Below are 71,850 nucleotides of genomic sequence, written 5' to 3'. Positions count from 1 at the left end.
TGAAGAAGTCAGGTGGCATTTTGAGCTCTCACATGTGATTCCTTCATTGAGCTAAAATCTAGCTGTGCTCCTTGTGCACCCAAAAGTTGTCAGTTCTGTTTCTTTTCCATTGCTGCACATGCTTTTTGCTAGTCTGATTTTCTCTGCATCTTCAGAATTTGTTTATAGACATCCACATTTAACGAGATTAAAAGGAAATACTGAATAATTCATTCAAAGGAAGAATTGAACTGCAGTGACCTTTATGTTAATAAAAGTGCCCCTTTCCTCTGTGCAAACACTTTAGCCTTTGCAAAGCAGGGAATTCACTGCATCTGTTGAATTCACAAGTGGCTTTTTTTTTTTTTTTTTTTTTTGTTTCTGTTTGTTTTGTTTTAAATAACTGCCTAATAGCTGGAACCAGCATTGTGCTCCTCCTGCTGACTCACTGGTTTGCAAAAGCTCTGCGATGAGTGTGACATCTTTAAACACCACAGAATATACTGTTTCCTTTCAGCCAGGCGTAATCTGCAAGGATTCAACTCCTGCAAATGATCCATGTGGGGGAAAGTATTCCAGCTGAATACGTCACCCTCCATACCTCCAGCCTCTGGACATGCTCCTGTGCCATTCACATGCTGCTCACTATGGCAATCCATGAAAGGATTCTGCCTTTGTTTCAAAAACTGTGCAATGGACGCGGGATTTGGCTGAGGCAAAACGAGCCCGTGCTCGCTAAAGTGGATAATTCCAATTCTTGCCTCTGCTAGGATGTGGAGTGTACTGATACTCACTACAAAGTGCTTACTCAGGGGATGGGATCCAGGACAGGCTGCAGAGGTGGCTCTCTGCAAACCTGGTGAAGTTCAAAAAGGCCAAGTGCAAGGTCCTGCCCTGGGTGGAGGCAATCCCAAGCACAAACACAGGCTGGGGGGAGAACGGATTGAGAGCAGCCCTGAGGAGGAGCACTCAGGGTGTTTGTGGATTTTTGGACTCCTGGATGCTGGGAATTTTAAACTTTCTGTGCTGAAAGGCACAGACCCACAAGAGAGCACTGCATTTGACCTGAGGCTGTGGAGAAAACTAAAAATTTATTAACAGCACTGGGATTATGGGTGTGTAGGTGGTTAGAAGTGTGTAACATCACAGGGTGGAAAACTTAGAGTTTGGGGTTTTAGAATATAGAAATAAATATGAAGCAAGATGGAGGTTTTAGGGCAGAGGCAGTCTGCTCTTCTTCACCTTCTTCTTCCTTCTTCTTCACCTTTTTCTTTCTTCTTCTTCATGGGTTTGGGTGATGTTTTGTAATTGGACAGAGAAGTCCACATTGCGGGCTTTGAGGGATCAGCTATTGGGTTAAAAGGGAAAATAATCTAGGTGTCATTTCTTAATTGGAGAGTTTAGTCTTAAAAGACCTCGTAACAAGAGATTGTTAGCCTTTTTATGCCTTGCTAATGAAAAGCTGCCAAACTCAGGGTTGTGAGGCTGTTTCACTGAGAAGAAACAACAAACACTGGAGTCCGAACATGGAATACTGTCTCAAGTGCCTTCAATCCCAACCTCGAGAAACTGATAGTGGATGAGAAGCTCAGAATGTCTGGGCAAGGTGCACCCACAGCCTGAAAGCTCTGCCACATCCTGGGCTGCATCTCAAGTGTGACCAGCAGGTCATGGGAGGGGATTCTGCCCCTCTGCCCTGCCCTGCTCCACCCTCAGTGTTGCTTCCAGAGCTGGAGCCCCCAGCCCTGGAAGGACCAGGAGATGTTGGAGTGAGACCAGAGGAGGTCATGAAAATGCTCCAAGGGCTGGAGCTAAGCTGGGAGAGCTGAGGTGCTCACCTGGAGAAAAGAAGGCTCCAGGGAGAGCTCAGAGCCCCTGGCAGTGCTTAAAGGGGCTCCAGGAGAGCTGGAGAGGGACTGGGGACAAAGCATGGAGGGACAGGACACAGGGAATGGTTTTACATTAAAATAGAATGGGTTTACATTGGATATTAGAAAGAAATTCTTTATTGTGAGGGTGGTGAGGCCTTGGCACAGGTTGCCCAGAGAAGCTGTGGCTGCCCCTGGATCCCTGGAAGTGCCCAGGGCCAGGCTGGATGGGACTTGGAACACCCTGGGCTGGTGGAAGGTGTCCCTGCCCATGGCAAGGGGTGGAACAAAATGGTCCTCAGGGTCCTTTCCAACATGACTCCAAGATTTTTCATAGGGAACCCTTTATGGGGTAGTACATTGTTTGGATTACCAAAGAGTGAAAGGCCAAAAATCTACACACTAAAATGGCCCTAAATCACTGCCTGGCAAAAAGCACCTAGATCTAAACCTTGTGCAAGGCTGGATATTCAGTGAGAGCAGAGGCTAATTTTTTCTATTTGCTGTGTAAATTAGGAGAAATCTCTGCTGTGGTCAGCAACAGCACCATGTCTGGGAAATGAGGACAGTATTGGATCATTTTTTTATGTGCACTTAAACCAAATTCTCCACTAAGGAGGTAATTTCTCATCTGTGCCTCTACAGAATTGAACACAAGAGGGCTTTTCTTCCGGGTGAGATTTCAAGGTACCTCTGCAAAATAAAGGATCTGTGAATTTTCTTGTGTTTATGTGCAAAACCTTTTTATTTGCTTTTTGGAGACTGAATGTTTACTTGCAAGAATGTCTGCAGAAAGTTAAGTTGTCAGGAGAATTGGTGAGAATAAATATTCATGAGAATACTCTCATTTCAAACACTTTTGCGGCCATCTGTAAAAGCTTTTTTTATTATTCAAACAATGTTGAGCTTTTTGCAGATAATTTGCCAACAAAAAAAAATTAAAAAAAGGAAACGATGTTTCTGTTTCTTCCCCTTTTTTTTCCCTTTTTTTTTTTTTTTTTTTTTTTTGAGAGGCAGCTGAGGCTGTAGTGGCAAAACCATAATTTCTGATGTGTGATTTAATATCCAACTGTGACACAAATAGTCAAGAAGGACTAATGAGAACACTGCTGATGTGCTATCAGAGAGACAAAAATATGTTTAAACCAACTATTTTGAACAGAGGACAAATTAGCAAAAATACCACCTGTTTGTGAATAATTAAGGCAAACAAAACATTCTCAATATATCAAATAACTTGTTTATAGCAGCAATTCTCTTTAATGTTGCTGTGATGCCCTAGTGTTGTTACACAGCAACCTTCTGCTCATCAGGAAAATTCTTCATGGTGGGAATTTTCTTTTCTTCATGTGAATCAGGAATAACATGAACAACTTTTCCTTTATTGGTCTTTTTATCTAGTATCTGTGGTTTTCCATAATCATATCAGGAGATAATCTCCAAAGTTCTCTGGTTCTATACCACACTGATTTTTAAGGAAGATTGGTAATCTCTTTTTCATAGGAAAGGAGGTGTGCAGAGGTAATATTTGCCCTTTGCTAAAGGCAAATCTGGAAAATGGGATTGCACCCAAATCTCTTCTGTATTGCCATTTCCACAAACTTATTTTTTCTGTTGATATTCTATTCCTTCTTTACATTAAATTTGGAGCTGAAAGAGAGGGAAATTTAAGAGGATCCTTTTTCTCTTAGATTTCCCTGCACAAGGACTTCTCACCATGGTTGGGGTGCTGATTGTGGACCATGAGTTCTGCTGATCTGACCCAGCTGTGACTTTCTTTTTTTATTCTCTTCCTATTCCGCAAGTGTATTTGTTCAAGATTACTAAAACATTTGATGTGCTGTTAAATTCCACATTATCCTTCAGCAGCAATTTCCACAAGTTAATTATTCATTGCATGTAGCTGTTTCAAAATCTTTAATTGATTTGTCTTTTTGGTTATGAGGCTGTGTAAAAAATTTTGCTTCCCTGCAGTGCTGTGTATTCCAATGTGCCCATATCTCAAATTCCTAGGCTGTCACTTCTGCTGAAAGTCCTGGGGCCAGATATTTAATTTTTCTCTACGCTGAGAGGGAGAATCTGCTTTAAAAGTTGTTGGGATCTCTCACTTTTTCTTTAAATGGGGATGTCTTGGTTTGAAAAGACAGGAGTCTGTGAAGGAAGGCAAAAGCCTCCTGTGAAATGGAAAAGGTAAACCCCCTCCCTCTGAATTACCACAATTTAAAAAAAGGCTCTCAGGCAAAGATATGGGATTGGGAATAACAGTTCTTTACTGGGAAAAAAAACCCTAAATAAAAATAACAATAATAAAAAAATGTAATTAGTACAAATGAAACTAGTGATGGAGTCAGAAACCTGACACCCTGAGGAGTCAGGGTGTTGGGAATAGTCCAGTTAAATGGTGGCTGCTCCTCCTGGAGTGGCAGATGAAATGCTGCTGAAGAGGTGATCTATAGAAGGGTGGAGTTTTCTCTGAAGGTCTGGTATTATTTGGGTCTGGTCTTCCTCTGGGAATCCAGCAGAGAAGAAGCTGCTCCTCTGGGAATCCAGTGAAGGGGCTGCCCAGTGTCTCAAAAAGTGCTGATTTTATGCAGGTAGGAATGCTTGGCTCCTCCCTCTGGGTGGAGCATCTCACCATGGGATGATGGAACTTCACCAGCCATGCAGTGAATCATTCAATGGTCCATGAAAAGAAGATATCTCCTTGGAGGGAGACATTGTTCTTGGGAGAGATAGGAAAACTGCCCGACCTCCAATAGATAGCAAATAGAATACATGCTTATCTTACAAGCCAGGACGAGGGAGTTTTCCTTGAATCTGTAAGAAATTTCACCTGAAAACATCCCAATGGAATCTGTTCAGGGCATTTCAATTTTTCTGAAATCAACTACTGGAAACCTTGAACAATTCTTAGGTGCAAAGGAGAAAGTTTCCTCCTGGCCCATTGTCCCAGGCTGGGAAGAAGGCAGGGATCCACTTCATGGTGCCCAACCCATTGTGGGTGAAATTCAGGGCTCAGGAGATGCAGGCAGTGAAATTCCAGCATTTCCATCTGCAGCAGCACTGATGAACACTTGAGGGAAGCAATGTCCTTCCAGAGGAGGCATCTCCAGCATGCCAGGGGCCAGCCCTGCCATCAGTGCGGGTGCACTACGTCCTTGTGCACCTTCTTGGGTGAAATAGGTCAATGTTCAGCAACAGGGAATGGGTCCAGAGGAAAATCCTCTTCTCTCCCTAATAAATGACTTGCAAGAGTTTTTTTTCCCCCTTTCTTGTCCCCTCTTTTTTTTTTTTTTTTTTTTATTTAACATCCTGTCCCTCATCCTGAGCTATTATCATAATTTTGAATGCTTCTCCTAAAGTGACTCAGTCTCTGCTGCAGACTCTGTGCAGATTCTGATTGATCAGCAGAGAGACATGGATCAGGGAAACATGGCATTTATATGAGGGAGAACAGCAGCTCAAGCTCAAAATTAATTTTCGTTCTCCAGATCTCCTCTTTGATACATAACCTTAGAATTTAAATCTGCTTTTTCATATCTACCATGATAACTGGGAGTCACAAGCAGCTGGGCACTGTGTGGTTTGTGGATGGAGGAACAGATGGATTTTAAGCACGGACTTCACAAAGCTCTCAATTCTGAAGGACTTTGTACATATCAAACCTGAACCAAAATCAATAAGGATACATCTCACCCATGGCTTTATACCATGCCCTGCCTTAGACCCCAATTTGGATGTCACACACAGCAGTGAGTTTGGGCCCAGATTCTGAATTTATGATGAAAAATAAATTTCCCTCCTCGCTCTGAACAAAACTGGCTCACACTCTGCAGCTCCTGTCCTCCTGCTCTCTCCCCCTCATCAATTCTCTTTTCCCTTTTACACATCAGCTGCAAACATCTCATTTGGCTGGGATGCTGAAGGCAGGCTCATCTCTGGCAGTTCCAGACTGTTGATTCAATCAGTTCTTACATCAGCACTAACATAAGTGAGGGAAAAAAGGCTCTTGAATTTCATCACCTTGCTAAAAAACTCAGATTTCTGAAAGGATTATTCGATTTGCTTCACTAGGTTTTATAAAGGTTTGTACACACCATTTAAAGTATTATTATTTACTTTTAACAAGTTATTTATGTCCTCTTCTCAACTGCCTAATCAATACTGCTCTCCCATCTGTTCCGAGATCCTGACATCAGCAAATTTCAGTTCTCTGCTGAGCCAGTAAAAAGGAAGGAATAATTTAAACACAGTGAGTGAATGAGAGAAAAAGAGCCTGAGAGAGACTGAGATGAACTAAATCTCCATGTCCAAAGATGGCCAGATATGCAGGAATTGTGGATCCAAGTCCTCAGCTTGCTAAGGACTCATCATGAGATTTGGTTAATTTTTTTAATGCATTTTTATCCTGGCTCACAGGTAAATGCTTGCAAAACCTAAATACCTGCAAAATAGCTGGGCCACCTGGATCCAAATAGCAAAACTCTTAGAGGTGATGACTGAGGGGTATGGAAGTACTGCTGAGAGCATTGAAAGAAGATGCTAGGATTCAGAGTAGATAAAAGTGGTTTCTTTCCCTCACAGGGAGGATATTTTGATATTCATTAAAGCTACTAGAGTAAATTTTATTTCAAGTTAATTTGTTGAGGCTTCTGGATTTTTCTTTACTTTGCCCTGGAACAGACCCAGAGGCTTCATCCAGGCATTTCAGAGTGCATGACTGGTACAAAGCAACTTCTGAAATAATTCTGGAGATATTAAATGCCCCCTCTGAAAATGAGAGAAGGATGAACATCTGCACATGCAGAGGGGTGCAGAGGAGCAGAGGGTTGATCCAAAGGGGAGAGGTCTCAGCCCTTTGCTGCCCTGCCATTGCCAAGGACTCAGGAGATACCTGGAGTGTTTTACAGTGGTGTAAATCTGGAGTAATAACACTGAATTTTTTGGATGAGGTCACTTCAGCATGGGCTGACTTCTCCTTATTTGGAGATGGCAGGTCTAGGAAGAAAGAGATCAGGGCAATATCTTCATCCTGTTGGCATTCTCATCAGGAACTTAGCCAGGATATCACAGAGATGACACCTAGGTTTACTTCACTATGGGGATTTTTGAATGGGTTAGAGATGGGATCTCTGAGTTTTTTAGATGATGTGATTTATTTTTCTTATCTTCTACAGACAGGAAGGGGAAGTTCGGTTCATATCTTTACTGTATAGTTCAGAAGGTCACAAGACTCTTAGGTATAAGACCTTTTAAGAATTTATTGACTAATTAAACATTGCTAATAAGGATATTTATGTTTTTGATCCAATCCTTAAATGTAGACTATAGTTATACTATAGTATAACTATAGTTAAACTATAGACTTGTATTATAGACTCATATTGCAGTGTAAGTTTTCTTAGTCAGTCATGTCATTATACACAAACTTACAGTACTGTATTCTAAGCTTCTTGTTTATCTTTGTAATTACTTTTGTTCTTTATATATCTTAAACTCTAAAACTCTAAACTTTCTTCTTAACATAACACGTTTCTGCTTTAAACTATAAATCCACATTCTTTCTCTAGTACTTTAGTTTGGAAGCCTTTTCCAAGGTCTCAAATCAAATCCTGTGTTTAGTTCTAAGCTTTGGCTTACAGGCCCAAAGTTCTAAAAATTCCCTTCATTTCTGATTCCAACACTTCACAGCATTTTTGATGCTTGCTATCAAGGTAATAAACCATTAGCACTCCATGGGCAAGCTGTAAGAGGGTTATAAGTTTCTTTGGCAGTAATAATTAGTCCTTAGTGACTGTAGAGGGAGCTGAGGTTGTGCTTAGTCAGGGACAAACACCTGCACTCCACACATTCTAGTACAGGTATAAATCACAGACTTGATTTCCACAGCACTTTAATGTCACCTGGGCTGCAAATGTGTCACAGACACAATATTGGCTCAGGCCTGGTGCTGGTCTTCCAGGCAGCTGGAGAGTGTTTCATTGGAATTTTTGTTGATCCCCTTTTTGGGATGGGATCACCCTTCCTCTCCATGTGTCTCTGCTGATCCTGTGGGAAAACTCCCTGTTCTGTTGAGCTGGAGCCTTGGAATACCAGGCAGTGTTGGATTAATGGCTGGAATCCATGGAATTAGAGGTTTTTTCAGTCTAAACATTCCTATGATTCCATGATCCCTATAGCTAAAGTCAGATGAAGAAAATAAGGCTTGTCCTATCATGGAAAACAGATTCCAAACTTAAAATCCAACTCCAGTCTACAGACTGCGAAGAAAAGGGATCCTTACCACATTAAGCAAGGTTTATGTCATTTGCAGACCCACACTCAAATAAAAACACTTTCCAGACCTCTCCTCTGTAGCAGCAACAGAAGCACAAGGTTAATCCAAAATCTTTAATCAAATGAACAGGCAGATGTTTGGGGCTGATTCCCTGGTGTAAATCAGGCATTGTGCCAGGGAAGTCATGGTGGAAAGCTGCCTCCACCTCAGTGCTGACTTATTTCCTCTGAAGATGAGGAGCTTGGTCATGGTTTCACCACTCCAGTGTCAGAGTTTGGCTGAGCACTGATGGTGAGTAAGAATTGTGCATTTCAGAGAGTGACTCCACAGCAACCAATCTTTATTATTTCTTTATACCAAGAGGAAAAAAAAACCCACCACATTTTCTCCTGCAGTGGCCATCTGCAGCCCCAACCTTGAATTTTCCTTGTCACCTTCTCAACTATGTCTAGACATAAAATTTTGTAAGACTTTGGAAGCATGAGATCTTAATCTCCCATATGCTCCTGTGCTGATAAGGAACCACATCACAGCTCCCTAGAGCTCCATTGGAGACTCTTCATTTGGAACATGGGAAGTGCTGCAAGGTGGTTGCTGCTGCTAAAAGCAGTAGTTTGGGCTGTCCCTCTTCAGTGATTATTCCACATAAGTCTGTGAGAGCGTTGCTGATTCTCAACAAGGTATTTAATTGAAATATTAATGCACTTTGTCCTAATTTCAGAAGGTTCAAGCCCTGGTGTTGGCTGTTTTTCAGCCAAAGCTGCTGTGACCTTTTTTGGAGGTTTTCTATTTATTCCTTTCTTTTCAGTATGCCCCAAGAAAAAGAAGCAAGTTTGTGATTTGGTGTGGAGACAGGCCAGCACAAAGGAAAAGCAGCATTCCTCTTCCCATCTGAATTCCAGTGTCACCGGATCTCCTGAAGAACCAAACCACTTTATTAAGCTTTAACATCTTTATGAGAAAGGTCGCTCGGTGGCACTGCTGACCTCTCCCTCACTATCTCAAAAACTGTGCCCAGGGATTTATTATCCCTATGATAATTGTGTGCTCCATTTCCCCCATTTTGTCAGGTTTTTTCACTCTTTTCATTCTGCCCAGAACGACCAGAACTGAGTTGATTTGCTGGGTGGATTATTGTTCCTTTTCAATGAGCGTTGCTATTTAGTCCCTTTTTCTCCAATGCTTTGCCCCTGTGACATTTTTTGGGCAGGAAGAGGGGAGGCAATGAATGGCTATATTTTGAACAATTTCACCCTGGTGGAAAATACCAATAACTTAAAATAAATATGCTCACTGAGATATCACATTATCCTGATGAGCTCATGTACAGCAGAGATAAAATGGCTTTTTTAGAACTGATTTTTCTTTCTCCACCAGCTGAATGGAATATCAAAATACACAATTTAAAGTAACTGTTAGAAAAAAGGTTACACATGATGCTATCAACAGAAGGGAGCCGAAAATTAAATGGAAATGATTACCAAAGAACTCATTTCCTTTGCTACTGGGAGGCTAACAACAATAATAAAATAGAATTTAGAAGTGAAAGCTGAGATTCTTCCTTTGATGTCTGAATATTTTCAGTTTATGTTCCTTTAAAATAAAAGGCCACATCATAAATTAAATGTGATACTTAATTTTTATTTTCTCTCCACTCAAGCAGCATGTTTTCCTCTAGGTGAATATTAAAATAATGATTTACCTCCCCAGCTGCTGTGTACTGACAGGTTTTTGTTTAGGCAGAGGAGCAGCAGGAGTTGGGAGATTGCTGGGTCCCAGACAAGCAGAATCCAGTTGACTTTTGGAACAGAGAATAAGGGTTGTTTTTTTTTTTGTTTGTTTGTTTTTTTTTTTTTGTTTTTGTTTTTTTTTTTTATTCAACATGTGAAAATGCAGAATGAGAAAGAGCTGATGCCCTTGAGCTTAATTGTGACTGAGCATCTCCTATGATCTATCTCCTGTGATTGAACCTTACAGCTCATTTTATTCCACCCTCTGCCATGGGCAAGGACGCCTTCCACTATCCCAGGGTGCTCAAAGTCCTGTCCAACCTGGCCTTGGACACTTCCAGGGATCCAGGGGCAGCCACAGCTGCTCTGGGCACCCTGTGCCAGGAGCTCACTATTGTCTGAGTAAAAAAAAAACCAAACAAAAAAACCCCAAAAAACCCCAACTTAACATCTGATCTAAACCTACCTTCTTTTAGCTTAAAAGTGCTCCCCTTCAAGAGCAAGGACACCATAATTGCTGATCTTGGTGTCTCTCTCATGGGAGAGGGGAATATGCTTGCCACTGAACATGGGAATGCAGTCCCCTCTGGTCTCCCTGAATGAGCATGTACCAGGAGGATGGAGGATTTCCTTCTTGCAGTTTCTTTAGCAAATGCAGAAAACATGTTGATAACTCATTTTTGATGTTTCTTCTTGGAAGACTTGACTGGTTGAATGCAGGTACCTGCTGGAGGGTGAACTCTAGGCCTGATTCCACTGCTTACAGAGAGGTGTCTGTGGCTGTTGGGGGTATCTGGGGGAAACAAGGCTGTGGGATAAGTCACAGGTTGTAGGACAGACCCATATTTAGCAAAAGTCCTCCAGGATAACCCAAGGTGTCTCAGGGGTGCTACCTGACTAAAGCAAGCAGTTAAACTGCATTCCTCTGCTATGGACAGCCTAATTAAAATACTTTAACTGGGACCTGAATCCATATTCAAAGCAAAACTATTTGGATTTTTAGGGGACATGTCAGAGCAGGAATGGCAACTCTGTGCTACCTGGGAAGCCAGATCAGAGCCATTCTGGTCCCAGGCTGTCCCATCCTCTAAAATATCCAAAAGTTCTGTGCTTTGGCTACAAAAGCAACTCTAGGATGGTACTGATGGCTTTGAAGGAAAACAGCAGAGTTCTAATTGAAACCAATGGATGAAGGGAAGTGTTACATAACATTACACCAACTTGTATCCCTCTTTTCCTCCTTACTTGTCTTTTCTGCACTCGCTTCACCTTCCACAACTCGATGCTGTTTTTTCCCTTTGTTTCACATCTCATCTATTTTTCAATTATTTGTGTACATAAACATTGAGATGATGTAGAAGATAAAGGACTCCAAAGTTCCTGTTACCAACGGCGGAATGGACCCCAGTACAGCAGGTACAGTCACTGGGCTGCACCCAAGCCACTTACAGAAGAGCTAAAAATACACTTCCTGTATTTCACCAGCTCTGCTTGTGCTGTGAGGTACCAGAGATAAAATTCCTGTGTAAATAAGGAAGGTAGAAAAGCTTCCTAAGTTCTGCACTGAAACCTCTGCTGGCTTCACACCACAAGACACTCTTTGAGCCGCACACTCAAGATGATCTGGTGGCTGCAGGTAATGTGGCATCCCTGGAGTGAGGGAGCTGGTAAGGTCCCAGCTGGGATCTCTAATGTGGGTTTACATGTCTAAGGTACAAATGCAATTACAAAGGGAGGAGCATTTCAACTGCCAGGACCCACTCTTTGGAGTTGTGTTGTCACACAGGGACTTTTGGTGACACCTCTAAACTGCAAGAGTGTCTTGTAACAACTGGGCAAAGTCATCTTTCTTTTCAGCACAGGCTGCAAAGAGCATGGTGGGGTGCAGGACAGAGCTTGGTTTTCTCTTCTGAATGCTGAGGAGCTGTGAGACCAGCTCACCTCCTCTTGGAAGTCTTTGCAGGAGTGCTGAAATCAAGGCTGTCATTTACAGGTGACTCCCACTCATCCTGATTTGGTGGATGCCAGCAAGTAGGAATTCATACATCCATCAGGTGAGGCAGCAAGACTCAGAAAGGAGCACTTGGGTGTTGGGGACTCCCAAAACTTGAGTTGAAGCAGGTGGTGCTGGAGGTCAGACCCTGATGTTTGCTGTTGCCATGGTCCTGCAGTAATGCTGTGATCCCACAGGGCTCCAGAACAGGACTGAGCCTTCAGCAAGCAAATAACCAAACCTCTCAAGTCCCATCTACTCTGCCATAAAATGAATATTTTATGGAGGAGGGGAGAGAAAGAAAGAGAAATAAAAAAGAAATGGAGATGCCAGGTTCAGCTAAGACAAAGGAGCATCTCTGTGGGTACCTGGGCTCCTGCTCATTTCTGCGTGGGTGTTTGGCTCTCAGCCCTCCCTGGCTGATATCTCTCAATCACTGTCACCACAGGAAAGCATTTGCTGCTTCCCACGTCACCCTTCACGCCCCACAGGCACAGCTGGGACACGCAGCCAGCACGTTTGTGGTGGCTCCTACCCACCTGCCCCCATCCTCAATGGGTTTATTGGGTTTTCAAGCTGAAGGTGCCTGGCAGAGAGAAGCGAGTGCTTCTTCTTGTGGTTGGCATCAAAAGCTTCACACTAATCCTAATGCTGAGCCTGCTCTAGCAGTTACTCAACGAGTTCCTTCACAAGTCGTGCTTGTGGTTCTGTGGGACCACAGCTGGAGTGTTACAGTGAGCTCATGGGCACTCTATTTCCCCTTCCCCAAGACCTTGTAACTCTAATCAAAATATCCCTGGACCCCTCCATCCTGCCCCAACGAGGTTGGCAGAGAGCCAGAGAAGCCCACCCCGTCCAAAGTCAGTACAGACCCCTGACATTCCCTGTTCGTCCTCTTTTGCCCCGTTCTCCACATGGACATCACAGAATAGAGAGATGCACCAACATATATTGGGGTAAGAGCCTCTTTTAGAAATCTTTGCCATCTCCTAATATTCTTCCCCCCACAGCCTGCTTACCTCTGAACTAGCCTAAGATATTTTAGAGGCTGTGCAAGGGGGGGAACGTCACTGGAGTGCAGAGAGCCCTCCTCCTGATCGGAGAGGTGTTAAAACCTGTTTATCTTCAGTGACTTAACCACAAGAGGTGAACCAGCACCCTCCTTCCTTAGTCTATGCTCTTGGGTTGTCCCTGCATTGGTGTCAAGACCAAACTGCTGTGCTGCAGCAGAGAGAACGTCCCTAGCAGTCCTCCAGGGACACTGCCAGACTTCAAATGCTTAGAAATGCAGTCTCTAGTCTGGACCAGGCTGGCCAGGCTCCATCAGAGTCATGGACACACTCAGGCCCTCACAGGACTTTGACTGACCCTCATTTGGGTGTCAAAGGAAGATGTCCTAATTCACTCTCTTTTAATAAAAACTTTTGCACATCTCCTCTGCAACCCCTCTGTGATACCAGACCCCATTCAGAGCTGTGTCAGCTTCTGGTAGTAAAAAGGAACATTTCACTCTCTTCCTGGGTACCTTTGCACAGCAGCAAATCCTTGGTTTAGATATTGCCCTGTGGAGTAGTAGTTGTTCAAGTGCTTGCTGCTGCTGTGTATTTACGGGTCAAAATTCCCTGGAGAATGTTCCCCAGACATCACAGAGCCATTTTAATAGCTTTCTAAGCATCCCTGTTCTTTGTACCTATTAAATCACTTCAATGCCCATTTCCCAATTATACACAACATTTTATTAAACTGTACAAACAGCACTGGCCTTTAAAAAAATTAATGTTAACCATTCTAATTAAACACGATGACCAGCTCCACAAACTGCGAGCACAGCTGCCCCCTCCTGCATTTCATACAGCACAAACAAAGATTTCATCAGAGTCACTGCACTGAAACCTTCCTCAGCTCTTCTTCTTGACTTCAGGCACTTCAGCCCTTGCTCCTGCTGGATTCTGTGCCTGCAGTCACTGCCAGTGATATCCCAGCACTGCCTGCAAGGCTGCATCCATCCTGTTGGGAGGTCCAAATTGACAGCCTGGCCCAGCAGAACCAGGAAGGCACATTTGAAGGGAACCTGATTTTGGGATAACTCACCTGCTAGAGCTTTTCTTCTCCATGGACAGGAGGCTGATGCAACAAAACTCCAAATTTACATTCTTCAGACAGATCCCAACACCAGCTTGAGTGACTGCCTAAGCCTAAATTTTTACAAAATCTTCTTTTTAGGCTCTGACTCGATTTTGACCCAGCTTTGCACGAGTATCTCAGTGACAAGCAGTAACTGGGTGGTTTCACAAATCTCCAACCTCAGAAACAGTGCACCTTTATTTAAAAGAATCCCATGATGAAAGGATCAGAGAAAGTATTTTTTTTTTAAACCCACCCACATTCCCACAGACTGCAAAGGGACAGAGCACACAGCAAAACACACCCTCACCTGATGTGCCTCCTGCCCTGTGACCATCGTGTGCAGCTCGCTGACCTGTGCCCAAGAGCTGGGACATCATTTAGAGAAACAGAAAGTAAATCAGCCTTTGCAAGACCAGTTAGTACCTTTCAAGTGAATCACCCCAATTCTGTGACTGGAAGGCCACTTTTACAATGTTTAAACAATGGTTTGGGGAAACACGTTGCATTTTCCTGATGTAGTTTTAGGTTAAAATGTCAGAAAGCCTGATTGAGAACTTGTCCTGAGTTTGGTGTGTCAGAACACACTTAAAGCTTTAGAACAGGGTTCTTGAAGCATTTTGCAACTTGCCATCCTTCCCGTTCAGGCACTAAGTGTAAACCTCTGGTTTTCTGTACCAATCTTGGCACTCCCTTTGGTAACGATCCATTGAGATGTGCCGAGGGTGGAATGGGCACCTGAAAAAAGTCTCTGTCCCATCAAGAAAAACTGAGTCCTAACACCTGTGAACAGCATTTTTAAAGGGAGTAGGGAGTAAATTTCTTCTTCAAAGCTGTGCACACTTTGGCAGTTCTGCACATCTACAAGTGGAGGTTACCAAAGCATCCAACCTGAGTCTTCCCTGACACCCTCAGGCCTTGAGCAAACCACTTTTCCTTCAGAAGAAGGTAGGTCTGGGTCAGAGTTGCTGAAATGGGCACTGACATCACCAGAAGCTCAAATATACCTATTTTTCCTTACAGAGAAACCTGTTGGCTCTGTGCACAAATACTGGGGAACAGGTTTTGGCATCTCTTCATTTTCAGATGTTTTCAACTTCAAGAACATTGGGAAGAGAGAGAAGAGAGACCAAAAGATACCACAAAGAAACTTTATCATCAATGAAGAGTGGGCTGGCATCTGCTATGGACTGGAAAAAGCCAGAAGCCTCCAGGGATGGTACAAACTTTCACTGAGGTGCTTTCTTTCTGGAGGGTTCTTGATAAAAACAACCATGCACAGTCTTCAGTTGACAAAGTGCTACTCAAATCATTACAGAGAATTCCTTCAGTAAGGCAGATCTCAGGAAAATATTTTCTCCATTTTAGGGTTCACAAAAGAGAAGTTGCTGAACATATTTTGGTCCATGCTGTTAATCAGTGCTCTGTCAGCACAGGACAGTCTGGGTTTTTCATTTAGGAATTCCTTGTCGAAGTTGCTACAGTCACTTGGAGATTTCTTCAAGAAAAGGAAAAAAAAATTATGTCAAACCACTAATCAGATCTTTATTACCATGGTACTGATCCTATCAGGCTGCTTCCTATGGGTTCAGTTCAACCTTCAGTTGGGAGCCAGTAAATATAAATATTATAAAGGAGGCGCTGAGCCTGTGATCCAGGAAATCTGCCAGACAGGGAGGTTACAGCATTGTAACGTGGCAGACTGAAGTCACCAATTGTGTAACAGTTAAGTTCTACTACTACTATTATTATTATTATTATTATTATTATTATTATTATTATTATTAATAATAATAATAATAATAATAATATTAACAGGGCTTTAATAATTATTCTGATGTAGCCAAACAATTGGTTTCTGAACTGTTTTATCTTCTGCAGTGCAATGAAAGATAATGCCTTCAGAATGGGCTGCAGTTCTGTGCTGAAGGGAAGGTGTTACCCTGCTGCAGTAACTGAGGAAACAATGAGTAATTTATGATTTCTCAGGTGTGGGTGTGCCAGACCTGGGCTTGCAGCCACCACGAAGCAATATTGTGAGGATCAGGTCAGGCACCCAGTAGAAATGCACAGTTTAGAAGACCTGAGATGGGTGGAACTGAAAGAAGATCCATCCTTACCACTCTTGGTTTGAAAGGAGGCTCCATTCTTCTCTCTTCTAAAGCTTCCCAGTTGATTTCCTGGAAAAAGGCGTGCTGGCGGATGTTCCCTCTCGCTCCCAGTCTCCTCTCAGGTTCTCTTACAAAAAGCTGGAATGTTGATCCCATAGGTTAAATTCTCTGATGATAATACAGTCATAAGGCAGGTTGGAACATGTAATTATCCATAGTCAGTGCAATTAGAAGAGGCCATAATGGAGAAAATGTTGGAATATTTTTTTTCCTAAACAAGGAAGTTTACTGATTGGTATTAAAATGATTACTACCTCTAATCCTGACAGAAGTAATGGCTGTTTGGACAGAAAGATGGCAGCATGTGCCCCAAAAAGAGATGTTCAGCATCTCAATCTGATGTAACACTTAGTTTGAAGTATTTTTTCCAGGAGTTAACAAGCCTTGCACCTTAAGGACTGCTCTGCAAAGAAACTGATCTCTGCTGGTGTCTGTGAGGAGCCACCATCATGAATCAGGAGAAAGAAGATATACAAGTTCCTTATGGGAGATGTGTGGTTTGATGCTCACAGGAAAGACAGTGACTAAACTACATCTGTTCCTCTCTACAACAGCTGAAGAGAAACAAATTGAAGACAGTAATTCTGGCAGAAAGACATTGATTTGATAGGTGCTGATTCTTACCTTCACCAAAATGTCCTTTGCATCCTTGTCCAACCAGCGAGGGTAGAAGGGGTTATCCATACGGATGGACTGGAAAAGCTCCTCCTCATCTTGGCCATGGAAAGGGGATTGCCCAATGAGCATCTCATACAGGAGGACACCAAAGGACCACCAGTCAACAGAGGTGTTGTACTTCTGCCCCAGCAATATCTGCCCAGAAAGAAGCCACAAAGGCAGGAGTAAAATGTCTGATATGAGTTTTTCAACTTCAGGAGGGTGGCCAGACTGTGGCCTTGCAACAGCTGGTTCTATCAGAGGTGCTTCCCCCTGCCTGCAGCAGGAGCCAGAAATCTGCCAGTGGGGCAGGGCATGTGGCTCCTGGAGCAACGAGGCACAGCCACACCTGGGTGCCAAAACAGTCCCTGGCACTACAGAAAACAGGCTGCATGTAATTCTTACGTGACTTGAACAAATCCTTGGCTACCAGAGATCTCAACTATAAGAGATGAGACAAGTCATGTTTAGCCTGCTCTCCAAGGGTTCAGATCAGGCTTGTGAAGTCCAAGAAGACAAATGGTCAGATATCAGCATCTTGGGATTGACTCCAGTGATACAAGCTGAGTTTTAAAATTCCAAATGTGGCAGCATCAAGGTAGTTTAGGACTATCAGTCACTTAAAATGTCTTTACCTCAGGAAAATCTTCCCCAGGAAAAACATGAAATGGGTTGCTGATGTGTCCTCTTGAGACCAACTGGGTTTTAGATGGAGGAATGGAAATTTGTCCTCAGTCAGTCCCTTGGTTTGTACCTTTCAGTGTCACCTATAAAGTGACATCCAGCTGGAATGACGACCTCACCAGGGCCTAAAGGACCATCACCAAGTTCTCAAACTTCCTTTCTGGAGAGGCAAAATTAATCTCACCTGCCTTTAGATGTCTGTTGTGGAGATATCTAGAGCTGAACCACTTATCACTATCTCCTTTTATAGCCAAGGAAGGGAATTTGCCCAGTTTTAAACATCCCAATAAATATCAACCTGCTTGTAAAACACAACACCTGTTTGTCTCCTTTGGTTCTCAAGGAGCCTCAAAAACTTGCTCATACATAGATTTTTACATTGGAGATACCTAAAGGTTCACATGATGACTGTGGTGTATAGGATTCTTATCAGAATTTTAGAGGGAAAAATTTAATTTTGAGGCACAATCTTTACTCTTGAGCCCACATTTTCATTGCAATGAGATGCTCTATACTACATCCCTCTCCAGAAGAAGAGATGCCAAAAGTACAAAAAAGATATTTGAATATATGTTGTAATATATAGAATGAGTTCCACTCAGAGCCAAAAGAAAAAAAAATCAGCAAGACCCCTTAATATATTTTTTCTGGATCACTTACAAACAAAATCATCCCAACCTTTCCTTCTGAAAAAAGAAATTATTTTTATAAGGCTTTATCTTTAAAAGTCTAAAGTATCTCAAAATTGAAATTGAAGTGCTTTTATGGCAGTCAGAAAATAAAGGTTTATTTTGTTTTAAATTCTCTGGGACAAAAATAAACTCAGTAATTTCATTTCAGGCTGTTTTTTACTTGTCAGGTATTTTTTGAAATGAAAAAATAATTGCTTGTTTACTGACCCAAACCTCCCTTATTTGCATGGCTGTGGCTAAGGTGGTGGGTCTGTAACAAATTACAGTGGCAGCAGCTGCAGTGAAATACTGACAGAGTCCAGTGCTCCTGCCTGTGGCAGGAGAGATGATCCATAAACTCCAGAAGTGCTTTCAATTTAGAGATAAAATGTTTTATATGCACTCGTTGAATCCCTAAAATAAACATGGTGTAGAAATAAAACTCTGAGCTATTTCAGTTTTTCTCTTTTCTATAAAATAAAATCACAGAAAATGGGTCAAAACTTGGCTATATTTTTTTTAGGAGCAAAATATAGCTTTTTATTTACCCTTATATTAAGGCATACAGAAGTGGAATAAAAGACAATTGCAGCTTGATTGCAGAGCACTTACACCCATTCTTAGGCAATAGAAATCCAATTGATTTGAAGAGATCCTTGAGCCTGCAGCGGTGTAACCTCAGCCAGACTTGAGCCCTTAGTGCACAGTGAAGGACCAAGGAATTACAGTAGAGGGGGAAAAAAACCCTAAAGGCTTTGACAACTCTTTGGAAAATACCAATATCCATCATGAAAACACTAAAATTACAAAATGGAATCTTGAAAGGTAAATAAATGGATTTCAGACTGATGTCAGACATGAGGCATGGATGACTTGTATGTTTTTCTCTGAGCTAAAAAATGCTTTCTTTGGCCACCTAATTAGTCAAAGCCTCTCCATAGTAAGATCTATCATTGTGTGAAGTCATCAGGTTAAGGAAACTTTCTCTTTTCTGTAGGGATCTAGTTCAAAACATGTAAATTTTCTAAGAAAAGAAAAGAACAAGTTTATGTCTGGTTAAAAATTGAAAGAAATAAGGGAAAGGGCACAGTCACTATTCCTCAGGCTGTCTGTCACTCAATTGTAGGACCTCTTGGAGTTTCTTCTGCCATGGCTCAAAAATAATTTCCATTAAGAATTCTTTTCTTGGTTTAAACTAAGTTCCATTTGCACCAAAAAAAATTAATTAACCACAAAATAAGCAATGTCAAACAGCAACACAGACTCCGAGCCATGCTGAAATCCAGTTTCTGGCCTGGAACTGCTCCAAACCAGGTTATTCCTCTTTGCAACCTCCAGCAATGCACAGCAGTTTTGTCTGGAGATGTGTTTCCTGTCCCACAGCACTTGCTAACCTCCCTGTGCCCCACACAGGGGCATTATTTGTTCTTGAAAAATTCCAAATTCATGTTACTACATGAAGATGAGTTTTACTACTTTGTGTCTTTCCCGTTTTGAACTCAAAAACTAAAACCTAGACTGAGTTAAACTGGTATTATATATTTAATATTTTCCTACCTCAGGGGCAATATAGTCAGGAGTCCCACAGAAAGTGCTTGTCTTTGCATCTCCAAACATGTTCTCCTTGCACATCCCAAAGTCAGCAATTTTGATGTGCCCCTCATTGTCCAGGAGGACATTGTCCAGCTTCAAGTCTCTGTGGAGGAAGAGAAGAAAATCCCGTTCTTCAAAGTGTAAAGCACACCAAGTTATTTTAGCAGGTTATATTTATTACACTTGTTCTCTGTAGGGCCTACATGCTGGAAATACAAAGGAAGGCTGAGGGATAAATGAGGAACTGCTCTCTTGGGCCTCAGCATCCCTCTTCCACATTTCTCTTGTTGCAGCACTGATTTATCTGCTGGAGAAGACACAGAATCATGGAATTACAGAATGGTTTGACTTGGGAGGGACCTTAAAGATCACCCAGTTCCAATCCCCTGCCCTGGGCAGGGACACCTCCCACTAGGCCAGGTTGCTCCAAGCCACATCCAGCTTGGCCTTGAACACTTCCAGGGATCATATCACCCAAAACAGCTTTTAGAAGCTGTTTCCTTCAAGGATGCATAGTAGTGAAGCTAAGAAGGGCTTTTTGCCAGCTGGTGCTCCTGCCCTAACACAACCTGGAGAATGAGAGCAGAATCCTCACTGGGAATCTCAATATTCTCTCTGAAGCTGCTGCCAGATCTCCTTCTACAAATGTCACAAGAGGTAAGGACCCACAAGCCCTGCAGAGGGTCAGAATAATCCCTGACATCAGCAGAACCCCCACCACTGCTGGGCTGCACCATCTGAACCCCAGGATTTACAAAGCCTTTCACTCTCAGCTGCCAGGCTGCTGACTGAGTTTTCAGGCTCTGAGCTACTCTGGGAAACAAAGAGCACAGAGAGAGGAAGAAACCAGAAATGCACAGAGAAGGAAATAAAAGCAAATGAGCTGATGAATCATGACTATTGGTGGTGAGCAAAGAGGTCCTCAAGTGGGAAGTAACTTTGAAAGGAGACAAAAGCTTGTAAAATAGAAAAGGCAGACAGGAAGGCTGGCATGCTTTCTATGTTAATTTTCTTAAATCTTACCTAAAGATTTTGTTTTTATTTGAGATAATAAGGTAAAATGTTTGGATCAGTGATGCTGCACTTAAGTGAGGATGTGGGTAGAATTTGGGTCACCTGGTCTGTGAGCACACACATTTCTGCACTGCTATCAATCACTGCTCCTTCTCAGGACTCCCAAAACACCCAAAAACATTTGCTTGTACCCACACCTGAGGGTGTAATTTTTTTACACTAATTCACAGCCTACACATATTTTGGCCAAGAGGCCAAGTTGGATGGAGCCTGATCCTGTGGATGCATCCCTGCCTATGGCGAGGGGGCTGGTGATCTTTAGGGTTCCGTCCAACCCAAACCACTCAGTGAATCTGTGATTTTCCACATCTCAGACCAGAGCCTAACAACAAGGCTACTGCAGGGACACCCTCCTGCTGACAACTGCTTTACAATGTGGGTTTTTTTCAGAAATTTTCCTCAAAAAAAGGTAATTTCTAATGCTTGATGCTCCTAGATAATGACCCCCAATTGCAGGGAAGATGATTCTTCAGTCTCTCTCTCCTTGTCTTGCTTGGGCCAGGTCCCCATCAGGGTGGGGGACATTGCAATATTTACACACTAAATTGTTGTCACGGGGCAATTGTTCGCTGCTGCAAGAATATGGCCCAAGACAAAATGGGAGTCATCAATCAAAGAGAAATACAGAGAAAACTGAGACATTTGCCTTCCAAGCAGCAGACACTCATGTTGTCACAATTTCCAGCTGGAATTGCTTATTTTAGTTACAACTTTGAGATCAATCTCAGGCTGCCAGCACTGCTTTTATTCATCTGGTAGATCGAAGCGAAACAAAAAAAAACAAAACCCATCACCTACAGTTTGCTTTCATTATTTTGATGAGTCTCAAACTCATTGGCTCCAGGGACTGGAGTTTCTGCCAAAAAATACCTCGGCTCATTCGTTCAAATTTAAGCCAATGTTTCCAAACGTGGGTGCATGAGACAGAACAGCTGGATTCATTATTCTTACGGCATCGCAAGAGATGTCGTTTCAAAAAAGATTTCTATTCACTTTCCTAAGTGCTTAGTTTGCTCTGACAGAGATACTGATGACTCTGTGTTCTCAGCTGACCCCATTGTCATTGTCTTCAGTGAAAAAGGGAAAAGACAGTAGGACTGGTTAAACCTTTTCTCTCAACGCTTGATACCCAAAGCAATATCACCAACTCCTGGGAATGAAGTATTTCTTCCTATGCCACCCAATGCCCAGATGTCCCAATTTTCCCTCAATTCCCAAGGCTCCAGATTCTAAATACCCCTCTCCTCTCAGGAGGAAATGAGTCCCAAGTCCCAACACAGCACTGGCACAGTGATTCCAACTAAAAATGTGAATTATAAATAAAATGCCAGCATTAGCAGCCCTGCCATAAAGTCACCATGTCCTGCAGATATTTTAATCAGATTTTCTGAGAAGACTGACTAAAAAATAGCAGACATGGTCAAGTGATTTGGGCACCAGAAAATTTTTCCCTTCACTCATGGAGAACAATAATTAAAGTCAGAAAAGTTGCAGAGGCCCCAGAGATCATCTTAGCTTAATGCCACTGATATTGATCTCATGTTTATGCAATCACCATCACTGGTCAATAAAGACTATAAATGGCTCCCACATGAGTACTAATAAAAATCAAAGCTCGTGTTTTAAAGGCAGAATGGATTGTGAGCAAGCCATCCACTTTCAGCATTTGCTCTAATGTTCATGCTACATGACAAACACTGAAATAAGCTCATTTTGGTTTCAGCAAACATCGTTGCTGTAGGGAGCTTTCTCATTTATTTGTGACAAGTTATTTGTTTTCTGCTTTTAAAGAAGGCTGCAATGTAGTAACTGAATTTTGCCATGAAGCTGAGCTTAATCAGAGCTCCCCAGAAATTCAGTTCCTCCTTTTGGCAATGGGAAATCAGACTGTGGCCTAATGGGCACTTCCCACACACATTTTAACACAGGTTTGATGAACCTCAAAATGTCCTGTGCTCTCTGCTTACTACAAGAAGAACTTAACAACTCAGATTCATGATGGTGACATGAATCCCATCTGACCATTGTGCACAAAATTAATCCAAAATTAAGATACATCACTGTCTCCCTGCTTTTGTTACTTGAATTGAGCTTGTCACCACTGTCCCAAGGTAACCAGCACAGCAGATGTAACAAATTTCTTGTGTCTGACTTGACCTTAATATACCTTGATATGTTGAAAGCTTAAGCAAGGTGTCTACACTGTGTGCTGTGTGAATGGCTCTGTGCAAATGCATCCAGGGGTTTGTTTTAATGCTAACTGAAACAGAACTGGGTTCTGACAGAAGGATCAAAACTGCCTTTTCTACACTCTTTCTTCAAAATAAAACACCCAAACTATGTAAAAAGGGAAATCTGCAGAGATTTGCAGTACCAGTAAGTACAGCCAAGAAACAGCCTCTCTGCTGTCATTGATGCTTGCAGGGAAAAGCAGAAAAGGTTTAGCATTTAGCAGATTAATTACATTCAAGAGTTAAGTTACCTGTATATTATGCCCTTGGAATGAAGGAACTGGAGCCCACAAATTATTTCAGCAGCATAAAACCTGAATAACGGAAGGCACAAGTCAGAACAGGAGCTTCCCGAAGATTTTTTCAACTAGAACCAAAAAGATGGAAACCTTGTCCCCACAAAAGCCAAAATTTCATTAGGTTCCCAGGTTTGGAGTGTCTCCAGAAGGCTTGTGGTGACTGTGTTTTACTGATGGGTGATGTGAGATTCCCAAAAGTAGGGAAGAATCTGAGATGGGGAGCACAGACAGACTCCCTGCCCTCTTCCCTGCCCTGTTTTATGACTTTCTATTAAAAGAATTCTGGAATTCTGGAATTATTTTTACTAGAAAACCCCTCTAGCATTAACCAAGCACTGCCAAAGTGCTTGGTTAAGTCCAAACATTAACCCAGCACTGCCAAAACCACCACTAAACCATGTCCTCACGTGCCACATCCACACTTCTTGAACACTTCCAGGGACAGTGATTCCACCACTTCCCTGGGCAGCCTGTTCCAATGAATGACCACACTTGCAGTGAAGAAATTTCTTTCTGATTTTGAAAGCTTATCCATAATATGGGCTATCCAGCAGGCTGGTGGCCTTTCTCTGGAGTTTTTTTGAGCCTGAAGTTGTTGTTCTCAGCATATTTTTACCCAAAGGACACCACCACATCCTGCTGCAGAAGCAGCATCAGTGTGAAGAATGAAAAGTGCTGTCCCAGAAGGGAATGAAACCAGAGGATCATATTCCCCTCCAGTGTGGCACAGATCTGCTCCTTCAGTCTTCAACGCATTGGCCCTTAATTCTGGACATTCAAATGCATTTAAAAAATATCATCAGATGCTTATTTAAAAGACAGTGTGGGGTTGTAGTTATTAAATTATTTAATAAAAGTGATTCCTATAGTGGTTTCAATATTGACTTTCAAAATACCTTTTGCTTGCAGAAGGATCAAAAGCACCTTTCATTTATTCTAATTCTTCCATTTACTTTAATCAAAGCTAAATACATTTTTAATTCTCTGCTGGTATATTAATTCTTTGTTTAAATTTACCTTTTGTGCTTTTGATAGGTTTTCACCCCACCCCCTTGAACTTTAAGGGGAAAAAAGAGAAAATCCCATTACTTCTAACAAACAACAGCTTCACTTCTGACCACTGGGCTGGGAACCTCAGCTCAAGCAGGTCCTGCAGCTTGGCTACAGAGTGTTGTAAAGAAGCAAGGTCACGTCTGAGTGAAACCAACTGTGTGGATGGAGTCTAAAATTCTTCTGTGGGAGGGAAAAGAGGATGGGGAGTGACTCACTCCAGTCCTTCACTGAGCTGGGAGGATGGCCTGTATGGTTTTGTTGAGTTTGGAGACAGCTGGGATAGAGAGGGGACTTGGCTTCCAGCACAAGCATCCTCCCCACTTTTCAGCTGGGCAAGGTGAAGAGAGGTAAAATAATCTGCCCAAGATTCCCTCTACAAGGCAGTAGCAGAGCTGGGAATAAAATCAAGTCAGGCCCAAAGGCAATGAAAAATACAATGATAAATGTCTTACGTTGCTCTGGGAAGGTCGAACTTATGGCAGCTCTGGATGTGGAACATGAGGTCTCCTCCATTGAGGTATTCCATCACAAAAAAGAGGTTTTCCTAGAGAAGGAGACAAGGTGACAATAAATAAGGGGTGGTGAAAAGCAAGGTAAAAGTTTAACTATTAAAAAAAAAAAAAACCAAACCGCTCAGAAAGCGGAAGGAGAGTATTACTGAGGGTTTTGGAAAGAAAGCAGCTCTTTTTTACATTCCTCATTTCTCCTTTTGGTTCCCTAAGCCCATATTCACACTCCCTGCTCTGTGTTCTATAAACACCACTAACAAACACTGCAAAGCCACACGTCATAACCAGCTGGGGCTGTGGATTTTTACCAGCAGAGCTCCAGGCTCACAGAAAGGGGACAGATGGACAGCAGAAGGACAGATGGACAGGCTTCTCAGGGGAGTACTGGAAAAGGCAAAAGTGACTCCCAGATCTCCTCTGGTCCCCATCCCAGTACAGGACCCATCCAGAGGTGTGACTTCAAGCTGGTGTCACCTGCATTCCTGCAGAGCTTCTGTGGAGGCACCTGGGTCTGACTTTTTCAAGTTATCAGAGACACCAACCAGACACAGCAATTTGTTTTAAGCACACACTTGATTTTAAGCCTGAAAGCTTCTCTATGTAATTTGCTAGTGGGGAAAGCAATGAATTAATAATTTTTCTAGATACAGAGAGAAGCCTGGAAAAAGTCAAGTTCTGGTCTCCAGTTTCATGAACCATCAATTGTTTAACCAAGGCAGTGAAAAACTCTCCTCCTGGTACATAGAAATGATGGAATCTCTTTATGTATAATGAGCAGAACTGATCACTGAGGTTTCTCTTCCAATCCTTGATGCAGAATCATGGAATCACTGAATGGTTTGGGTTGGAAGAGACCTTAAAGACCCCTAAATTTCCAACTCCCTGCCATGGGCAGGGATGCCTCCCACTAGACCAGGTTGCTCATGTACACAACACTGATCCTGTCACAGCCTCATCAGCCAAAACTCATCACCAGAACCCTGCAGAAGCTGGTTTGGGTTGATCCCTTCCACACTGAATTGTCTCTAGAAAGCAGAAAGGACACATTTTTATGAAGGAAAAGGATCTGCACACTGAGCTATGGTCCCAGTTTAAACTTCTGTTTTGGGAATCTCACCTTTTGTGCATAAAAGCAGGAATAAAACAAAGTGGATGTGGAATTTTTTCCCCTCAAAAGCCCCTCTCTGTTCTGTACACACCTGAAGTCAGTCATCTCTAGGCTATGCTATAAAGTTTGAGTATCTTCCTTTTGTTGCCTATTGCCCATTACATTTTTTTCTGGGGGGGAAATAGAGTTATTTTCACTTATATTTTTAACAGTTGAAGATTTTTATCCGTAAGATCTCATGTAAGTTTCTCTGGCAGGAAGCCAAGAGCTGGCTATGTTAAAAAACCACAAAAGTGCTTGTTCCTTTCAAACAACAGCTGTCTGCTCTAATTTGTGCAATTTCTTTAGCCAGATCCTCTTAATTACAGCACTCTTATTTAAATGGACTCACTGGAAACCCCACCTGTCATCCAACAAGCTCAAAGCCAGATCTGGCCTCCTGGGGAAAGAATACAAATTCCATCACTAAACTAAATGGGTGCAGGTTTTCAGTGTTTCTTGCATCTGCAGGGGGCTGTGCATGTAAATGAGTTCCAGCAAGTAAAAAGGCCAAAGGAAGGTGGGAAATTTAGAGAAGAAATGTATAAATCTTGGAAGCAACGTGAGCTCAGGAGCCCATTCAGGAAAGTACTTGAACAGATGCTCTTTGGGAAGGTACACAGGGAGGTGATGGGGTTTAGCCAACAACACACCAGCAACCACGTGTGTCCTGCTGGGACTGAAGAAACCTCAGGGGTCTTGAAATGGGCCAGACTCAGCTTTAGTGGGCTGGGAAGGAGAAAACCCCTCAGTTCCCCTGTAAAGCCCACTGATTTTGGCTACACCTCATCACACATCTCTAACTGTAAATAATCCAGTAGAATGAGCAGTCACACTCTGCTTGTTCATGGACTTGAGCAACCATCTAATGTACCTGCTTAACTGAACCCAGGGACTCTGACTTGAAACTGGGGATGCTTGCAGCATCCTTGAGGGAAGAAAAGGTGGACAACCCCTCAGATTAATTTACATCCACATATACAAACGCTGTTGCTTAACTGCCTTAAGCTATGGAGCTGGAGAATACAAATTTACTTTGGAATGTTTAGTATTGAGGTTTATATCAGGTGCTATAGAGTGGTACATAAACCCTATTGAAAAGACAGACAGGATCACTCTGACTTTGCTGCTCTGGGGCTTGGAAGTTCCCCTTGCTTCTTAAGAAGTGCCAATGCCTGGCATAGCTTGTGGAGGAGAACTGGTTGACATCAGCTCTACGTCACTATGAGTGCTGAGGTGTAACCAAGAAAGGCAAAGTGCAACAACTCACTGGAGTCAGCTTCCTACCCCGAGATCTACAGAGCCACAGAAGACATGAAATATGGGAAGTAGCAAACCCCATTCTTGAAAGCACCGAAAATTCAAGGGAGTGCTGGAGGTCAAAGGGTCAGAGTGGCACAGAGGATGTTCTTGCACACAGGCTCCAGCTTCGCTTCCTCTTGTCCTGGGAAAGGCAGCTGATGGCTCCTGCCTGCTGCTGGAGCCTGTCAGCACTTGGAGGTTTTATCTGGTTGAAAATGTCCCTGCTCACTGCAGAACAGCTGGACTAGATGACCTTTAAAGGTCTTTTCTAACCCAAACCATTCTCTGATGCTCAAGGCTCTGCCATGCCCTTATCCCCTGCAGGGGTCCTGCCTGTGGATGTTGAGCAAACAAGCAGGAATGTTGTTCCTCAGTGGTGAGACCCACACAGCTCTGCAGCAGGCTTGGAAAGAATGCCCTGCCCCTCTGCCCTGCAGGCAGGTGACAGAAAACTTGCTGACCAACTGTGGGAGCATCCCTGGGTAGCAAATGCTCAAGCCAGACTTTTGGTCATGGTTCTGGACTCACACAAGTGAAGAAGTTTGGTCTCATGGCAGACCTCAGGGCCATCGTTTGTGACCACAAAGTTCAAGGAAAATTGTAAAGGCCCTTCCTGCACTCAAGGATGGACACTGCACCAGGATAGTTATAAAATCATAGAAATTCTGAGTTGGAAGGGACCAACAAGGATCATCAAAGTCCAGCTCCTGGCCCTGCACAGGACAACCCTGAGAATCACACCGTGTGCTTGGGAGCATTGTCCAAACATTTCCTGATGTATTTAACACCAGTTGTCTTAAGAACATCCATGTATCAGCCATTCCCTACTTCTAGGCCATCTCCCAGGGGTTTTCTCCATTGCAGCACCAGGAACAGGACAAACCCTTCTGTGGGAGGGTGAAGTGCTGCTCCTGCAGCAGACAGAGCCCTACAACATGAGGCTGTACAGCACACAGACATGGCAGCAGTGTCCTGCACAAAATAACACAGCTCCTGCACACAAAATTACAGTTCCCAGCCGGGTGCTGAAAGCCTGGATAACTGCAGGAACTCAGTCTCCTGCCCTTTCGATCCCTCAGTGCCTGTGCTGAGCTGAGCTGCTCCCCACAGAGCCACCTGCTCCCTCTGCCTCTCCAGGACATGGCAGGGATGGAGTTAAACCAACCTGCTCCTGCTCTGCTGCGACTGCTGTGAGAATGAATAGTCACTATCAGAGATGCTTTCAACTTTATAAACAACGAGTATAAAGCAGGCAGCATTTAAATTGATCTTTTGAAGGTACATCCTTTAACAGGCTCTTAAAATCCTTTAACCAGCTGGAAGCCCTCCAGAGCACTTTATTGCAGAGATTTTCAGATTTTGTTTTCTTTGCATTTTGAAAGCGCTTGCATACATACAGATACACAATTTATCACCATTTACTGAGGAGCAAAAATTCTTCTTCCCAGGGCTTCCAGAAGGGTGAATGTCAGAATAATTAATACTGCAGGACAGTGTGGCTTTACCTGGGTTTAGATCAGTTACCCTAACAAATGTCTCCACGTGGAGAAGGCTCCAGATCAAGTGACCTAATCCTGCTGCATTCCCACTGAGCTAGGCTGTCCCTGGCCAAGAGAAAAACTGGACATGATGCAATCCCTGCAGCTGCTTCTGGTCTCACCTTTTCATGCAGCTCAGCACAGTCTGGGTGCCGATCCACACCTTGGATCTGTTTTATTTCATGGCATAGTTGGCAGCCAAAAGCCTCTCAAGCCTTTTCCACCACAGCGCTCAGTGCTGCAATCCCATCGGAGCATCCCATCCAGTGGGAAAGAGGGAAGTGCAGTCCTCACTGTGTCCACTGTCACAAGGAACAGTTAGCACAGGGTTACTCCTTCCTAGGAGGTGGCTACAGGGAGTTGGGGTTGTTCAGCCTGGAGAAGAGGAGGCTCAGAGGTGACCTTATTGTCCTCTACAGCTTCCTGAAGGGAGGCTGTGCACAGCTGGGGTCGGTCTCTTCCACCAGGCAGCACTGACAGAACAAGAGGACACAGCCTCAAGGTATGTCAGGGAAGGTTTAGGTTGGATATTAGGAAAAAAATTTCACTGAAAGAATAATAAAATACTGGAATTGCCTTCCTAGGGAGGTGGTGGAATCACCATTTCTGGATATGTTTAAGAAAGACCAGATGTGGCATTGGTGCTATAGACTAGTTGTGGTGTTGGGGCATAGGTTGGACTTGATGATCTTAGAGGTCTCTTCCAACCTCATTATTCTGTGATTCCATGATTTACCTGCACTGGAATTTGCAGCTTTGCAAGCTTTAATTTAAAGACTTTAAAGATTTAAAGACTTTAAAGATTTAAAGACTTTTCCCCTTGCTCTGTGCAATATCAGCCTATCTTCTGGAGATGGCAGCATTTCTTACAGCTGCCCAATCATCCAGTCCAGCCCCTGCTCTCACTGTTTATTCCTTGTTCTCATCCTTGCACTGTCAGCATTTCCAGCTGCGTGTGGAGCTGCTCATTTGGGATGCTCAGCGTGGTGTGCCCATCTGCTTGGTACAAAGCGCAGAAATACATTTATACACATAAATAAAACACATTTGCAGTGATAAATGTGCAGACTTGGCTTCCACTTGAGCTTTGAGATCCCAAGACCTTCACTCACACTCAGAGCAGACAGAGTCCATCACTCACTGGTAAACTGAGGCACTATCAGTCCATGTCTTGCAAGTGGAAGTGGTTTTCCCTATCAGTGTCCAGCAGAATCTTGGAGAGAGACTAATTTTCTCAAGGCTAGAGAAAGATTTACCTGAAGTTTTTGAATTAAAAACAAAAAAAAATCACCAGACCAAAAATGAAACAAAAAGAAGCCAAATCCATGAAACAGAAATATTTTAGTAGTTGAAAAACAGAAAAAAAATATTAAATGTTTTTATTTTAGGAAGCTATTTTTTTTTCGGGACAAAGCGCAGCTAGACTGCATATTTTTAGAAATTTCAGGCAAAGCTAAATGCATTTTGGGCTGATTTTCCTCAGATTGTACAATGGGGAGGCAATGATAATATGTGTATTGAATATGGAAATCAACTTTTACTTAAAAAAACCCCACTGGTGAACTGTCCTCCTCTTTTCCTGGCCAATGCCTTCCCCCAGTTCACACCACATGGGCTGACATCTAGAAGTGGCTTGCAAAAACTTCATATATTAGATGTTACAATTACAGCTGCTCACACCTTCTCTGGCACAACCTTGTAGAAATCCCAAAGCTCTGCTGAGATGCTTCAATTTCTGCTAAACCACGTTGAAATTTTGGCCAGGATTGAATGAGACCTTGCCAGTTTTCCTGCCTGTTGGTTGCAAGAGGAAAAATCCTCAAAGCTTTCCTAAAATTTCCCATCAGCTGCTTCAAATTTGGCCTGGAAGCAGATTTTTTCCAAGCTCAGAGTACTCAGAATACTACATGGATGGACAAATATTTCCAAGAAAAAGTAGGAGGATGGAGCTAGGGCTGTTCAGGAGGTCCATGGCACCACCAGGCAGAGGAGCTGAACATCCAAAGGGTTTGTGAAATGCCCACGTGCCAACCCCGTGCTCTGATTCAGGGCAAAGAAATCAGCCCTGCCCCTCAAGAGCAAGTCAGAAAGAGAAGAAAACTGAAATTGTGCATGGAAAGAAAAATAATTTCAGAAATTGAAGTAACATCTGAGGAGATATTTTAATGAGCAATCTCAAAATACCCTTGGAAAACAGAGACAAAGAATTTTAAAATTAGGAGCCCACTCCCATTTTATGATTCTTTTCTCCTTCTTGCCAGTGTAAGAGATTTTTCAGTCAGTATTAAGGACACAAGGGCAACAGAGCATGTGAAAAAGGCTCACCACCAGGAGAAAACATAAAATACAACAGTAAAGCAGAAAATAAACATTTCTGTAATATTTTCTTTTAAATGGCAATAACGCTTACTTCTCTTTTGGGTTGAGATAATCTTCTCTGTTGCTATTTTGTGCTGCAAGTCAAAATGCCTCAAGATTTAATTTGCATTTAGGTAAAGGGTGTTAATAAAACTTGGTCAATGAAGTAAAGAAACAGAAATAAAAGTGACTTTCAAAAAGGGAAAGCCTATTTTTATGGCAGAAAATCAGTGAAATGCAAAAAAGAATAAAACATAAGCTCTGGGATGCTAGTCACTGTTTTGGCATTACTGATTTTGGGATTTCACAGAATTATAAACATATTTTTCCTCCTCTTTAACATAACAGCATCCCTTTAAATCTAATACAGCAAAATAGCAGAACAGCTCTTTGAGCTTGTTAAAATTCAGGGTATGTAATTATGTCAGTTGAATATCTGGATACAAAGATGACTGCAGTAAAATAAAACAGAAAAATTCCCGAAGAGATTGGACTAAAAAAACCCCACCAAACACTATGGGCTTGCATTTATTCTCATGCAATAAAACAAGAAAAATATTCTGAAGTTTGAAGGCACTGATCATTCAGGCTCCATTGGAATAGAGAGGGGCATTAAGTGCCTGGTGCCATCTAAACCTGTCTGAAGAGCTCTCCAGATTTATATAATTGAGCAGCCACTCATTTCCTGGCTGGAGGTGAGGAAGAAACTCATCCCAGAGCTCAGAGAGCTGTCAACAGACTAAAGGAGTTTTTTCCCCCCTCTGGAAACATGTGGACTATTGAGGTCCTTGTTTTGGTGTAGGAATATTCCTGGTTTTACTGTCCTTTGCAGAGACACTCAGCACCTGGAGCAGCTCAGCTAAGCCAAAGCACAAGGGATTCAGAAATCCACTGAAACTTCAAGAAACAAAAAAAATGTCATATTTTCAATATTAAAATCCATAGAGAGACTCTACACAGCGGTGCTGTGGCTTCTGCCCATGGCAGGGGGGGTTGGAAATAGGTGATCTTTAAGGTTCTTTCCAACCCAAACCATTCCATGAGCCTAAAATGATTGCCATAAAAGACATTCTGACAACCACACTGCCCTTTGAGCCCTGGAAGACCATCCAAGGTTGTCACAGCTCCCAACTCTGAGTGACTTTCCTGCTCTGAGTGATCCCTGCTGGCTTGAAAGGTTAGAGGAGAAAAATCAGGAGGTGAAAATGCACCAGAGCCCAGAGCAGCTTTGTTCTGGGCAGCCCCATTCCAGCTCCTCTCTCTGTGAAGCCAAGAAGGGGAGGTCACACAGCTTTAGAGCAGCAGTGATGGCTTGGGATGAGATGGATTGATTTCTTTCTCCATGACAGGAGGGCAATCCTGTGCTGCTGCCCAGAAATGTAGAAAAGAAATCATCTGGCTTTTCGAGCCTGGCACCCTGAATTTTTCAGGCACTCATTGCTTTTCCATCCTTCAGTATTTCCCCTTAAACAGTTGGTAAATCCCACCTGGATCCTGACACGACTGCATTTGGTCTCTCCTCTTTTTGCCGTGGTCTCATGAGGGAAGGGGACACTTGCATGTCTGCACTGCCTGAACCCAGAGCTCCAGACTGTCCCTGCTGTACCATCCTGAACCTGAGCTGCAGCTCCCAGACCAGGCTGCAGCACAGCCTGGCTCTGCTGCTGGCTTCAGCCAGCATCCCTCTGGAGATACAAGCAGCAATCCCTGGAGTAAAACCTCCCTCATAGAGCTGTGACTGTTTTGAATGTTTTATCTCTTCAATTAAACCTTTATCTCCTTTGCTTTTGTAGAGCGTGGCATTTGTGGCATTTATAGTTGGAGTTGTGGCATTTATATTTTCCTCTGAAAGCCAGCTCCCCTCAAGCAGGGAGTTAATTCCTTTCCTTGCCAGGCAAGGATAAGTTCCCAGCACACATTATCCCCACTGTCAGTCCCAAAAGGGTTAAACAGGAATGCCTGGGCTCAGTGTCACATCACCTACAGCAGTTCCCAGGCATTCCCTGTTATAAATTTAACCTGTCTTTAAACAGGTGCCACATCCCACAGATGACTGGGATGTGCCACAGAGCTTGTATTTGTTTCTCCTGACCCTGCAGAAGAGCCTCCTCCTGAGCAGGTCCTAACCTTCCACTGAGCAGTGCCTTGTGCCACCAAATCCTGGAGCTGAGCAGGGACTGGGAGCATCCAAACAAAACCCTGAACAAGCAGCCATGAGACAGTGCTGCTCTGAATTTGAGCTAAGAGATATCAATCATCTCTCAGGAATGGTTTGAGTAGGTTGGACAGAGAAGAAAAACTCTCAAACTTCCATTGCTTCTTTCTTTACCTTGTGTGTGCTTTGGTGTTAAGGCTATTGGCTGTGGCTCTGGGAAGCTGAGCAGTTGTTGGCACGTAGGATCATGAAAATATGTGTATTAGTTAAATGTCACTTCAGTTTTGGTTTGGAGTCACAAGCAAGATTTCAGGAGGTGCTCTGGACTGCAGGACCACCAGTGTCTGATACCATTTAATAGTAACAGGGGCTAAGAAGTGAATGACAGCATGTTTATCCTCCAAAACCAGGGTTTCTTGAGTTGGCTTTGATCCAGGCTAGCTGCAGCACAATGCTCCATGGGCCAAGAGGTTCAGATAAAACATCAGCGTGGGCACATCCTTATCCTGGTGTGGGTGTGGCCTTGGCACATCCTTGGCCCAGGGTAGCAGGATGCAGGTTTTAACAGCAGATTGTCCCTCAATTAGTCTTTGATGCCATAATCCTCAAATACACCATTCCATCCCCAGATTGATGTGAGGAAAGTAGATTAAATTTATGGAGCTATTTCCTGAGTGCTTAATCTGAAGATCCCTTCCCTGAGCACCACTTCATGTCCCAAGTGGACCCCAGCAGGCTGAAGCCCTTCACCAAGCATCTGTATTTCAGTGAAGCATTCTGCATTTCAGTACAGCATTCTCAGCCTGTGGAAGAAGGTGGCAGATCCTTGTCTTACCTTGGTCTGGAACGTGCAGAAGACATGAGTGAGGAATGGGTGCTCCCAAGCCAAGGAGAGGACTCTCTTCTCCACCATCGTACACTCCACGTCGTCATCCATCAGCACCACGTCCTTCTTCAGGGCTTTCACAGCAAAATACTGGTCTGTGCTCTTCAGCTCAGCCAGGAATACCTAAAATGGAAACAGCTGCTCAGAATGAGGGATTATCTCCTCTCAGAGCAGCCATGTGAGGGTGGGAGCTGAGCTCCTGGGAATTCACTGGGGTACACCTTAAAAACCTTGATGTTTAAGGCTCCATTCTGCCATTAAAGACTTTGAGTTTGCTCCCCACACCCAGAATAGTTTTATGAACTTGAGCCCTGGAGAAGGATGTGAAGTTCTTGGCAATTAGAGGAGCAGGATGGATGGACAGGACATGCCAGAGAGCCAAACACCTCTGATACCAGAAACCACCCTCATGCAAATGCTCCTGAGGTACATTTCCTGTTTTCTGACTTCAAACAATAAAACACACAATATTGCTTCATCAGCATTTCGAAATGCAAATACCCTGCACCAGATCTTCAGCAGGTGGAAAATGATGTCCACCAGTAGTTAGACTGGATTTATATCAGATGTCTTTCCTTCCTCTCAGTTTTCAGGTCTGAGCACATGGGCTGCTTTTGCAGGACCTCTCTGAGAATGGGAAAACACGTCCCAGAGGAGTTACAACCTCTATTTTTATAGGCAGGAAAAATAAAACCCAGAGCAGCAGAGAATGGTTTTCTAGAGACCACAGAACAAAGAAGTCTCTCCAGGAAGGCAGTGGCAGTCCTGATCTTCACACTAACAGCCTGCTGACCCTGTTTCCATAGACTGAATAAATGTGTAAGATTCATCACAGAGGTCTTTGAAGTTCTCTGCCAGACGCTATTTACTGAGTAAGCTGGGACATGTTTTAGCCCTGACAAAAGTTTTATTTACCCTTTTGGCTACTGCTGCATTTCACTTTGTAGCACCAGACAGAGAGTAGAGCCTAGAGCCTCCCTCTGTCTCTGTGCTGAATGACCAGAAATGCTCACAGTGCTGATGCTGCAGGCACCCTTTATACCCTCATGTTTGTGCTGGGCACTGAACTGGGGAATGAATTTGCTGCATTTGTGACCTGTGCTGTGACTTCCAAGGAGCAGGAAGGCAATGCCAGACCACAACCAGAGGTGGTGGTGGGAGATATCTGCCCCTCAACCTCCCAGGATCACACAGAACTGGAGAGACCCCTCGGGCACTGAGATCTGCACACCCTCTCCCCTCTATGGGGAAGTGAATCTTGCTCCAAGCAAATGAGGGCACCGGGAGCGACACCAGCACAGGAAACTCGTGGGTGAGTTTTTGTTGCAGAAAGGCACGAAATGGCCCATCCTCTCCACACCCACACTGTGCACTTCAGAGAGATGCAGAAGCTTGGAGAGTCCATGTCAGCATGAGGGCTAAAACAAGGTACAGAATGTGATTCAATGGAGGCATTCAAGACTTGAACTGATGAACACCTGAGAAACCTCATTTCATTGACCTTTTTTGAGGAATGGTTTAGGTAAGAAGACCTCCAGAAATATTTTCCTTCCAATAAAAATGTTTCCATCATATCTATGCTCTTGATTTCAGGTTAGTCTGAAATGTTGATTTGGGATACTCTGGTTTTAGCTGTGACAGTCCTCAGCTCTGGCTCCCATGCAAACTGTGGACATGACAACACTTTCTAGTGGAAAATTTCCCTGTCCATTGAGCTGGAATTGGATGGTCTTTAAGGTCCTTTTCAACCCAAACCATTCTATGATTTTATTTCTTTCAGGTGTGAAAGGCAAATACAGGAAATATTTCACCAGTTGAAGAACTGGCTGCAGCAATTGCCCTAGATCATTTAGCAGGCAAAAAGCAGCCCTTTGTCAAGGTCTACTTTCCCCCTTGGAAAGATGTGGGATGTGGGAAATGTGATCCACACTCCTTCTCCTTACTGGCTGTGAAAACACAATGGGGAGTCCCTCTGAAATTGCTTCTCTCAGCTTTGTGCTGGCACTGAGTAACATGAGTCCCCTCCCAGGGGATATCTGCAAGGGGGAAGAACAATCCACAGTTCATCAGGATTAATGAATCCGCTGAAAACAGGTGGTTCTTGTTTCAAAAGCACAAATTCTTGGCTGCTGCAAAATTTGCTTTGGGTTCCAGCACAGATCAGAGCTGGAAAGAGCAGTTCCTGTTCCCAGCTGGGATTTGCTGCTCTGGAGAGCAGAGTTGATCCACACTCAGCTTCTCAGCTCGTGCTTCCACCTCCCTGTGAGGAGGGAGAGCACAGAGACCTTTCCCACCAACTCTCTGGGGATATCCTGGATCCATCAATCTGCACAGAAGGGCAAGTTGAAACCCTACCTGGGGCATCCCTGTCCTGTCATGGGAGAGCAACTAATGTGACAGGGAGAAGGACAAGGTGAGGAGAAGATGGAGTTCAGGATTCAGCCATGCCACAGGATGGATTCTTTGAAGACTTGGAGATTTATCAGCCATGGTGTGGCAGCAGGACCAGGGCAGTGACCTGCACAGGGCACTGATGAGACCACACCTCAAATCCTGTTTTCAGTTTTGGGTCCATCACTACAAGAATGACACTGAGGTGCTGGAGTGTGTCCAGGGAAAGGAATGGAGCTGAGGAAGGAGCTGAAGCACCAGGAGAGGCTGAGGGAGCTGGGAAGGGGCTGAGCCTGGAGCCAAGGAGGCTCAGGGGGACCTTGTGGCTCTGCACAAGTCCCTGCCAGGAGGGGACAGCCAGGGGGTCAGGCTGTGCTCCAGGGAACAGGGACAGGAGGAGAGAAACAGCCTCAAGTTACACCAGGGGAGGTTGAGATGGGATATTAAAAAAAATTTCTTCACTAGTCAGGCATTGGAAGGGGCTGCCCAGAGAAGTGGTGAAGTCACCATCCCTGAAAGTGTTCCAAAAACATGTGGATGTGGCACTTGGGGACACAGTTAGTGGTGGACTTGGCAGTGCTGGGTTAACAGTTGGATACAAAAACCTTAGAGGTCTTTTCCAACCTAAATGATTACATGTTTTTTTCCTAAGTGTCCCTTCAAACCAGATATTATTTAGTGCCACACAAAGTGACATGCAAATGCACACAGTGGTGTCCCAGCCCCAATGCTTACCTTGCCAAAACTGCCTTTCCCCAGCATCTTGTGCAGGACAAAATCTTCAATGGTCAGTTTTAACTGCACTTGGTGCTCCTGCTGTTCCTGAGACTGTTCTCCCAAGTCTGACTCTATGAGAGACTCTCCCTTCACTGTGCCTTCCACTGGAGTCTCCCAGGAGATGCCTTGTGGCTCTGCAACACACATCAGAGTACTTAAATAAACCCCTGGGCAGGAGCAGAAAATCCCCAGAACACTCACAAGTATTCTGCTTAGAGGTTTAAAAGGGTATTTTAGACACATGGAAGTGGGGTGGCCATTTCTGAATGGATTGGCTCTGCTCCCACACTGCTTTCTCTCCAGAAGAAACTGCATCTTCTTCAGTAGCTTTTTTTTAAATTTACAAACCACGTTACAAACTCCTTCATCTGGCTTTCTGTTTTGTGGCACCAAATCCTTAATTTCTGGCCACCTGTCTTCTCCAGCCCTTCTTGGTGCTTGCCATTATGACATGGTTTCATTTTTTCAAGGTCTTTTCAAAACCCTAGGCAAAGCTAGAAGAAAAGGGGGGATGGCAATTTCATACTGTGCCCCTGCTCTGGATGTGAAGCATTCCAGATCAGCCATTCCAGCCAGCCTGGACTGGAATCACTCTGAGTTTTTTCAATACTCCACTAACCTGGATTTATAAGATTTCGTAAGAGATTTTTCCCCTCACTGGATTTATCCTGTTGCTGTAACTGTTCTAAACCACTGAACACTACTCAGCAGGCAAACAGACCCATGTGTGAAGCAGATGTGAACCCACCTGAGACTTTACTGTTTCACATCAGCACAGCCAGTTCTACTTGTAGAACAGAACAAAAATAAACAGAGATAGGGACATCATTTATTTCTCCTTGGGGCCCAAAGGGCACAGTCTCTCATTTACTCTCCTAAACATCTGTTCTTGTACCACAGAGGGCTGTGACACCTAGATCAGCTCCTGGGTGAGTGGAGGTCTATCACTGGTCTTCAAACCTACCAGAAGTCAACCTCCACCCAAAAATATGAAATCAGAAAGAAAATTTACCATGGTGATCAGAAGGATTTCAAATATCCTGTTTAGAGCTTGGCAAAAAATTCCCCACTCGTGTCACCTCCAACTAACCAAGTACCAACCAAACAAGAACAAAGCTCTGTCCTGTGTCACCAGGAGGAATTACCTTTTTTTCCTGAGCCTGGCAAGGCCTGAAGTGGTGTCACATCCTTCACAGGAACAGGGAAGCCAATCTCCAGAGGTCCATCCCTGGAGATCTGTTCACTGTCGCGCTGGCAGCGAGCCTGGGGCACAGAAACCAGCAAATTTTTGAGCCAAAAGTCACGCCCTGAGGTAATGAACAACTCCATGACTTCTTGAGTGTGACTCACAAAAGCCAAAATCTAGAAAGAGCTCTTTGCTTATGAGAAGAGCATCTAAAAATGCTTAAAATATTTACCTGCTGAGTGCTCTCTATCATTGCCAGAGCTTCAGCCATCAGTTTCTGGTTCACTCCACAGAGATTTGCTACTTTTGCCTGGCACTTGTGGTGGACATTCATGCCACAAGCTGAAAGAAAGAACACGAGGTGTCAGGACAAGGAAGGATGTAAAGGTTGGGCAGGGGCAAGTGCTGCTGCTGCCCAGGAGCAGAGATCAGCCACCTAAAGAGTTCTTGAGATGGCACTCAGCTAGTTTTTGGTTCTCTATGGAGACTATACTTTTATATTTTCTTCTGGCCAGACATTGCACTCCACATCCATCAACCTTTGCAGGTTCAGGCTACTAAAACTACAAGCCATTATCTCAGAGATAAACTGTAATCACAGAAAAGGATCCTCCCATTGGTTTGGAATGATGAAGACAGTGAAATGTCTTGGGTCTGACAGTGGAAATAGAGCTTGCAAGTTCATACTGGGGGTAATTTGGGGAGATGAAGAGTGCCACTGTGATGCTTTCTGTCTCTCTGGGTAGCAACTCATCATCCTGCTGTGTTGGAACTCAAAATGTCTCTCAGACATTTTTAGAGGTTCCATTCCTAGGTCAGAAGCATTTTAGACCCCGGCAGGCAGCTGGAAACAGCTGTGATTTTGAGTTTGAGCCATGGAATGACTTAGCAACTTTGAAGGCGGAACAAGCAGTCACAAAGGGTTAGATAGTATAGTAAATGTAGTTACAAAGTAGAGGGGAAAATTTTTTAGTATTGTACAATGGGGTTTTAGCACATGTACAGGGGGGTTTTACTTTGTACATGGGGGTCAGAAGTTCTAAGATGGAGGAAAATGGGCTGATCCTGTTTTTCCTCCTTCTTCTTCCTTGCCTCCATGTTCTTGGTGATGTTGGCACTCACAGATTGGTTTAGAGTAGAAAAGCACTTTGTAATATAGGTAGTAGGTATTGGGGAAAAACTGTAAACATATAATACGTAATATATAAAAGATAGCAGCAGCCCTGGGTGGTGGGAGAGAAGAAGACACCAGACAGTGAAGGTGTCAGGGTGTGTGTGTGCCTCTGCCTTGGCTGCTGATCAAACAGCCGCAGCCCAAGAAGAAAATCTTTTAGATAACTCACAATAAACTGCCTTGAGACCGAACAACAAGAGGCTGCGGAGTTTTTCTTTGGAAGTTCGGGTTGGAGGAGAGACTTTACCAGCACATGAGACCCCAGACCAAGCCCGGGGCTCTCACACTGCTAGATCAAATTTCTCTCAGTGCATGGAAGCTGTCTTCATTCTTGAAGAATGATCCTCCTTGAAGGACAGTCCTGCAACCATTCCTTCACCCTCCTGGGTGCCACCTCATAGTGTTTTTTCAGAGAAGGATGATAAATGAGATTTGGATTTTCAGACTGCCACCCTCCAAAGACGACGACCCCTCCCATGCTCAGCTGGTGCCTCCTTCGCCAGGGACTCACCGTCACACTTCAGCCCCTGCCGTGCCAGGCCCCAGAGGAGGGTGCCACAGTGCTCACAGAAGGTGGGGCTCTTGTAGTTGTACACTTTGAAGCGGTGGGGCATGTCGATCTTGAACCTTTCCTTGTGGAACTGCAAGACAAAAGCCAGGCTGAAAATCCACTCCTCATTTCCACCTCAGCTCCGTGTGGAAACCAAATGTGAACCACAGAAGTTGGTTTCTCTACTGCCCTTTTATCCTCGGGTATGACTGCCAAGCAGAAATTATTTATCAGGCACACAAATCCAAATTTTGATACATAGTGACTGCAATTCAGAGGGAATTGGGTCATTTCTTCCCTGGCCTTGACCAAAGGACTGCTTGTGCCTCATTAAAATCCCCAGGCTCCCCCCTAATACTCAGTGGGAAAACATTGGTCCTTTTAAAAATTATTCACCTCATCCTGAAATAGATGTGTACATTTGTTGTCATGAATCACTCCTTGGAAGAGCCTGTTATAATTCTTTTAGTATGAAAGGTGATGACAAAGTTGGTTACATCTACCCTGGAGATGTCAGAAGAGAAGTGAGAGCAATCTCATCTATAAAAATCATAGCAGGAGAACAGCGTGGGACTGAGAATAAACAGAAGTTGTAGGACACAAGGTAAAGGGAGTAGTCCTATCCAGAGTTTAAGATCTGGTTTTGCCTACCAAAAAGAAAATTTTAGAATAAACTGACATGAGAAAAATAAAGCAAGTAACAGTGGAGATATCAGATCTCCCACTGACTGTTTCAGATAACACAAGCACAGATTTATTCAAGCACAAATCTGAAAATTCAGCCTGATATCCAGTCTAACACTGAATAGTGAAGAGTTTTCTCCAGTAAATCTTCACTTTGTGTCCATGACTTCTTTCTGAGTTATACTTCATGCATTAGAAAAATGTCAGTTCTGATTCACCAACTGCTTATTCTGCAGCTGCATTTGAGTAAATCTTAAGTTGGAGTAATGAAATCACTAGGAACATAAAAAGCAAAGGGCAGAGATCAGATCACAGAGTCCTTAGCCCCAGAAAGTCCTTTTGCTTCATCAGAAGTTGCTTTGCAATGATGTAGGAGAGATCTGAATGACACTGAAGATTTTTTAAAAGGAAACACAAAAATAAAATAAAATAAAATAAAATAAAATAAAATAAAATAAAATAAAATAAAATAAAATAAAATAAAATAAAATAAAATAAAATATAACATACAAAATAAAATAAAATAATAATAACAATAGCAATAATAATAATAGTAATACAACCTACCATTGTTTCTCTGCTATTGATTGCTGATCCTGTACACTTGGCTATTACTTTATCAATGCACTTCTTATGAATGGCAGCGTTACATTCTGCAACAGCAAGTATGTCATGGTGTTAATAAAGAAATCCTTTAAGAAAAGATTAAGTAAATAATGACAATAAGAAAACAAAAATAAAGTTTCTTACGTCTGCATTGATAGCCTTGTTTATTCAGACCCCTGAAATGAACAGAACAATGGTTAACCCTGAGATGTCTAAAAGCCTCAGCAGAAGAAAGGAGAGCAATAATTATCAAAGAAGAATAAAATTGCTTTGCTTTTTATCACCCTTTGTAGAGATTATTTCATTTAATTATCTTCATTTAATCTAATCAGCCTTTTCAGCACAAATTCGCATCCTGAATTTCATGATGTCCAAACATCAAAGTGGACCAATGAGAAATGCCTGTGCATTTCACCAAACCCAAAAATATTTGTAAACAAATAAATTAAAAAGGGGAATTTTTCACAGTTGGAATTACAACTGCAAACCACGTCCTTAAAGTGACACAATACATGTAAGATGCCAAGGGTCTTAAAGGAGGAGCACAGGTATTCAACAGGGAATCATGGAATCTTTTTGTGGGTCTTAGATTCAGTCAAAGAATCTTTTTGTGGGTCTTAGATTCAGTCAAAGAGAGAAACAGGAGTTTCTATCCAGGCAGAAGCCCGGGAAAGAGTTGGAAAAGAATGTAAATAATTCTTTATCTCTCTTGTTATTCACATTGTTTATAGTCACGTTCTATCACTGTGTGTCAAGCAGTTTACACCAATGCTGTGGGCTGTTTTCACTTCAGGACCAATGGAGTTGGTCCTCACAAAGCTCTATATAAAAGAGCAGGGTATTTTGAATAAACCGGAATTTTACTCTCACAGCCTTCTGATCAGAGTCTCTTCATGCCCATCCTGCCTTGACAGTGACATCTTTTAGGTTGGAAAATACCTTTAAAATCATCCAGTCCGACCATTAACCCAGATCTGCCACATCCAACACTAAGCCACGTTCCCAAGTGCCATAGGGACACCAGAACTGGTCCCTGGGGATAAAAGGAGAAGAAGCACAGATCCTTTTCCATTTACCATACAAACTCGTGGCACACGGAGCAGAAGGTGGGCTGTGGAAAGAAGGTGGCTGTGAACTCGTGGCATTTGACGTTGTGGATTTTGGCCTGTTTGATGGCTCCCCTGCGCTGGTGCAAGGAGAAGAAGCCTTCAGTCTCACAGTCAGCCAGGTCCTTTGCATCTGGGAGGAGAGGAAAGGTAATTAAGTGAACCCTGTCCTGATTAGGTGCCTTCAAAAAATTCAGTTGCCCAAATACTACATGACTGAAGCTGATGATTCACTCATGGTAATGAATACTCAAAGAAATATAATTTTATGAAATTGACAAAAGTCTCATTTGGATGGTTTTTATCTACCATTCCTACACTAAAATGACTTGAGACTTGGAACACAGAGCTCTCTTGACTATTCATAACACAGCTCTTGAAATCTAGAAAAAAAATTTCCCAAGGAGAGGTAATTTAATCATAAAACCCTGACATTGTACAGCACTGAAGAAGTACACCCTAAAAAAGATGAAATTACATAAAAAAATAATAATTACTGATATATAGACACAAACACACATGTATATGTATATATATGTATATATTTATAGGTATTTAACAGAATCCTTTCTGCGTGCATATACGTGTCAGTAAGCAGATATTTATATAAGAAGATATTCTTCTTGTTATTTTTCCATGCCAACACTTGCTTTGCTATTTGCCGTGCCCTTGCTGAAATTCACAGTTATTTAAACTTTTTGGGACAGCAAACAAACCAATTCCACCTTCACATGCACTTCTACACACGCTTGTGCCTAGAAATCTGATATTCACACAGAAAATCAATCTCATTTTTTGTTTCACTCCTGCACTGCTCAGTGAATCACAGGTGACCTGTGGGAACTTGCTCCCTTTGTGCTCTGATCTTGATATTTGTTATAGAAACACAACTTGCATTTTCTATGCTTCGGCCTCCCTAACACCTTTTAACACACAAACAGCAGTCCAATCTATATTAAAGGCAGGGATGGTTAAGAAAACATCAGCATGGCCATGGCTGCTTGCAGTGCTTCTCTGTTTCTATAAATGGAAGCATCTTCCAGATATCTGCACCTCACAGCTTCACCCTACACCTGAGGATATGAGAATTTTGGCAACAAAGATGGGAGGACAAGACCAAGCATTTGAATTAAATCCATTTCCTTCAACAAAGTAGAATGCAGACTTTTCTACAAGAAATTTTCCTAATATCCAACCCTGTTCCCTGGAGCACAGCCCGACCCCCCCGGCTGTCCCCTCCTGGCAGGGACTTGTGCAGAGCCACAAGGTCCCCTCTGAGCCTCCTTTTCTCCAGGCTGAGCCCCTTCCCAGCTCCCTCAGCCTCTCCTGGTTCTCCAGATCTTTCCTCAGCTCCATTCCCTTCTCTGGACACGCTCCAGCCCCTCAATGTATTTCTTGTAGTACATAAAGCAGAATGATTTCAGAAGGAGCTGGCTTCTTATGTATCTGTTCTGTCTTGTTCAGCCTAATGGGAATATCTGCCATTTAGTGGTAAACCAGCCAAAAAATCTGCCTTGCAAATCACAGAAGAATAGTCACCGCACAATAAAAATTACTTTTCTGGAGGTTTTGTTTCAAGCAGTTATGTTTGTTGTTATGGATCAGTCAGTAATAACGTTGGCACTGCTTTTAGTGATGACACCATGTGTGCCCCACAGCCCAGAAATCACAGCTATAAATTAACAAACAGAATCACTTGCCACTGATTTCCAAGAAGTATCTCGCATTCATCAGCATTCGCCCTTGAGGCTTCAGTTCTAGCTGGTTGAGATAAGTGAAAAACAAGAAAAAAAAGTCCATTAAACAGCCATTCAAAGAAGGAAAAATCTTTTCAGATGACTTTCAAGCGATCTCCTTTTCCCAGAGGGAACTGATGAACAGCAATGAATGCTGATTTTCAGGTTGCTCATACCCACGTGAGGCAACAAGATAGGGCAGGAGCAACTGCAGAGAGAAGAGGGTTGATCACCTCACATCAAACACTCAGCAGCATGATAAGAGAGATGAATGGGATTAAACCACAGAAGATGCAGGCAGCTTTTTAGACACCGAATTAGGACCACCACTATCTATACAGAAAACTTGTTCCCAATAGATCTTGCAAGGGGAAGGTGGGAGCAGTTCCAAAACCCCAGCCAGCTTCAGACAGGTGATGCTAAAATCTTTTAGGCACTCAGTTCTGCAAGTCTAACTTCTTTACCGTCAGCCTGAGGGATGCTACAAGTTTATTATTGTGGTGCCATGGTCTAGTTGAGGTGTTGGGGCTGGGTTGGACTCGATGATCCTGAAGGTCTCTTCCAACCTCTTCTTTCTGTGTGATTCAGGCATTTTTTGGGGCCTTCCCCCTTGAACTTTGCAATTCCCACCTACCTGACCCATCATCCATAAGTGCCTTTGGAAATCTGAATCCACTGGACTAATGTATAAGTTGGATACTGCATTTTTAAGATTTCTGACAAGATTTTTCTTCCCTGGACTGGCAGGGAACACAACCTTACATTTAGCATTCTTGTGAAGACTGTACAAATTTACCTCACCATAACTTCAGTGATTTTTAAGGAGTTGCTCTGACATAACTCTGAACTCGGGCAGCTGTGAATCAGCTACTTGATATTAGATAAAATTTTTAAAGCTGTTTCCCAGAGAACATAAAATAATTCACATTCAGCCAATCATAATAACATTTGTTCCCAGTGGGTTTCCTCAGCAAAGATTAATACGTGGGCACAGCTCACCTGAAGCAGGATCCTCACTAGCACAGGGCAGGTTTCAATTAAAATAAAAGTGCCAAGCTCTTCTCTTCTGACAAGTCTCTCCCTCAAGTCACACCCAAGTAGTCTCAAAACATTATTCCAGCCAGCACCCATCGTGCTGCTGGTGAGAGCCACAGCCTGGCACAGACACAAGGACACATCCCTTTACCCTGCAGCAGCTCCCAAACACATCCTGCAGGAGGAGAGAGTGATGCTCACCCATATCTCTGTCTTCCCATTGCTCTTTTTGCACCTCTCTGCCAGCACCTTGAGCTCCACTGTGGTCTCTGAGACCATTTCAGCACTTTTGTCCTTGACCACGATGTGCATGACCCGGCCATTGTTGATGTGGGCATCAAAAGTGCTGTTCCAGGGTGGGTACATGGTGGGCTTCTTCTGCACATACACTTGGCCATTCTCTGTCGAGAGGGAGAACACAAATCCATGCAGTGAGGGCAGTTCATGAGACCAAATACAGACTTCTACCCTAAAAAAAGGCAATTTCCACACTTGACTCCACCAGTTCTGTTGAGATCTCTAATGCTGACTCCAACATCATAAACACCCACTTCTAATCAGGTGAATCCCATCACAGACAATAACCTTGTTTATCACCTGTCCCAAGGCACTGCAAAATGAGACAGGCTTGTTTCAAACCCCAAAAAAGCTGGGTGCACTTTGGGATTAATGTCCAGCCCAGTAGACAACTAAGGGATATTAAAACATGAACTGTCTTGCAGACCTGTAACCATCCCACAGGCATGTAGAGTTTTGAAAGAAGCAAACTTTCCCTAATGCTTCAATTCCTCTTTCTTCACAGCATCTTAATACAGTGATGGGTAAAAAAATCTGAGGTTTGCAGAGGGCTCTCTCTAACCGGGTCTCTCTGAAAAGAGTCTCAGCCAGATTTATTTATCTCACAGAGCCACTTTTACTTCACACAGCCCTGTAAAAGTCTTGGATGCTTACACAAGGTAAATTTTATACCACAGTTTGCCTCTGAAAATGTTCAACCCATCAAATGCTGAAGCTGAAGGAATAAGAGAAAAAAAGCAGCAGACCTGTGACCCCTGTCTAAAGACCCTGGTGCTATTTCCAATAATCCCAGATGGAAAAGAATGTGCAGCTGGAAGGTAACATGCGCTGAAGACAATTTTTCCCTAAATGAGAGGACTAATACACAAAAAAATCCGAGACAACAACAAAACATAAACTTTCCAGCATCCTGGAAACCAGAAGTCTCAGTAAAGTACTATCATTTCTTTGCTGCAACAGGGGAAAAGCCACAGATGTGAAACACAGGCACTTGCAAAACAAGTGCTTTCATTTGTGTTGCACTCCAGGACAGCAGGCTTAAATAAACAAACCCTGGAATGTGAATGAACTGCCCGATATATGGGAGCAGCCAGTCACCCCTGGTGCGTCCCCGCTGACAGCAGTGGAATTCTGCCAGGGATTAATCTAACCCCAGGTTCCTGAAAAATAAAATTGCAACTGTCTTTCCCGGGGAGCAGCTTACACTGTGGCTGGGGGAGCTTTTCCTGGAGGCTTTGCTGAGCTCAAACACAGAGCAGAAGCCTTCATGAAGGAAATGTCACCAAGGCAGGTGGCAAAATGGCACCCGGCCAGGTGGCTTGTGAAGGCAGAAACCACTTTTAAAGGGCAGACTCTTTTTATATCTCAGAGACACATAGAATTTCTGCAATATTTTGTCATCAGTTATAAATTACTGCAATACCTCCAGATGTATGAAGGCGTGGTTTGGTTTTCAGGGTGGGTTTTTTTTTGTTGTTGGTTTTTTTTTGTTTCTTTTGTTTTGTTTTGTTTTGTTTGGTTTGGTTTGGTTTGGTTTGGTTTGGTTTTTTTTTTATTATAATGTGACAAAGTCTCTTTTACAAAATAAGCAAGTAGAAAAATGTAAAAGGCTGCCCAAGGTCTATTCAGAACTTTGGAAATTCTTCACTGTGGTCTTGCTGTGACATCCCTGTGCCCACAGAGGATGCTCATCACTCCCGGATCCCTGGGGACCAGTGACCTTTTCGTTATGCTGGTGGACAAGGGACAGCCTTTGGCATGAACCCAAAATCAAACTCCCTGTGTTTGGAAACACATTTATCATCTACCACTGTTCTGTTTGCAAAAACCCAGCCAACCAAACAAACAAAACCAAAACCAAAAAAACCCACACTTTGCCAGTGCTAAACATAGATCACAGAATGGTTTAGGTTGGAAGGGACCTCAAACACCATCCAGTTCCATCCCCCTGACATGGGCAGGACAACTTCTACTAGACCAGGTTGCTCCTTTGCCTTGACCACTTAGGTATGTCCTGCCCTGCTCAACAATCATTTCTGCCCTGCAGAACTTCTCCATGGCCAAGTGTCACAGCAGAAGGCCAGGATGATTTGCATCTCTCACCAGCTGTGCAGCTGGTCCACTCCTACTTGGTCATGTCAAAATTTTAGCCAAAATTTGAATATCAAGGATATATATATATATGTTTGGTTCTTTTTAATTTTTAATTTTTTTTTATCCAATTATAACTGAGTAGCAATTGCTTTGTCAAACCAGGGAGCTGGAGAATAAATTATGACCAAAAGAAAAATAATCATGAAGCAGGAATGAGACACAATTTAGGGGTAGAACTGTCAGTGTTGGATTAACAGCTGGACTTGTCACTATTGGAGGTCTTTCCCAATCTTAGTGATTCCATGATTCTACCTCAAATATATTTAGTTAATGTGTCTGGAGACCTTTAGCCTTCTTGAAGCCTGTTAGAACATGACAGCTCCTTGGGATGGTCATGGAGAGCATTCCTGGAATTTGGAGTCGGGCTCATCTCCCTGCACGTCAGTGGTCTGAGTGGTCTGTCTGGTCCGAGGGGAGCATGGGGCTTTTCCAGGGTGTGATTCATCACACTCAGCATGGATGTGCTCCTCAGGCTGGAATTGCTCACACATCAGTATCTGGGAATTACAGGGCCGATGAATTCCATGGTGGCCTCTCTTTTCTCAGTCCCCCTAAGGTCAAGTTGTCCATCCACACATTTAAACACCTTCCATCATGTCAACACCTCCCACGGGTGCTTCAGCCCACCCCAGGAGGGGAGTCTGAGGTGAATCAGCCCCAGGAGGTTCACTGACGAGATGAGTCCCTCTGGCTGTCCCACCACACTCTGAGGCATCACCAGATGAAATTACATCCCAGCAAACAGAAATCTCCTAATAGCAGAAAGTCACTTTCCTATGCTCAGCCCTCACTAATGGAGAAAAGTTCCCTCAAAGACAATTTTTTTTTTCTTGTTGGTAGAGTATTTTTTATAATAATTAAATTATAATTATTACAGTGATAATGAAAATAAATATAATTATTATAATGATTATTGACTCCAAGGAGCACAAAGGTTAGAAAATACTTTTGTGTTTGTTGGATACCAGAAAACACTTTCAGCTCTGTGTTAGACAAATAAACACAGGTCTGTTCTGACCAAGTTGGTTTTATTCACTTTTGAACTGACACAAATTTCAATTTGAGTTATGGCTTTCAAAAGCCTCATTAAAGCAAACAGCCAAGCTCTGCACAGAGCTAAAATAGAAGGTATTTTCTGATAAAAGTGAGATCTTAGGGATATCTTGTCATACAGTATTTTCTTTCCTATTGAATTTACCATTCACCAAATCTTCCATTATTATTTGAAGTATCATTTAAAGCAAGACAAAGTTCAATGTGATAAATGCTGACTCTTAAAAAAAAAGGAACCCCAGTGAAATAATGAACTATTTTAAAATTCTAATTTTTTAAAACTATTTTAACATCCTCTGGGGATTACAGTCATGGGGATTCTCAATAAGTAGGGATTTCTGAGTGGATTTTATTTTTCAAAGAATCACAGCAGTCAAATTAGAAATGTATCAAAAATATCAGCCAATATGACTAACTTCCTAACACTGAAGGTCTTGCTCTTCATGATTCTTCAAAAGCATAACTGGAGAACTTTTCATCCTTTCACTGGAATTATTTTAATGCATAAGACATATAATAAATGTTTTTCGAAGAAGGACTCATCAGTATTGTTCAATCAGGATAAATGTGCAACAATCCATAGATTCAGACACAGCAAACAGCTTCTCAGGAGTTTTCATTTTCAAATCTTTTACACAACACAGCAATTACACAGATAAATTAACTATTTGTGCAGAGACTGGGCTGTTTGAGTGTCTTTTTTTTTTTTATTTTTAATTATGGAAGTGGCTGGGTCTGTCAGTTTCCCCCCAAAAAGTGATTAACAAAGATGGCCCTGACAGAATATTTTAGCTCACTCAGATTTCACCTGTCTGGAATCCCACTGACGAACCAACAACTGGTCGTGGAAGGGTGAAACCAAATACAGCTCGGCTAATCTGCTCTGTCACATGCTGGGGCTTGTAATGCAGCTGATAATATCCTCAAATTGAAGATACAGATTTGTTTGGCATCATCTTAAAATCAGATTGCCTTGCAGACCACGCCAAACCCAAACTTGCACTGTGCTGGGACAGACAAAGGGCTTCATAAATCTCTATGAAGTGGGGTTGGAAATGGATGATCTTTGAGGTATCTTCCAAGCCAATTTTATGGTTCATTCAAGTTACCTGCAGACAGGAAATGACACAGAAAAGCACAGACACGACTTACAGAAGCCCCCACCCACACTTACCTGACTCCATGGCTTCTTTAACCATCACGGCGCAGTAGGGGTTAATCACCTCCCCCTGGGACGGCAGGTAAGGGCCGCTGTCATAGTTGGACAAACCAATACGCAGGAAGGGAGACATGACAAGTCCTGTGCCAAACAAAAGACAGGCAGCACTTGGGAGAGAGTCTAAAAATTGCCCTGGTTTTGACCAGCCCCTTATCTCCGTCGGGCAGCGGGACGGAGTTAGCGTAAAAACCAACTCTGCTAGTTATCCATCCAGCTGGAGCCTCTCTGACTTCCTTCCACGGACTGAGCCAGCGCTGCTGGACGTGCCCAAGGTACTGAAACTCAGCTGTCGGCTTAACCACGGAGCTGAACTCATCACAGGGCTGGGAAAACCCACAGGAGCAGCCCTGGGCGCTGTTGACTTCACGCCGACCGTCGGGAACGAGGGCGACAATGCACAGGAGTCACAAATCAAAGCTTTCTTGGCCTGGGACAAACCTCTGCTGTAATTGATGTTGAGTCACATCAAGAAGCTGAGTGCTAAGGGAGTAGAGAGGGGTTTGGGTATACTGTTGGAAGCCTGCAAGCTGAACGTGAAACTGTGAAATAGCTGTGCACTATTTATATACGGCATGGAAAGGAGCTCAGGCATTCCTGGGTGCTGAACCATATTCACAAGTGAAGCTATAAAGAGAAAGCTCAGCTCATATGAACCACACTGTATAGACAGTGAAACAAAATACCCCACCAGAAAAAACGGCACCTCAGGATTTATTTTGAGCAGCTGAAAACAGAAACAAATACAATCAAGGTGCCAGGAAACACTACGAAGCCTTTGGGTTGAAACACTACAAGACTTTCTCTACAAGGTCTTTCAAAGCCTTCAGAGAGAAGATTTAGTGAAACCAAAAATTATTAACTGTTGTAGCTAATGCCCATCATTTCACCATCTGGGCCCAAAACTGGGATTTACCACCCAACTTTTGTCTCATCATCTGAGCTTGTCATTCCTGGCTTCTTCTCCAGTCAATGGGGAGCAAGAGGCACTTTGAACTCAGCTGCAGATGTCTGTCTTGGACCACCAGAGTTAAAAGCCATCAGTGCTATCACCAGCTGCTATCTGTCAAATATATTGACAACGACACATTGTTCAAGCACAACAGCAAAAGGATGAATGACTCGTGGTGTGGGATGCAGCCAAGTCTCTTCTGCATTTTACACATAAAAATGATCTTTCTGAAGGGAAGCTTCTCTAGCCTCACTTGGAAGAAGTTCCATGTTTTTTGTTGGGAATAACATCTTCTTACCTGCAAATGGTATTTTCCTGACAGATAAGTTCAGTCTCTGAGAGGGGCTTCTCTTTTCATCACTGTTGTGGACAACATGGAAAGGCTTTTCTCAGCTGAAGGAATAACTGCTCCTCTGGCCAGGCTGACTTCAAAACCTGCCTCTCTGTTCAAGGACACAGGAGGCAAGACCATCAAGAGAGAAAAACTTGAGGAACCAAGATGTAACCCTTTGCCTGAGTGTCTTCTCTCTTCCCCAGCAGTGTGGAGTGATGAGTTTCCATCAGCCCCTCGTAGAAAAGTCTGGGGCTGCTACAAAACCCAGAACAACTTTTCCTCAGTGCATGGCCAGGTTGCAGCAGCTTGCTGCTCCACTTGTATCCTGGGTCTGATGAGATCTTCTCTTTCCTCCTGTTTTATAAAACAAAGACAAACTGCTGCAGTTATTGCTGGGACTGGAAAACCAAATCTTCTGGCTGAGTATTCATAAGCACTGAGCACTCACATTCCAACATTTTCCGACACAGATGGCTCATGAAGCCAACTGTCCGTGTTCTCTGACAAAGAATTTGCCTTCCCAGAAGGTTTCCCTAAATTATCTACTCTACATCAGGCCAATTTATACAATAAACAGCATCTGAAGACTCTCGTTCCCATTTGAGCTCCTGGGTGTGTTAGCCAACAACCAGGCTGCGTTTTCAGGAAAACAGCAAAAAACTCACAAACTCTCTTGGATACTGCACTCAAAAGAGAAGAAAACCACCAGGTTTCTGGGAAAGGGAACGTGGGGCAGAGAAAAAAAAAAATGTCCTGTGACTCATGTCTGTTGTGTATCTCTAGGAATGCAGAGGTAATGGATCTCTGCATGTGGCATTGCCCTCGACCAGGAAAACATCAGAGCTTCTGCAAAGTCACAAAAGCTGGTGGGAAAGGCAAAGCACCAGGTGGGGCTGGATACAGGCAATCAGAACAATCCTGTTCTCCTCTGGATGAGGGCATCATCTCTGAAGGATGTTTCACATTAGCCAAGTGCCTGATGAAGCTGCTTTGGAGAGCCACTTATATTTAGATAGATCCTCAAGCACAGCTAGACCTGTGGCACTGCAGAGAAGTACAGCGAGTGGGTTTTGAGTGCTCCATGGCAAGAAAAGGCTAAAAGTTCTACCTCAACTTTTAGAAGCAGAGAAACCTGATCAAATTAAGAAGGGAACAATCTCTTCAGTGGAAAAAAATATGTATATATATGTATATATATTTTCCCTCTCTGTGCAATGCAGATATTTATTATTAGACATTAAACATTTCCTTTGTTTCAAAAAACAAGAGCCCATGAAGTCTAAAGACAAAAGGAAAAACAAATCAAAGGGTTTCTGGAAGCAGAGGGGAATTTCAAGGAGCTGTATATTCTGTAGCATCAGTGTGGAAAGCTAAAGATTGGCAGATACTAAAACCAACAGCCAAAACACCTTCATTGAACTTCTGTGTGTGAACAGAAATGTCCTCTCTACCATACTCCACCAATTCTGGTCACTGCTGGGCAAGAGGAAATTATGATCTTCTTCCAAATCCCTAATTCCTACACCTCTGGCTTTAGGAACCTGTTGTACCCCAAACAGGGGAAGTGCAAGGGGTTAAGCATTCCCTTACCAGGACTTTCCAAATTCACCTTTAAAAGCTCAGAGTGCCACTTAAAATTATTAGTCAGTGTGTTGGGCATCTAAGAACATGAGTGTTGCAAAGATCTTTTGATGGCTCATCAGCAATAAAATGTGGTGGCACTACTGCCTCAGGTACTAAAGAAATAAAATTAGGACTAAATATTTGAGGTGCAATTCATCACACTTCAATTAAATCAATGTATTCACAACATAGGTAGAACTGTGAAAGCATCTTGTGCTGATAAATACTCTTATCACTGCTCCAAAAATCATAGCTTAGATGTGCTACGAGACACCAGTTCAGGTCTGGATCAGCTCCGTGAGCAGTGGTATTTAAAACTTTCCTTCATCTTAAATGCTGGATGTTCCCTCCCTCCCCTCCAGTGCAACACCAGATTTTGGCTCTCTGCAATCAAGCACTTCCTGATCAGGTATCCCAGAGATGTCATGGAATCTTCACTCTTGACATATTCAAAAGCCATCTGGGCATGATCCAGGGCAGCTCCTGGTGTCCCTGTTTGGGCAGGAGAGGGGGACAAGAAGAGGTCACTTCAAAGCTCAAGCAGCCTGTGGTTCTGTGAAGACACAGTGGGACAGATCTCACCAAGACCCAGATGTCTGCAGCATCTGCAACCCCAGGTCAGGCAGTCACCTGAGCTCCTGAGAGAGGAACAGAGGGAAGTTGGTGCCCTCAGATCTGGAACCACCAATGTGAGATTTCCCTCCTTTGAGAGTCAATGGGAATACCTGGGAAGCACTTTCACCGCAAGATCTGGTTTTGATCAGATTCCTCAAACCATTAAAATTGCAATGGATGCCTTCAATGTATCAAATCTGAGAGACTTGTGCTGGAACTTCACATAAACCAGTTTACTGCAGGAGATGCTCTGCAGCCTCCAGCAAACAGGTGAAAACTTTCCACCAGCTGCAAAGCACATGGGTTTGGCACAGGAAGAGTCAGCACTGATAAACCAACAGCTGCCCTTATTCTAAGCCTTGCAAAGGCTGGCTCAAGCTTGCTAAAACCAGAGTTTACTGCTGCACCAGCTTCGTGTGAGTGCTCTGCTCTGGGGTGGATTTCTTTACCCTGCCCAATAAATCAGACAGATAACTAGTTTCTTGCTTTTCTCTCTTCTCTCCCACACTCTGTTTCCTGAAACCACCTTGGCTTTGGCCCAAACATCTGTTTTCCAGGTCAGATTTCCAGCGTTTGCCACTACAGGACTGCTACTTGGCTGGCATCCATGGCCATAAACAATTAAGCAACAACACAATTCAGCTCCAGCACGGCTCGCTGTAATAGCAGCAGTTTAATTTAACACCAGAAACAGCTGCACTGGATATGGAGAGTATCTGCTTAATTTCCCAGTGGAAAGGATCCTGTGAGATATCTGGGAACCAAGGATGAAATGCAGCTTTCTGTAAGAGGCCACCTGCAACCTCTCCTACAGAGAAACATTAAACACGGCATAATTGGGGTTCAGCAATGCTGCACCCCACTTTGCTCCCCACTTTAGGGAGCTCTGCCCACTCTGGGGAATAATGCAACATATGGAAATTATTCCCAGATGATATTAGGAAGTAAAAAACTCCTTAACATCCCTAATCAATTGTGATTAAGTAGAGAGGAAGAAATGAGTTCCCGCTCCCAGTCAGCAGAAGATCTGGCTGGAGGACAGCTGCCTGTGATGGGATTTTTGCTTTTGCCTTTCACTGACTGAAAATGGAGGCATGTGTGACACAGTAAAGATGGCAATTTACTGAACAAGGGCCAACTGAAAAGGGAAGTATTTCTGGATTTGAGATGCTACTTTTTCATGTCATCAAACTGTCATTTTCTCAAGGTCAGAGGGAACATTTCCAGCTCTCTCTCCTTTTTTTGAGGCAAAACTGCTTTCAAAACGAGTTCATAATCTCCAGATCAGCATCACTAAGAGGGAAAGGATCCAGGAGTTATAGCTGGAGGGTATGAACATTCTTTCACCTCTTTTCCAAGGTATCTCCCAGCAAAAAAGGCAGGTCCTGACCCTGCAGAGATCTGTTTGTAAGGTTGGTGGAGACCTGCACATGAGCATTACACACCTCAAAGCCTTCCTGAAGATTTCAAGAGCAACACTGAACATCAGTAGGGATGGCTGAAGTCCCTTTCTCCATCTCCTGACTGCTCATATCCCACAGACCAAACAGGAGGGAACGGGGATCTAAATAACTCCCCCAAGTGACCCATTTTGGGTCCCCCATCAGCTGTTATTTCAAAGGAGATCAAACCCCATGAAGGAGGAAGTTCAGAACCCCTCTGGATGCCATCCAACATTTCTCACACATCTTTTGACAAGGATGTGAATCAGAGGAGGGAAAGGAGGGGAAGTTGCAGAGCCCTTTGATTTTCCCTCTCTCTGTAGTCAGCCACCCCATCTTCAACATCTCACAAAGGTGTTGGAGAGAGAGAGTGAGACAAGCCAGGACGAGCTGTCTCTGATGGGACTGGTACAACACCAGACTCCATGCAACTGAAGAGCCTCCCAAAACTTCCTGGAACCACTTGATTTCAAAACAGAGGCGATGCTCCCCACACAAACCCTTTCCCATCACTTGCAGATGCAGAAGACCCGGGCAAAGCATTTCTTTCCCCTCTGGAAATGAGGCTTGCAGGCTTTCCTAGGACCAGTGTCAGGCACAGGGATGGATATTTCTCTTTAAAACCCTCTGGGTTGTCTTGTGAAGCTGAGTTTGGAGTGAGTGGTGTGTATTGCTAACAGGACCTATCTCCCATATGTACCCTACAAACTCTGGACTCTGATGAGCTCAGGAGTTTTCCTTTGTTGCATTTGTGGTGCACAAGGCAAGAACAGAGCCTCAGGTCTATTTTCAGACCTTAAGCATGATTAAGCCACAGTGCAGTTAACACAGGTGAACAGATTTACAGCTGTAGAAAGGTTGGTGTCCATCCCACTGGGGAATTGCAGGAAGAGTTGCTGGGAATGCCAATGGTCACTACATCCATCCATGGACTCTAGGATGGAATCCTCAACATTTCTAGGGACACACGTATAGCTGGGCCTTAAAACCAGGGAATTTGTGCTGTGCTATTCCCTTGGGTCTCCATGCAACAATTCCTTCAACCTGACCTAAACACAGGCTGTGCCCAAGGATTTCGTTCAGCTTTTTCCCCCCTGTCACGCTGCAGCTTCCCAATCTCCTCCAGCACAGCCTGGTGTCTCTTTAGAGCAGATTTCTCTGAGAGCAACCTCTCTTTTCTCTGCTTGACCAGCGATTTTACAGCTGCATCCACCCCCTGTTCTGACTGACCCTTCAGGGATGTGGGAGCCTGTCCTAAGGAGGAGTGATGATGATGGTGATGATGATGGTGATGATGATGGTGGTGATGTGTGGGGGTGGTGTGCAGCAACTGCCTTTAGGTTGGGCTAAAGAGGCTGGGAAATGGTCGCCTGGCTGCCTGTGAAGAGGTTAAGGGTGGATTCAGAGGAATGTACAGAGACAACTGCACTGCACATATGGGCTGCCAGCCCAGCTCCCAGAACACCCAGCACAGAGATACAAACATTTGTAGGGGTGCATCTTCCCATCCCAAAGAGAGTGTTTCAAATAAAGCCAAACCCATCCTGGAATTGCTGTTTCTGCCCCATGATCACACAAAGATGGCCAAGGGCACTCCCAGCACTGATGTTCAGCTGTGCAGTGAAAAGGACACAGATTTTAGGGATTGATCCAGGAGCTGATGTGTTCATGTCTAACAGAGATGACAGTGAAAAACATCTGGGTGAGGACCCCACACCAAAACCATCCACTCTGGAATGTGCTTAGAAATGGAAAAAGGGTCCAGTGCACAGAAACAGCCCTGAGCACTTTTTAATTTGCTCACATAGGATATAAATTCTTACACCAGAAGACTCTCTCTCAGACACGCCTTTTGTTTTCCAGCAGACGATGGAAATTTATCTACCTTGGCAGGGTGTTTAAAGCTGAAACCCTTGTTATTTGTGCAAACTGGAAATAGAAGCAGAGCAGACCCACCAAATCTTTATTTGGATTAAACCCCTCTAGGTCCTGTCCCTGAAGCCAGGTCAGATCCCTTTTTTTTTCCTTACATTTAATGAATTTTTGTCACGTGTGGTGCTGAAACAAAGCAATCTTTCTCCCTTGTACTGTTGGAAAAATGCCCAACCATTTAGTTTACTCTCCTTTGTGAAACTTTTCTCTTTTTTTGTGCATTTTTGGGGTCCAGTGTAATAAGAGCAACTTGTCAATTTTGTTTCCTTATTTTCTTGGAAAACTTATGGTTAATTTATTTTCCTATATCACTTCATTTCTGTAAAAAAAAAATATTTTTTCTGTAAAAAAATATTTTTACCTGGACCACACAAGCTCAGAAGAAAAGTTTTCAAATCTATTATCCCTATTGTACTTACCTATAATTTTTAATACTGTATTTTCAGGTTTTAATTGTCTGCTAACAAACACTGACCAAACCAGAAGTGGCAGAGCACTGTTTAAAAAACACTGAACACAAAATTCTTTCAAGAGCTTTTCAATGTAATGTGGGAAATACAAATATCCCAAGCTGAGATGTAGCTACAAGATGTCCTTTCCTTTTGCCTCTTGTTCATTAGCACAGCAATTTCTCTATTTCTGCATGGTTTTAGCACTGGTTCACAGATTTCTTGCTCTGGCCTTTTTGGTATTTTTTAGTGCTTTTTTTAATGACACAGGTGGTGTGTTCCTTAAATACTTCACCATCGTGTACCAGGATGTTTTTTAATGCACTGACTTCCTGACAGTGCCAGCATCTGCACCTATTTTCTATTTTCTTTCTCTTAAAAAGAAAGAAAAAAAATCCCGAAGAGGGGTAGAGAGTTATGAACATCCTTCCTTGTGCAGGCACAGTTTCATGCTGTGATGAACCTAATTCAGCAGAGGAGGTATTTAAGTTCTTTGCTTAATCCAGAAATCTCCTCAGGTTATTTGGACCCTGGATTACAGAAATATTGGGCTGGAAAAGAGCATTTCACCCTTCTGCCACCCAGAAGACTGTGTCTACCTCATCCTTGAGGTATCTGTCTGGCCATCTGTCAGCAGTGAAGCTTCTTCTGTGCTTGGTGTTATCACACACTCCTCAAAAAATGGGAAAATTTGTCACAGGAGACTCAGATGGTAACTGGAGTCCACACCAGACATGCACACCTGATTTCTGTGTGACAAAATGGGCCTTGGAGATATTGGCCAGGCTGGATGGGGCTTGGAGCAACCTGGGACAGTGGAAGGTGTCCCTGCCCATGGCAGGGGGTTGGAATCAGATGATCCCTAAGGTCCCTCCCAACACAAGCCATTCTATAATTCTGTGTATTTTGACCTAAAATAATTTTGATCTTGGATTGTCCCATGTTTCTCCAGATCTTGCACCATTATTTAAAGAGAATTACTGTTTCCTCCTCACTCCTTTGCAGCACTGGATGGTTTTTTAACAAGCTCAGCAGACAGGAACTGCAAAAAGATGTCTGAACATACATTTTAGGCACCCCAACACCATGAGCCCAGCTTTGGCCCACAGCCCTCAGCTGCCTCCTCCTTGCCCAAAATCCTCCCAGAAGTCTTCAGTAATCTCTGCTCCTGTGAGCACCTGGCCCAGCTCCCGTTTTACAACAAACAGCACCAGGGGTACCTCAGGTAATTCAGCTTTTTCCACACCTTTGCAGCTTCGTGTTTATTCTGCTAAATATAATTACATAAATATATATTGGAGTCAATCTTTGTTTTGCACAGCAGATGTTGGCAGACCTACAGTTTCTGCCTTCATTCTCTGCTCCATCAATTTTTGCTGCCATGGCTTCCCCACAATCACCCCCAGTTTGTTGTTGATGTTGTTGCTTCCACCAATTTCAGGTGCCACATCTGTTCCATCTTTTGTCAGCACCATCCCAACTCCACCTTCTGTTTCTTTCCCACTCCCAACACCTCTGGACTCCAGCAACCTCTTTAAATAAACTCTGATATAGCATTTCCTCTCCTTCAGTCATACTCAATTTAAAACTGCTCTTCTGCTTAAATAAAGCAGCTCTGGCTCCAGTTATGCTGAAAGTCCTCTTCCCATTTATAGTCTGGTGTCCTGTTCTGTGTCAGAGCTCCAGATCAGTTCCTGGGAGACTTTCCAGCTCTCCATATCTTCCCACTCCACTCGCCATTTAACTCACATCAACTTCATCATTTATCCACCAGTTTCTTTCTGTGCTTTTGCCCTTACTTATCTCCCTGACTGGGAGGGATACAGCACAACCAGTGGTATGAAGAATGAAATAGAAAACATAGAGAAAATTAATTTTAGACCGATGTGGTAAGAATCAGGTTTTTGGGATGTTTTGTTGTTGTTTTAGTTTCTAATTTAGTTTCTGGGTTTTTTTTTTGTTTTGTTTTAATGTCACTATATGGATGCTTAAGCAAACCTTCATGAGTTCGTCTACACAGTGTGAGAAAAGCTAAATCATGAGCATGCAGCCAAAATCTGCTTCACCTCAGCATCACTGTCCCAGCTCAGAGCCCAGGGAATGTGCTGCTCCTCCTCACAGACCACTGTGGCCAGAAAAAAGCTCAGTCACACACCCAGATGCCCAGGTACACTCACAAAATCCCAAACTGGGACACACTGAAGGCCCCTTCCCTCTCCTCTTCGCCCAAAAAACCCAATTCCTGACACCCAGCTTTAGACATCCACTCTCATCCACTCTCCTACCTCCTCCACACACATTTGCATGTGGACTGTTCACCCCAGGCCCCTTCACAAGCAGCAGAAAGAAAGAGATCTGCTGGGTTTTCAACTTCCATTATCTCCATGTGGCTGACTGAAATGGCTCCAATTCCTGCTGTTATAAATGAGGATTTATTCAGCCAGATTAAAAATAAAAAAATAATTTTATTAGCGGTCAAATTCTATCTAGCCAGCCACAGAAAAAGACAGTGCTGAGCCCGGGGTCGGCCCTGGGTGTGCCACAAGGAGTCAGCCTCAGGAGAGGTTTCCCCCTATGCCCACACACCTACATCCTGGCACAAGCGGGTTTTATAGGGAAAATTCCACCTGAGGCCAAGATTTCAGCAATCAGTCCTTTCTTCTATTCAGAGTCTACAGGTTAATAAGATTTTCTCTTTTTTGGTGATGAGGAGGAATAATTCAGTGTCTGGAGTAGGTGAATCCCTGATGAGATTTTACGGGAAGGCTGCATTCACATGGATCTGTCTGAGGATTTCCATGAGATCCACCTCGGGCCATTCATGCGACGATCAGCACTGATGATCAACACCTGGAGTCCAGCCATGGTCCATCTCCTGGCAGAGCCACATCCTTTTACTTGTAAATCAGTTTTCCATATACACCCAGTCTCACCTGCAAGGTGGCGGGGGGGGGGGGGGGGGGGGAACTAATACAAACAGGCATAATCTAACAAGTATCCAATATTACATATTTCATACAAGGAATGGCGCAAATTATATTTACTGCACATAACGCTGCTGACCCCAAATGCCTCCTTCCCCCAGGGCTGGGGGAAGCCTGGTTCATGTGGAGGTGTGTGTGTTTGGTATGCCAGCTGCTGACACAAGAGGGGATGGCTCTCACCTGCCAGAAGTTGAGTAAATTCAGAGATCAGCTCATGGATGTGTGTTCTGCATTGAGACCCCCAGGAGCTAACACGGGTATTGCAGAGACATAAAAAAAACAAAAATAAAAGCTGAGGACAGGATGGTTTACAACTCTTCCTAAGCACAACAGGCTGAATCAAAATGCACTGAAACCTTTATTTACTTTCCATGGGTGTGATTCTGGTCTACAGATAAGGCAGAAGGACAATGCTAATGACTAGGAACTGGGAAAACTGACAGGAGCTCTATAATTGAATTTTCTCATGAGGAGATTTGGTAAAAACGCCATCCTTTCCAATTTCACTACAAAATACTTTGCAGAGAATCACCTTTTTTCGATTGAGGGGGGGACAGGGAGAAAAAGGGCTGTTCACAGGAGTTTTTATTTACATAACCAGTGTTTTAATTGTTCTAATAACAATGTCTGTAGCTATCCTGACACCCTCCCCTGCCATGAGGGGGGAGGAGGAACAGGGGAGCTGAAAAAGGAAGCTGGAGGATGCACATTTTTTACTATTTCACCCGTGCTGTAAATCAAAACACAAATAGCAAGTGTTACTGTAAGGGTGGGAGGGGAAAACCTGGGTAAATTCAGCCCTCAACACATGCATAGTCCTTCAAGACAAGCACCAGTGACCCCCACAACTGCACTTGTCTCTTTGTTTTTTGGGAATAAGCGTTTTCAAATCCCATTCACAAGTCAGAGCAGATCTCCATAAGCCTCAGCTGTTCTTTCTCTTCTCAACATATCAGCCCCAAAATGCCTCCCCTCTCACTCAGGTTCTCCTCCCCCTTCAGCTGCCCCTGATTTTGCTGCTGATTTAGGTGAGAAAGGGGAGCAGCCTCGCCAGCACACAGAAACTGCACAGCAAAGTCAAATGACCAAAACCAAAACCTCCTCGGAAGAAAACGCTGGGATCCGAGTGAAAAATTAATCATGTGTAAGTCTAGATTTGAAAGAAAATAGAAGTTTCTGCTCCCAGCACAATCTGGAGTCAGGTTCCGGTGGATTTATGGCACCAGGTGATCCCAAATTTTAGCCCCTATGGGAATCTGACAGCCATCCTGTCCCTGAGTATCCCTGGGGATTGTCACCTGCTATTTACAAAATCACAGGGTCATTTCAAGACCAAGCTGAATCAGGGCTTCACTTGTAGCCAGGCAAAGCTGGGACACACCTGCATGGTTCAGGAAAGTCACTCCAGTTTTATGTGAGAGTGTGTGATCTCCTTCCCCAACCCTGGAAGGGCTCCAGGCCGGGATCTGAGCAACCTGGTTTAGTGGAAGGTGTCCTTGACCATGGCAGGGGGGTTGGAACAATCTTGAAGAAGCCTTCCAACCCAAACCATTCTGTGATTCAATGATTCCATGAATGATTCCATGATAATTCTACCTCCACCCTCTAACAATTCTCTCTGGCTTCTTTTTTTTTTCTTTTTTTTTTTTTTTTTTTTTTTTTGTTAAAAAATAAAATTAAGGCCACATATCTGGGCAGTTTGTATAGATTCGGATCTCTCCAACAGTCATTTAGCCCACATGAGGCAACTGATATTGTGTGTTTGATCCCAAGGAAAGAACTGGGTACAAAGTTATGAGTTACTGCATCAGTGAGGACAGACAGAGATAAAATATTCCCCTACTAAACCCAAGAAAAACCTTGCTGTCAGCCCAGATCTAAGAGTACATTTGTCAGAAGGGTTCCTTACTCACAAAAAAAAAACCCAGAATAACTTCACAAAACAACTCAGCCCAAGCCCTACGAGCAGTCTGCTTTGAGAATCCTCTTTCACGCTCAATCCCTGCATCCCTGAGATGAGCTACACTAAACCCACACTCTCAGCAAATGGGTGCACCTACAGTGGTGTGCCAGCCCTTCTGCTTGTTGGGATTATTTGCTCATCCAGTGGTACAATGACATCTGAGGCAGGAATTGCACTCCTGGCCTGGGTGGGCGGTATTTTATTTAATAAAATACCACTGGGGTATTTTATTGAAGATAAATCACAAACCCTCCCATGACAGAGGAGGAATCTGAGCTTGACTTAGAGCTGTTCTTCAGGGTTTTAGCTGTCTGCTGTATTCTTCCTGGATCTTCCAAATGCCTCATACGTCACAGAATCATAGAATGGTTTGGGTTGGGAAAGATCTAAAAGATCACTTGCCATGGGCAGGGACACTTTCCACGAGACCAGGCTGCTCCTGTACATTGCACTGATCCCCCACTGCTCCACCAGCCATGCCTTTACCACCAAAGCCCTTCAGTAACACGTGCCAGACCTAAACACAGCCGAATCTGTACCTGAAACCTTCATCCTTCTGCAGGAGGGAGGTCTGTATGAGCTGCTCCAGCCCCACTCACTCGTCTCGCCATAGACTTATCTTATACCCATCTCCTTACCATATTTCTCTTAGTTTTTTTTTTTTTTTCACTCAGGTGTTTTCCTGCCTCAGATTGCAGTCCTGATGAATCTGATGTCTAGACCACCTCCTCAGCTCAGGGGTCCACTTCTGCAGGCACACTCACACCCTCCCTGATGTTGCTACCTATGTCTGGGATCAAACATCATTTTCAAACATCATTTTCCTGCCTTTCTAAATAATGAAACCCACAGGCAGCAGGTGGTGAGAAGTGCTTTTTGTTGCCATAGAAAATTCTAGCAAGCATAAAGAATCACTTTCTTTCAACTAAAAAATATGGATATATTCTGAAGCAAAGTGATGGGTTTTGCTATAGGGTCTGAAGTATTTTGATAAAGCAAACTAATCATAATGACTCGTCCATAAGGTTCCTACATATCCTCATTCTTTCTGCCAGCCAGATTTATCCACAGGTCCACATCTTCTCTTATCAGTATTGCCATGGATAGTGGAGAGGGAGCCAACACCTTTCTGCACCACATGAAGATGTCATGTTTCACTTTGGAAGCCCCAGGAAACAACAGAATGGCAATGCACAGATCATCTTTAACTAAATTCCTACAAGACACCATAACAGTTCAGAATCAAAACATCTTTGTTGTGGATCAAAATATTTTCCACTAAAGAACTTAAAAAAACCCTGACCATCTTCCATGTTTTGGGAAGGAAAACCTTCATTTCTCTTGTCCTCTAAAGCCATCTGAGTCTGTAAACCCTGCTGCTTCCAGCTTAGATCCTGCTGTTGTTGCCCCTTACCAGGGAGCAGGTCAGTGTGCCCAGGAACAGGTGGAATCTTGCTACACACCTTCCCCTTCTTTTCATTCCCTTCTTTCACCTTTTCTACTCCCATATGCACCATTACCTTTGCTAAGTTTGCTTTCACTCATACACATGGTAGGTAAGAATGCATATGTGTATGTAGAATTAACTTATTTTTATGGATTCATGTGTGGTCTCATCCCCCTCTCCTGTCAGGGAAGTTTTAATTATGGAGACAGTCCTCCCACTGACATATTTGCTGATAATTATCATGTGGTAAGTAAAAAAGTTTTTTAATGTAATTTTAGTATTTCTTTAAGTAACATAGAGGATGTTCTATCTTTCTCCTCTAGACATTATGCCAAATACTTTCCTTTAACTGGCCATGGTCTGGTAACCTTGGATGAAAACTGATCTTTTTCATCACTTTGGGTTCCCTGTCTATGTCAGGAGGTGATATTTTGGTAAATGAATGAAGATTTCTCACTAAGAACCCCTGGAAATGTCAGAGGCCAGGTTGGACAGGGCTTGGAACAACCTAGTCTACTGGAAGGTGTCCCTGCCCATGGCAGGGGGTGGAACTGGATAATCTTAAAATCCCTTCTGACCCAAATCATTGTGTGATCTCTGATTCTAACAGAATCAGGCTGAATATGGTACATGGATGGCCCCAAGATTCATCACCTCCCTCTGCTCACTTGTTTATCAATCAGAAACTTTTTTTGTCTTTTAGCATTGGTATTTCCTGCGCAATGCTCTGACCATTTTTATTTCCTGTGGATAATTGGGATGATCAGGAAAAGAGGATACACTGCTTGACAATGAATGCCAAGCAAATGAAATGCCATAGCAATTGAGACAGTTGATTTCTGAGAAGCAATCCAGCCCAAAATGGCTCAAATGTGAGGTGGAAATGTCCATTTAAAAAAGAAAGAAAACAGATGTTATGTTGAGCTTATCCCCTGGGCATCTCATGGGTTTTTACAGCTCAGATAAATATCAGGGAATTCACTTGGGAGATAATTGAGCCCTACATTCTCACTACACGTGGCACTGTGGTGACAGAGATGGGGCACAGTTTAGTGAAAGCTGCACCAGCTTCTTTTCATCTCAGCCTGGGTATATCCTTTAAAACTGTACATTTACTCCACCCAGCATTTCTGCCCCAAAGGAGCAAACACAGCACATGTTCTTATACACAGGTAGAAATAAAAATACCCCCAAAAGGGGTGTCATCACTCTGCCCCAGAAAACCACTCAGAAGTGATGGTGTAACTAAAAGGTACGATACAAACCAGAGGAATTATCCACTGCTAAGGCAGCTGGGTGTGATTTGAAAAGTAATTTGAGTCCCTTCCACTCTCACCATCACAGTTAATAAATGTTATCTCTGCTGCTGGATGTGATCAGGCTGGTGGTGAGAGATGAAAAATCTCCAACAGGCCTGATAAATAACAATATTAACACAAGGAAGCAACGATGCAGATAAATCACAAAATGGATACAAACAAGCCATGATACAATAAAAACACTGTGCAATTGGCTACAAAGAAGGGTTTGCAGTTTGGGCTGCCTTTGCCAATGTTTTCCTCCCAACCAGGAGCTGGATGCCAGGCAAGGAAGCAAACAGAACAACAGCACGGGATGGAAACAAAGTGCCAGTGAGTGTTTGCAGGCTGCTTCCAATGTCAGTCACCAGCATGATCTGGGGAAGGTTTCTGTGTGAAAACTGGCACGTGAGCAACCCTGGGAGAGAGCTGTGCAAAGCTCCTGGTACCTGTGAGCACAGGCTCAAGGCTCTGATTAATCCTTTCCATGGTTTCACACACACAGCTTTTGGATGCTCATACTCCTGTGTTGACTTTCTCTTCCTTTTCTGTTTTAAGAGTCACTTTCTCGAAGCTTGGGCAAAGAACAACACTCTGTTTACACAAATCCTGGCTTCAGCAAAATGAGAAGCAGCAGCAGAACTTGCAGCCAAGTGTTTTAACTTGGATCCACAAACATATGCATTAAAAAAGCCAAGAGCAGAACAGCTCTCCTGGCAAAGCCCTGGAAGGTGCTGCATACTTCACCTCCCTCCCAGGCTGTTGCAGAGCTCTTTGCAATTAAATTCAGTTAATAAGAGAAGAAACCAAAAGTTATATTCACCATATCACTTCCTTCAGAACAACGTGGAAGGATAAACAGAGACTAACCTGGAAAAGATGCCAAGAGAAAAATAAAAACTTGTCATGCTGGGAAAGCTAAACTGCTTCTTTTGTTCCCTCCATCCCTCCTTCCTTGTGTCTCCCTCTTTCCTTTGAGCTCTCCACCTCTGATGGGATACTGAGCCACATGCTGCTTCTGTGAAAAGCTCTGAGAGTCAACCAAGTAACATTTTTTGAGAGGAAACACATTTGAGGCAGGAAAAAAAAAGCTTAGTTAGCTCCACCCTGGCAGTGTAATAATCCTCACAGCTCTCCTTGGGGTGGAAAAGAAAAAAATGGAAAGGTTTCCCCAGTGCAGCAGCATGAGTACAAAACCAGCCTGGGCACAGGGGGCTGTTGAGCTGCAGGGTGGAGGTTCAGGAGGAAGATCTGAATCTTCAATAGGGCTTTAAAAAACAAATAATAAAATATGACTTTATGGCTGCTGGAGTTTAGAATATGTAAGACTCTACTGGTTGATGATGTTTAGATTATGTAAGAGTGAGGGGAAAGTCTAACTAAACTCTGCATTGCCTGTGCCAGTGCAACTGTGGCATCATTTTAAGGCAGGGATTCTTCCCAGGCCAAAACCTCCCCACAAGCTGAGCATCACTTGCTTAATTCACCTCATGTCCACCCAGGGTTTGGGTAAAGAGTCATGTGAGGAAAACGAGGGGTCCAGCAGGGCTCAGGGAGCCTTGGCAAGTAAAGGCTGGCAGGCACCAAAGTCTGGTGTCCAGCTGAGACAGCAAAAAAGAGACAGAGGCAACAACACTGGGATTCAAACTCTGATGTCAGGTGCTCAAGCAAGGGCAGCTCCATGGGGAACTCCAGGGAAGCAGCATCTTAGGAGGCCACCTGGTACTTCCAGCTGAATGCAGCCCTGCTCCACCTCAACCAGGTGGGACAAGAACCTCCTTGGAGCAGGTGCTCCTCACTGGTCCCTAAACTCTGCTCCAAAAGCTCATTCCCCAAAAACTCACAATGCCTGGTGGCCTCAACAGGCATCTGAAGTCCTTTCTTCAATTAAAAAGAAGGATAAAAGGAGAAATAAAAAAATCCAAACACGCATGCAGGGCCACAAGGACTTGGCTGTTCAAGAATACAAAAGTTCGAACATTGCCCTTTTCACTGCAAAAAGTTCTGCTGCTCCCCCTGCCTTTTTTTTTTTTTTTAATAACAAGTTCAGTGAAACTTTATCTCTTCCTGCCCTAGTGACCCTACTAAATAATCTGCTGTTAGCATGACTCAATTGAGTGGCTTTCAGCAGCTGAAGTTTTTTTTTTTTTTTTTTGCTACTGTTCTTTCATCGGTGCAAAAAAAAAAAAAAAAAAAAAAAAAAAGACTTGTAAAAAGCTTTCCTTTCTGAAAAGTATCACACTCCTGGAGATTAAAGAACAGCCGAGAAGTTGGTTACTTGTAGACAGGATCTGATTACACCCCAGGGTTTAACTGCGCTCGAGTTCAACGCGTAGCAGAGAGCTCAGCCGGGCTGGGGCTTCGAGTCCCCTCCTCCGAAAGGAAATGCAGCTCGAACAGTGCGGGGCGGAGGAGGGATGGAGGCCGTTCATTCCCCTTTAACTGCCCAAATCTGCCCTCAAACTTATCGCAGCTCCTGTTTCTAGAACATTACAAACTCGACCCCAAAGTTATAGACGCAGCATCGCATCTAAAACGACTCTTCTGTCTGGCTGTAACCATGAAAAACCTACAAATCATCACTGAGCCCAGCAGCATAAAGGGTTTTCCCACTATATCTTCCCCAGTTTGCTCACTCTGTTGACTAAAACTGTTTGTAGTCGGTTTTCATTGTGTTTCTCACTTTCCCCTTTTCCCTGTTACATGCAGATGCACGGGAGAAAACAACGCTCTTTTTTAATGGCAGGAAAATGTGATGGCGAGATCACAAACACTCTCCAGACACATCAGGTGGAGAAGCTGAAAACAATTTAGCCTCTTATTTAAGGGTAGAAAGATAAAATAAATCAAACAAAACTCTCCGGACAAATGCCAAAAGTTGCCACCTTTAAAATCCCGTCGCAGCAGCGCCGATGGCTGCAGCGGAGCCTCCAGCGACACTGAAATGCACCAAACAGTGCCTCCAACTTTCCCGGTGCTGCTGCCCAGGTTCTCCCAGCGGAGGTGCCACCCTCCCCTGACACATCTCCCTGCAGCGGGACACCCTGACCAGCCCTGCCCGCGCATCCCCGAGCAATCCCGAGCATCCCCCGAGCATCCCCCGAGCATCCCCCGAGCATCCCCCGCGCATCCTGGTACCTCAGCGCAGGGCGGCTCGGCTCGGATCAGCCCCTTTCGGCTCAGCTCGGCTCGGCTCAGTCCGGTTCGGCTCAGTTCAGCTCGGCTTGGCTTGAGCCCGGTCCCGCCCGGCGCAGCTCGGCTCGGCTCTGCCTGGCTCGGTTCAGCCCGGCTCGGCACAGCCCGGCTCGGCACAGCCCAGCCCAGCCCGGCTCTGCTGAGCTCCGCCCGGCACAGCCCGGCTCGGCACGGCACAGCCCAGCCCAGCCCAGCCCGGCTCTGCTGAGCTCCGCCCGGCACAGCCCGGCTCGGCACAGCCCAGCCCAGCCCAGCCCAGCCCAGCCCAGCCCAGCCCAGCCCAGCCCAGCCCGGCTCAGCGCTCCCGCCGCCCCCGCAAGGAAGCAGCGCTCTCCGGGCCGTCCGCAGCCACCACCGGGGCTGCCCTCGCCGCCCTTCCTCCTCCTCCTCCTCCTCCTCCTCCTCCTCCTCGGCACCACCCCCTCCCCGCCCCCGGTGCCCTCTCCGCTCGCCCATCCGAGCCCGGGGGCTGCGGTGCCCGTCCTGCACAGGAGCTGCCCCAGCGCTGGGTCCCGCTGCCGACAGGGAAGCTGGCTCCGGTGAAACTCTCCCAAAATAATGAAACAGGACAGCCTGGTTTTTGTCGTCCTGTTTCATTCAAATAGGACAGCCCGGCCCAGGCTGCAAAGATTTGTTGTCGTGGCTGGCAGGGGGGGATGCTGAGGGGTGCAGGGGGGATGTCTGCAAAGTCCTTTCCTCATTCACCCCTCACTGTGTTTTGTTCTTGGACATAGGTGTTAGGAACATCAATCTAGGTTGTTGTGTGGAAGAAGGATGGGCAGTACCTGTTTGGTGCACCCCTTTCAGGGGATGAGGGTGTCAAAAGTGAGTTTTGCTCAGGATATTCCCCAGGAGACCTTCTCAGCTCCACAGGAATCATGGTTTCCTCCTGTGCTGTCAGAAAAGGGGTGATGCTGGAGGCCATGGATGGGTGGATCTGGAGCAGGAAACTGGTCCAGGAACATGGGAGAGGAGCCACAAGAAGGAAAAGTCACCCCAGAAATGTGGTGGCAAGGGATGCTGGAGAAGACAGTGGGAAATTCCCCTATCTTCCAGGGCCACATCACCTCTGTGAGGCTCGTGGGCCTTGCTGACAGACAAACCAATATGATCACAGCTATAGCAAGGAGACCTAAAGGTGCCCTTCAGCTTCCTGGTGTACCTACAGAAAATATGAGGCCATGTTCAGCCACCTTCTGTAGCTCCAAAAGCTCCAGTGAAAAATCTCAAATAGTATTTCTCTAAAAGGCCAATGTACAGAACAGGTACCTGCCAGTTCTGTGAAAGATGTTTTGTTTGAGATCATCCAAATGAGGTATTAAGAAATTTTAGGGCCAGTAAGTGTTCACTTTGAGCAGGCTGGGATGGCCCTTTGAATATTATTGTGATTATTTTGTCCTTGATGCTAATCTCTAAAATGCAAATTATGCATTAAAATAAAAGGAGGCAAGGGAAAGGGAAAGGCTGCTGGGATCTTGGAAATGGGGAGAAATGAATTGCTTTAAAAAAGTGGTTCTTTCCTATTTTCTGAGACAATTAGGGCTGAGTGTAATACCTATTCCTGTCACTGTCAGGAGACAAGAAGACATTTAATGAGGCAGATGACTTTGCATTTTAATTGCTCACACCCCATTAACTTACACATCATCCTTCCTGTCTGCATCAGAGTCCATTATACCAGGCTGTTGATACCAAAAGTATATAAAAAGAATAGGTTCTTTCACCCCAGCTGAAGGCGAGCTGTAGATAATTAAAACTCCATGTATTCCCATCCCAAGCTTCAGTTTTCAACTCTTCTGCTTGCTGATGTTGTTGTTGAAATTTGCACAGGAACATGATGTTTAGAGGACCATATCTACCTGCACTTAGGCTAGGTGCAAGTTTTGGGTGGGTGCTGGCATATCCCCATCTGGGATGCAGCCCCATGGTCTGCCCCCCATTCCCTGACCCCATTGCTTCACTCACACAGGTCAGATCCCATCCCTGGAAATGCTGAAGACAAGGTTGGATGGGGCTCTGAGTAAGCTGGTCTAGTAGAAGGTGTCCCTGACCATGGCAGGGGGTTGGAATGAGGTGATTTTTAAGGGCCTTTCCAGCCCAAACCATCCTAGAATTCTGTGATTCTGTGATCTGGGGGTCAGAGCATGACACAGGAGGTGGATCACTTTGGAGGACACACATGAGGATCACTTTGCCTATAGGAACTTGGCAGATGTGCAAATATTTAGGCTCAGGGTTACTGTCCATGTATCACACACAAAGCAGTGCACCAGGCCACGTTCCTCCAGTCTGGCAGAAGGTTTGAGCCTGCATCCTCCCCCAGCAAAACATTTGACTGTGCAACAGCAAGATCTCAGATCAGGGAAAACTGTTGGTGTGTCAAGCCAAGGATTCCAACATCTGCTGCAAGGGAAAATAAATCAGCACGAGCCCTTTCTGAAGGAGCATTCACCCATCTTGTCACTCCAGACCTCTGGTGAGGTCCATAACCTGCCTGCCACAACCTGTCCCCAACTTGTCCTTCACTGCCCTTCATGTGTTGGAATCTGTGCTATTGATGATTCCCAGATTGTAGAAAGTCTCTGTCTTTCAGCCCCGCTGCCAAAGCAGAAGCCATAATTGGTCTGTGCTGGTTCCAAGGTTGTTTATTCTGTTTCTCTCTCACATGTTCTGCTGCCCTGCCCAGCTCTGTCCTGCAGGGCAGCGTGTGGGGCTCTGCCCTCAGTGGGATGTTACAAACATTCAATACCAGAAACTCCCTGGGCTGGATTTACAAGAACGTGCCAATATCTGTCACCTACGTTGGACAGTGTGTCCCCAGCCTGAACCAACAGAAAAATGCCAACACCACAGTGACACATGGAGGGCATGGAGAAGGAGAAAAAGGACAAGACACACCCAATTTCCTCCATCTTGTCCCCTTTGGACCCCTCATCTAGAATCCTAAAATTTTCCTTTTGCACCCGTGCCACACTTAATTATTACTTATGATAAACACTCAGAGCTTGTAATTCATGCTGTAAGATTGAAAACTCTTTTCCATGGCCAGAGATCACAGACAGTGTCTCTGGGGGCTCTGTCCAGGGGGGTTCCTGACCCCTGCCAGGGTCCCAGACCTTCCAGGGCAGCCAGAGGGAAGCCCTGGGTTCCAACATTGATGTGTAACCTAAACCTTCCTTGCTGGGATTGAAGCCCATTTCTTGTTATGGGATCACAGAACCAGAGCATGGTTTGGACTGGAAAGGATTTTTTAAGGCTGTCAAGTCCACACCCCCTGCAATGAGCAGGGATGTCTTCAACTCCATCCTGTCTACAAGGGTTTCAGAGAATACATTCTTCACTTCTTTCCACT

At 43.9% G+C, this 71,850-nt stretch overlaps 1 protein-coding gene across 2 annotated transcripts; it reads right to left on the bottom strand.

Moving 5' to 3' along the window:
• Window positions 1-13,560: 13,560 nt before the first annotated feature.
• On the bottom strand, window positions 13,561-68,879 carry PRKCQ (protein kinase C theta). Of its 2 annotated transcripts, XM_021530938.3 has the most exons (19): window positions 68,442-68,879; window positions 51,515-51,904; window positions 50,223-50,348; window positions 45,746-45,945; window positions 44,474-44,534; window positions 42,744-42,906; window positions 41,812-41,843; window positions 41,629-41,714; window positions 40,339-40,468; window positions 38,886-38,995; window positions 38,613-38,730; window positions 37,426-37,601; window positions 34,249-34,422; window positions 24,857-24,948; window positions 23,304-23,366; window positions 19,712-19,850; window positions 16,767-16,955; window positions 16,092-16,220; window positions 13,561-15,469 (listed from the first exon to the last, which is right to left on the bottom strand). In XM_021530938.3, the coding sequence occupies exons 3-19, from the start codon at window positions 50,338-50,340 to the stop codon at window positions 15,314-15,316; spliced, it is 2,136 nt and encodes a 711-aa protein (XP_021386613.2). In that variant the 5' UTR covers window positions 50,341-50,348; window positions 51,515-51,904; window positions 68,442-68,879; the 3' UTR covers window positions 13,561-15,313. The 2 variants fall into 2 exon arrangements, with proteins under 2 accessions (XP_021386613.2, XP_085425885.1); XM_085569759.1 differs by lacking the exons at window positions 51,515-51,904; window positions 68,442-68,879 and adding an exon at window positions 50,706-50,774.
• Between the last annotated feature and the right edge of the window lie 2,971 nt (window positions 68,880-71,850).

This window comes from Lonchura striata, chromosome 1A (assembly GCF_050655825.1).
Source record: "Lonchura striata isolate lonStrDom1 chromosome 1A, ASM5065582v1, whole genome shotgun sequence".
Taxonomy (NCBI): Eukaryota; Metazoa; Chordata; class Aves; order Passeriformes; family Estrildidae; genus Lonchura; species Lonchura striata.
The sequence above is the reverse complement of the archived record's forward strand: the minus strand, read 5'-3'. Positions and strand labels throughout refer to the sequence as shown.

Bases quoted from the DNA above. Each gene is read 5' to 3' on its own strand.
- PRKCQ (XM_021530938.3), bottom strand. From the start codon at position 50,340: ATGTCTCCCTTCCTGCGTATTGGTTTGTCCAACTATGACAGCGGCCCT. The intron at 38,731-38,885 runs GTAAATATTTTA...TCTGTGCCCCAG, and splicing joins TGATAGAGAGCACTCAGCAG to GCTCGCTGCCAGCGCGACAG. The intron at 34,423-37,425 runs GTAAGCATTGGG...TTTCCATTTTAG, and splicing joins GGAAAGGCAGTTTTGGCAAG to GTATTCCTGGCTGAGCTGAA.